This window comes from Euphorbia lathyris, chromosome 1 (genome assembly GCF_963576675.1).
Source record: "Euphorbia lathyris chromosome 1, ddEupLath1.1, whole genome shotgun sequence".
In the NCBI taxonomy this organism is placed as follows: Eukaryota; Viridiplantae; Streptophyta; class Magnoliopsida; order Malpighiales; family Euphorbiaceae; genus Euphorbia; species Euphorbia lathyris.
In genome coordinates this window covers 62,916,871-62,988,959 of record NC_088910.1, presented here as the reverse complement: position 1 = coordinate 62,988,959, position 72,089 = coordinate 62,916,871, and the positions used below count along the sequence as shown (strand labels likewise).

Below are 72,089 nucleotides of genomic sequence, written 5' to 3'. Positions count from 1 at the left end.
GCGACAGTTGAGAATACCTGGCGGAGATTTCCATCGGCTCGGGGCATTGATCGGAGGAGATGCCGACCAGTTGGATACGATCCCACTGCCTGTGATCCTGCTTATATGGACTGGTACAGGCGATATTCGCATCCTCATCTCCTTCATGCACCACAGGCTGAACCGGTACAGCATGCTCGCGCCAACAGCGAATTTGTAAGTTTATTATTATTTAATATTATTATTTAGTATTAGTTTATATGTGTTTAATTTTTAATATTTATTTATTTATTTTTTTTGCAGTGGGTTAGCTGGTTGTGGCGTGTCACCCAACTATCGGCTACCCACCGATCTGACGAGGATGTTCCACGCATTAAGAGGGAGATGAATGAGTTTATGGATGCGTGGCGTCGGGCGAGTTGAATTTTTGTTGTAGAAATTCATACATTTTAACACTTTTGATATTATATTTACTCTTTTACGTTTATAAATGTTTATGTTTTTTTTTTTTTTTGATAAACAAGGAAAGGAAAAAACAAAACGAAACAAGCACAACTTAGCCTGGGATCAGCCTAGAAAAGCTGACCCCGATCCTGTCTTCAAGCAGAAGGGGTAAGAGAAAGGAAGGAGGACTAGAAAGAATGGATACACCCAGCATCCTCTCATGACCAGCAGCAGCCAGGCGGTCCGCAATACGGTTTTGCTCTCTGTAAATATGTCTGAACTCAACAGATTCAAAATCGGAGATAAGCCTCCTAATGGCTTTAATAAGGTTTTGGCTATTAAAACAGATAGCATGATTATCGGAGATCATATCAATGGCCTCCTTATTATCAGACTCCACTGAGAGCCTCTTGACACCCAGACTCTTGGCAAGCTTAATCCCAGAGAGGATACCCCACAGCTCCGCCGAGAAGGATGAACCCATACCAATGTTATGAGAGAAACCAGACATCCAGGCACCCCCTCCATCCCTTAAAACCCCTCCGGCCGCAATTCTCCCACTAACCAGACAAGAACCATCTGTATTGAGCTTCACCACCCCTTCCTTGGGCCTACACCAACCGACAAGACGCTCCTCCTTATTCTGAGAAGCTCTAACCAAAGAATCCCCTTTAAAACTTTCAATAACTGAAGAGAGCTTCCTCGAGAAAAACTCAGGTAAGTTATGAACATACATCTCCTTACCACCAAAGATTTCTTCATTTCTCCACTTCCATATTTGGTGACAAATGATAGCAAAGATAACCTCCCCATGCTCAACCTTAGCCAGAAGCTTCCCACTCACCCCAGATTGGAACCAATCAGCCTCAGGATAGGCAAGGAAGGACGGAAGAATGTGAGGAGGAAGGACTTCCTTCCAAACCTTCATACTTTTAGAACAATCCCTCAGAGCATGGCAAAGGGACTCAACATGGCCAGAACACCTACTACAAGCACCAGAGATAGCAAGATGCCTTCTGTGCCTATCGACATTGGTCAGCAATCTGTCTTTCATTCCCAGCTAAATGAAGCTCCTGATTCTGTAAGGGATCTTCAAAGCCCAAATGGACTTCCAAGAAAAGGAGGGCTGACCGGACCCATTATAAGAGAAGGCTTCAAAAGCAGACTTACAAGAATACATACCATTATTGGAAAGCGCCCAACAGTGCTTGTCCATATCTTCCTCCTGAGTACTAACCTTGACTCCCTTGATTTTAAGGAGAATATCCAGACCAAAGAAGGACTCAAACATAGGCCACTTCCAATCACCCTCAGCGTCAACCACATCCGCAATCCTCCAATGGTGGATACTGGAAGGCGGGGGAACGCAACAGATATCTATAAGAGGTCTATCCCCAATCCAGGAGTCATACCAAAAACTGATAGATTTGCCATTCCCCACATCCAGACCAACGCCTGAACAGAACTCAGCAAAGACAGCACTAAGACCTTTCCAAGTAAAAGAGCAATTAACAACCCTATCTTTCGGACCACCAAAGATCTTATCCTTTCTGTATTTACCACGAAGCAGCCGAACCCAAAGAGAAGAGGGAGACTGCCACATACGCCAAAGGAGCTTCATCAAAAGGACTTTATTATTATCCTTAGACGGTCTTATACCGAGCCCTCCCATAGATTTAGGCTGGCAAACCTCCTTCCAGGGAACCAGGTGGATTTTCTTCCCTTCTCTAGACTCCCCCCCAAAGAAAGCGCCGATTAATCTTGTCAAGGTCATTAAGTACCGGCACGGGCAGAATACAGGCCTTCATGATATGATTCGGAGCTGCACAATTGACAGACTGAACTAAGGTAAGGCGCCCAGCAAAGGAGAGAGAATTAGCTTTCCAGCTAGCACATAACCCATTTGTCCTATCCAGAATCTCCTTAAAAGAGGCTTTGGTCACTCTTTCACTATGGAGCTGAACCCCCAAATACTTCCCCAAGGATTGGGTAAGAGGAATACCCGACAAATCGCTAAGCCTCTTACAAACACTTCTATCCATATTTTTAGAACAAAGCATTCGAGACTTATGTATGTTAATCTTTTGACCAGAGGCAGCACAGAAATTATCCAGAATATTCATGATAACACCAATTTGCTCCTCATTCCCATCCACAAACAGCATCACATCATCTGCAAAAAACAAATGGGAAATAGGAGGGCAAAACCTATTAATAGACACAGGATGAAGGGAGCCGTTATCCACTGCTTCTTGAATAAGGAGGGCCAGCCGCTCCATAGCTATCACGAAGAGAAAAGGGCTCATCGGATCCCCTTGCCTAATACCCCTAGACGGAGAGAATTCCTCAGACATATCCCCATTAATCAGGACTTGGAAGACAGGAGAAGAGATACAATCTTCAATCAGCTTCCTCCAGTTCTCAGGGATTCCCACTCTATATAAGCTATCCATAAGAAAGCTCCAATTTAAGCGATCATACGCTTTCTCCAAATCGAGCTTAAGGGCCACAATCCTTTTCTTGCCTTTCCTAACTTTCATAGAATGAATCATCTCCTGGGCGACAACCACATTATCCATCATTTGCCTACCAGGGACGAAGCTCCCCTGGTTCTGACTAATAACCCCAGGAAGGATAATCCGAAGACGATTGGCTATAATCTTTGTTACCGCTTTATAAATAACATTACAAAGACTGATAGGCCGCATTTGCAAAAAAGAAGAGGGTTTCTTAACTTTAGGGATCAGGACGAGGAGAGTTTTATTAACCAGACTGATGTCAATGGAACCCCCAAATGTTTATTAATGTTTATTTTAATTTTTATGTTTTTAAATTTTATTTGTTAAAGGGTAATACGAGTTAAAATGCCATAATGTTTATTAATTAACTTATATTATTTTTACTGATTTTAGGACTAAATTGTATGGTATTTTTAGGTTTTAAGTACAATTCTGTAGTTACGGGTTTAACGGCCTATTTACGGGTTTAACGAACTATTTACGGGGTTAAAAAGCTATTTTTTTGCCAATCCGACACGCGGGCGTGTGGCTATCACGCCTCACCGCATGGTCGGATGTGATAGACACACGCCTCACCACGTGGTCGAACGTGACAGCCACCTGCCCGACCTTGCGGTGAGGCGTGGGGATATCACGCCCAACCACACGGTGAGGCGTGATGGCCACACGCCCGCGTGTCAGATTGGCAAAAAAAAAAAAACAGAAATTCCCCTCCCCAAAACCCATGAAAGGGCAATTTCGTCCTTTCACGAGGCTAGTGGTGGGAATTTGGAGCTGGATTTAACAACACCCTAAATTTAACACAAAATAAGTGGATTTGTTAAATAGGTTTTTAGTCACTTAGAGTTCCTAATTAATTCGAACATGATATAAATACTTAAAATGATTACTATATCTTCTCTTATTTTTTGCACTTGACCTGAATAAAAAATAGTAAAACATATGATATGCAAATGTGATACTTAAAATGATTACTATATATCTTCTCTTATTTTTTGCACTTGACCCTGAATAAAAATAATAAAACATATGATATCCGAATGCAACACATACGATAGTAACACAATCAACCTACACAAATTGGCAACCCCTAATCAAAGGATTGCTTTCTAATTCTTTTTTTTTATATATATATATTATTTACTGCACTGATTTAACATATATATATGATTACTTCCAAGCTGAATGAATCAAATATGCTACTTATTGTAACACACACACAAAAAAAAAAAAAAATACTGCATTTAGCTAGAAGAGCATTTGTTTGATCATTTATCCAGCTGAAAGCTTTCGCTCTTGGATAATGCAAGACAAGAAAAGAAAAAAAAAAGAATTCTAAGGCAGTGTAAGAAGAAAAATAAGTAATATATTTTTATTTTGTAGCTGATATTTATATTAGTACAGGAGAATCAATTAACATCTCAACTTAATTTGGTACCAAATTGAATGGTTTGGTAGCCAAAACAATTAAAGAAGTGAAAAGAATAAAGAATTGAATATATTATATGCATATGAGTATGAGTATTATATGTTAAAATGCATGACTTTGGGCGCAAATGTAAGCAGCCTGTACAAAGCAGTAGGCAAGAACTTCCTAGCAAACAAGAAACAAGTGCTGTTACTATTTCCATTGTACAAACAATTGCTCTTGCTCCTCAAACTCACCAACAACTCAGCAGTTACCTCTGATCTTACATACCGAGTCGGGTGAGGTCCGCCTCTTGACCAATCAACCCAAGTTAGAGTCCTATTTGAATTCTTTTCCGAATGCTTCATGCTCACAAATGTAGGCAGATAATGTTCATCTGAATAACATGAACCCTTGCAGTACCTACGGAATATGGAGAAATATTTGGTATCTGAAACAACTTGTAAGGCGAGTTGTCGATCCATTTCGAACCATTGAGACCCTTTTCTCCATTGATTGATGCTGATTTCAGGGCTCATACGCGGGCTGTAGCGGCCTCGACCAACACCACCTTCCAAGTCATAAGACTCAACAAAAGATGTGGTCGAGTTTATTAAGTAGGAGTATATGGTTGAGAAGTTAAATAGAGGAATGCACGTTTCTGAAAGTAGTACGAATCGTTGGTTTGATAGATCAAGAAGTGCATTCCCTAACAATCTTCTTTCTGCTTCTATCATGTTCACTTTTCCCCATCCAACTTCCTGCAACAGTTAAACGTCTTAGAGAACCAGTAATGTGCTACATTAAAATTCAGTAACCAAATTGAGAAATTTCAGGAAGCAGAGAAACTCAATTTGTCAAAATTTGACAAGTCTTCTTTCTCTTTTTTCCCTGATTTTGTTTTTTTGGTATTATGAAAACTTGCTCATAATATTAGGTGGTTCTTTCGTGGAAAAGTTGGTAGCAATTCAATAGTAGAAAGGTCCTAATATAAACATGGAAATTGAAGGTGAACCGTTAATGGATTGAGTACGAGTTTTTGATCTGTTGAGGAAACTAAAACGACAACACACAAGATCATTTATATTCAAAATCAACATCGTTTTCAACTAAACTAAACTCGTTTCAAATTGCAAATTATGGTGACATTGCCATACTCTTTTAATTATTTCATAATTTATAATGTAATTACCGTATTAGTAGCATGAATTTCTAATATGTAGATGTATTTTAAAGTTGTGGCAACTAAAGTATTGGATTTAGGCTAATCATACAATATCTGCCGTAGTATTGTTTGTTTTTATTGTTTTTTAAGAGGGTGGATTCAAACCCGTAACCTCACCCCTATAAGATGTACCAACTCTATTAAATGACAATGTAGTAGAGAAGAGAATAGCTGAGATCTATTGGTAAGTTGTGAAGATTAAAATGTTGGATTTGGTATAGAAAATGCATAAGTGTAATTGGTGTTCCAATGAAGGACATTTTTCGACGGTTTGCGTCAATTTTTCAAACTCAGTTTAAGGGAAGCTTCTAACTTTGACTATTACAACAGCTTGTTCTGTTGGAAGTAAGAAATAAGGTTGGTGGTTCTAGAAGTTGTGTACCAAAATTTACCAACTCAAGTCAACTATTCTTAATTATGAATAAAAGTCCTGTTTAGTTTACAAAATTGACCCAAAATGAATTTTGGATTTAATTTAGTTATTTGTACTCAAATCAATCGTTGGTTATTGGACAAATATAGATATTTATGGTGATTGATGCATGTTGTTTAAACAAATCCAAGTTTAGGACCAAATTGAGTCTTTATCTAAATAAATAAATTAAAGTGATGAAAAATGAATGAAGAAGTAACCTTGCTGGGAATTCGTCGGCCATGAAAGACAGGAGTTTCAGGGTCTGATTCATTGTAAGAAGGATTAGAGTGCACATAAATAGAATAGAAGCCTTGATGTCCTTTGAAGAATCGCTCCCATAACGGAGCCATCAAAACAGGGCCTCTAGTCAAGAACATAAAGGCTACTTTAGGAACTCTATCAAATGGAAACTTGTCTACATTTGGAGCCATTGATGCTCTCCAACGCAATTCCTCATCATTCATATCATGCTTAACACTTTCAGGAACCTTCAGATATTCATTCAAACCGACACGTGGCATTTGAACTGCTGTATGATTGTTGGGCTCTGGTAGTGGTGATTCCTCTGCCGAGAATGAGAACTGAGTGACGTTAAGATTGAAGGATACGGTTTTGATGTATGAAGTAACAAAGATTCCAGTGGCAATACCGCAGCTGAACAAGAAGATAAATGAAAGAAGATGTAAAAAGTGTGAGTGACCATAAATTGGCTTTACAAATGTCCAAGTCTTCATTGTTGGGATGGGAAGATTTGATTATCAATTGAAATAAATAGAAATGGGAAGAAACTGATCAAATCTTTACTTTGAGGAGAAGAGACGTGAGATAGAGAAAAGGGTTTTATGCAAAAATATGTACAGCAAACTTAAAGGTAATTTGACATAATAAAGGATACTTAAACCCAAAGAAAAATATTACTATATCACAAGAGAAAGAGACGAAGATGGCAGCCCCAAAGTGTCGTATCTTGACGGCTTTCCGTTTTGTTTAATTATTGTCGTCCTTTTTAAAGAGTGTTCAACTGAACCTTCCGTTTGTTTTTACTTTCTGCCACTAAAAATACAACTCAATTTTTTAAAACAATAAATTACCTTAACATCTATTCCTAATGTTGTTATTTTCATGAATTTGTTACAGCAACCAACCAACCATTAGAAGAAGAGCAGTAACTTTGTTTGTTATATAACCACATAAGTTATTACTTGTACTGCCACACATTCACTTCTTCCAATTCTAATTAATGAATTCTGTTCTTTCTTTTTTTTTTTTTTTTCTAATTGAATAAACTAATACACATTTTTTTTTTTTTTTTTTTTTTTTTTTAGAAAAGGAAAGCAAAGCAAAACAAGCAACTACACCGGGATTAGCCTAGGAAAGCTAACCCCAATCCTATCCTCTAAAAGAAGAGGAGAAAGAGCGATAGGGGGAACGGTAAGGGTAGAAACACCTAACACCTCCTCATGGCCTGCCGCCGCCAAGTGATCTGCAACACGGTTCTGCTCCCGGAAAATGTGGCTGAACTCAAGGATATCAAATGAGGGGCTAAGCCTCTTAATAGCTTTAATAAGGTTGCGGCTATGAAGACCCATGGCATGACTACCCAAAATCATATTGATGGCCTCCAAGTTATCTGACTCCACAGAAAGCCTCTTAACACCCAGCCTAATCGCCAGCTGGATCCCAGAGAGAATGCCCAGAGCTCCGCAGAGAAGGAAGAACCCAAACCCAAATTCTGGGTAAACCCAGAAAGCCAGGCGCCTCCCGCATCCCTAAGAACACCTCCGGCAGCAATCTTACCATTACTGAGGCAGGAACCATCAGTATTCAGCTTCACAACCCCCTCTCTCGGCCTGCTCCAGCTCACGAGGTGGACATCACTACTCGGGGAAGATCTGGCAAGGGACTCACCTTTGAAACTATCAATAATAGAGGAGAGTTTCTTCAAGAAGAACTCAGCTAAGTTAGGCAAAAGCACAGCTTTATTATAAAAAATCTCCTCGTTCCTCCATTTCCACACTTGATGACAGATAATGGCAAAGAAAATGTCCCCATGCTCCATATAAGACAATAACTTTCCCCTAATACCATCTGAGAACCAGTCGTTCACAGAATGGGACATGAAGGAAGAGAAAGTATGATGAGGGAGAATTTTCTTCCAAACCTCTTCACTCTTAGGGCAATCCCTAAGAGCGTGGCACAACGATTCAACATGGCCTCTACATCTACCGCAAGCTCCAGAGGTCGCCAAATGCCTTCTGTATCTATCTGAGTTAGTAAGTAATCTGTCTTTAACGCCCAGCCACAGGAAGCTCCTCATGCGGTAGGGGATTTTAAGGGACCAAATGGTCTTCCAAATATCCGAGGGATTATCAGTCCTGTTAAGGGAAAAAGCTTCAAAGGCAGATTTGCAAGAATAGACTCCATTGTTAGTCAGCGCCCAGCAATGCTTATCCATGTCTTCCTCTTGATTACTCACCTTCACTCCTCTAATTCTAAGGAGAGTCTCAAGGCTAAAGAAAGAATCAAATTTAGGCCAAACCCAGTCCCCTTCAGAGTCCACCACATCGGCTAACCTCCAGTTTTGGATATCACTAGGCGGGGGGGAAGTGCACACATCCACTAAAGGTTTATCCCCAATCCAGGTATCAAACCAGAAGCTTATGGACTTACCATTACCCACATCCAGACCAACCCCCGAGCAAAATTCAGCAAAAACGGCGCTAAGCCCTTTTCAGGGGAAGGAACAATTGATAACTCTCTCTTTCGGGCCCCCAAAGATCTTATCTTTTCGATACTTACCACAAAGAAGGCGAACCCAGAGAGAGGAGGGGCATTGCCACATACGCCAAAGGAGTTTCATTAATAAAACTTTATTATTATCCTTAGCTCTCCTAATGCCCAAACCCCCTGAATCTTTGGGCTGACAAACCTCACTCCAAGGCACCAGGTGGATCTTTCTTCCCTCCGCAGCTTCCCCCCACAGGAACCTTCGGTTAATCTTATCAAGATCATTAAGCACAGGATTCGGAAGCTGACAAGCCTGCATGATGTGGTTGGGAGCAGTGGAATTCACAGATTGAATTAAAGTCAAACGACCAGCGAGGGAGAGAGTCTTGGCTTTCCACGTGGCATACCTCGTATTGGCTTTGTCCAAAGTATCTTTAAAAGAAACTTTAGACACTCTCTCACTATGGAGAGGAATCCCCAGATACTTCCCAAGAGAATTAGTAAGAGGAATACTAGACAAATCACTTAATCTTTTACAAATTCTCGGATTCATATTCTTAGAGCACATCATCCTAGATTTCTGGATATTAAGTCTCTGACCAGAGGCCGAACAAAAACAATCCAGAATATCCATAATGACACTCAGCTGCTCCTCATTACCTTCAAGAAAGATAAGGACATCATCCGCAAAGACTAAGTGGGTCACCTGGGGACAGAAACTGTTGATGGCCACCGGGTGGAAACTCCCAATATCAATGGCATCTTGAATAAGGTGGGACAGCCTCTCCATAGCAATAACGAAAAGGAAGGGACTCATAGGATCACCCTGACGGATGCCCCGACCCGGAGAGAACTCCTCCGACATATCCCCATTCACCATAACCTGAAACACAGGAGAAGTAATACAAGCCTTAATAAGATTTCTCCAACTGTCCGGGATCCTAGCTCTCTCCAGACTCTCCATCAGGAAGTTCCAGTTGATGCGATCATAGGCCTTCTCCAAATCCAGCTTAAGAGCCACAGTGCCTTTCTTCCCTTTCCTAATCTTCATAGTGTGCACCATTTCTTGGGCAATCACCACATTATCCATCATTTGTCTACCGGATACAAAACTACCCTGATTCTGACAAATGATCTCCGGAAGAATGCCACAGATTCTATTAGCCACAATTTTTGTAATCGTCTTGTAAAGAACATTACAAAGACTGATGGGTCTCATATGCAAAAAGGAAGAAGGCTTATCAATTTTAGGAATAAGGACCAGGAGAATTCTATTAACCAGCTCAATATCCTTAGACCCATTGAACACACCTATGATAAACTCATAGATACCCTCATTCACAACACCCCAGTGCTTATGGTAGAAGCCAGCTGGAAGACCATCAATACCAGGCACTTTAGACGCCCCAATGTTGAAGATGGCATGGTCAATCTCTTTTCGGGAAATAGGAAGAAAGGCACTCTGACTGATATCCTCACTGATCAAAGGAAAGGTAGCAATAGAGTGAGCCCTCTCCAGCTGAACAGGATCCTCTTTGAAAAGCTCCTTATAGAACTGCAGAGCCAAATTCCGAATCACCTCATCTTCATACACCCACTCCCCATCAGAATCTTTGATAGCCTCAATTCTATTCCTCTGCCGCCTGATCATAGTAGACAGATGGAAGTACCTGGTATTACGATCCCCATCCCTAATCCAGGATTTCCTAGACTTCTGGAACCAGAGAAGCTCCTCCTGCCTAAGCACAACTTCCAGCTCCTTCTGAAGGGTTCTAAGGAGGCCATCTAAACTGTGATCAAACCTCACATCCAGCCTACGCTGAACACCCTCCATCCTTTTTAACAACTTATTCTTTCTTCTAATAATGTGCCCAAAGACATTCTTATTCCAACCAAACACCTTCTTCCTGAACCCTTCAGAAGCTTGCAGGACATTCGAATGAGGTTTCCAATTATCTTGGATGAATTCCTTAAACTTAGGATGGGACTCCCACGCCAGCTGGTACCGGAACGGTCTCTTCCCCCTAGGCCGGTTGCCTCTCAAAAGTCTAAGCAAAATAGGGCAATGGTCCGAATGACGGAACGGAAGATTTAAAATAGAACACTCAGGGAAATAAGTCAGGGCAGCCACATTAGCATAGACCTTGTCCAAACGAACAAAGGTACTATTGCGTTTCCAAGTGAACCTATGACCCGAAGCCCCCAAGTCAGAAAGCCCACATAAATCCATATTATTTTTGTGGTGAAGACAGCGATTAACATAATGATTGGAACCTCCTCTCTGGTCACTCATAAGGCCGATATCATTAAAGTCTCCCACAATAAACCAGGGCTCAGAGATGCTACCACTCATCGAAAAGAGGATCTCCCACAATCGTTTGCGATTAACTAAGATCGGATCAGCATACACAAGGGTAGTCAAGAAGGGAGTAATACCAGAAATGCTCACTTTACAGTGAATGAACTGCTTATCGATACTAATAACATCAAAATGAATCCGATCTGGCCTCCAGAAAAGCCAGATCCCACCAGCTCGGCCAGTAGCCTCCGATCTAACACACCTCCAGTTCTTAAACTTATTAACCACCTCATCTGTTTTCTCTCCACTAATCTTAGTTTCCAGTAAAGCAAAACACGATGGGTTAAACTGTTTAATTAGGTCATTAATATGGATACGGGTAGCCTTGCTAGCCGCACCCCTAACATTCCAGCACAACAAGTCCATAGAAAGGAGGAGACTGACCGCACCAACCTACCTAAGCCAGGTATTTACTAGGGGCTCCTGAGAGCCTCACCGAGGTATCCGCAGGTCCCCTCTTCTCTGAAAAAGCCAAGGAATTCTGGATGCTTTTTTGTTTGCCCTTTGGCTTTTTCAAGCCAGGTTTAATAACCCCCATTGGATTCCCAATTCCAGGTCCACCAGTAAGAATAGAAGAACTACCCTCATTAGTTTCCTTCATCTTTCGGTCCGCCTGAACCAGGGGGCCCCCCTGAGCTTCATTCTTGGAAGCAGAGAGGGGATTAACAGAATCAACCACTAGCTCAGAAGACACAACAAACTCCAGACCCGGCAAACTGTGTTCCATAAGCTCATCTCCCTGGACAGGCTCATGAACGTCTTCAATAGATAGGGCACCAAACCTAGAGCCAGACCTAAGAGCTAAGCTGGTACCAGCCTCCTCCCTAGCCTTGGGGATAGGCTTCTCCTTCACACTAGGGGCAGCCATAAGCTTAGAAGGAGCGGAAATCCCCTTCTTGATAATATCAGGAGGAAGATTCTGCATAATAGGAGGCTGAGTTCTACGACGAGTGGTCCGTTTAGCTACCATCCAAGGACCGAAGTTTCCTTCATTCCCTTGGTTACCTACAGAAATACTCCCACTCTCCATAACAGTCTCCTTCAAAACACTCTCCCTTTTGGGGTAACCTTCCTGAGAATGACCATAAATGCCACAATCATAACAAATGTTATGTAAGCCTTTATATTCGATAAAGAACACCTTGTTCTGAACACAGAACTGAGATAATAAGGGTTTCGCAAGATCCACATCCACACAAACCCTAGCAAACTTGCCCCTAATGGCACCAATAGTAGTCTTATCCATATGGTGGACCTTCCCAACCATGCCTCCTATTTTGCTTAGGAATTTCTCATTGTAATACTCAATGGGAAGGCCCGGAAACCTAACCCAAGTCAAAATCCTGTTAACAGTAGAATCATGGGGATTAAAATTAGGAACCCAAGGCCGTAAAGCCAGAACGTGGTTGGAAATAATATATGGGCCCCCCTTGATCACAGTATTGTAATCCTCAACTCTAGTAAACTTGATGACATAGAAGTCATTTTCAAGGTTAGTAATACTGACTTTCCCTTTCCTAGCCCACTGGGCTTGAATCTTTTGGGCAAAATAATTAAAGCTGATCCTCTTTCCCAACACCTTAACTATCAAAGACACCTTCCACTTCACTCTGAGTTTCCTCTTCTCTTCCGAAGACAGTCTAATAACCGGACAAAGAGGATCATCCTGGACACCATCCTCCTCGTCCAAATCAGAGAAAAGATCCGCAGAATCCCCTGCCATCTCCACTTCCTTAAAGTAGAGCTCCTCCTCAACCACTCCCATAACAGTGTCTTTCTAAGACCCTTTACCTATCCCGTTATTGCCAACTGCAGTCCTGGGGGAGGCCATATTCCCCTGTCCCTAAATATCATGCACAGCCTCAAAAGGGCTCTGACTCGAGGCAACCTTCCCCCCAAATGCAGCCTCAGCCTGCCCAGCACTGACCGGAATAGGACAATCAATGCCAGGCACAATGCCGGAAAAACCAGGCCAACGCCCAGCCTCAGCATCGGCAGGCCCCTGCGGTGCCCGGCGCCATCGGCAGGGAGGACAGGTGTCGCACAGTCCGTAGGCGGCAACTTGCCCACCCGTCCATCCGGGATTGCGGGTAGCAAGGGGCGGGCAACCGCGTCATCCGATCCCATGCGCCCACCCCCCAAACATCCTGCAACCACTGCCCCAGGCACAGGGCACCGCTCGTCCAACCTCCCTGCCGATGAATCCCCCTCCAGCGACGCCGCCTGCGCCCCAGCCGAATCCGCAAGCAAGGCAACCGATCCAGGCGCCACGCCCCTGTCCCCACGATCCCAGGCCCCTCCAGCCCCCCAATCCCCTAAAACGGCGCCGTATCCTGCCGAATCTAACCCATCGGACCCTTGCCAAACCCCCCGACCCCGCTCCCGGGAGCGGTCCCTCACCCGCTCGCCATGCCCCCTCTTCTCCCTTGCATCCCCTGCCGAAGCCACAACGCCGCCAGCCGACACTCCATCCTACATCAGATCCGACGCCCGCCCTACCCTAGCCGCCCGATCCGTCTCACCAAGATCGGAATTGCCGCCATCACCGCCCCCCTCCAAGGTCCGCCTAACCCTGGGTCTCTCTCTCTGCCTGTCTTTCGCCATCAGATCTGCGAGAGAGAAGACAGATCTGAGAGAGATAAGATAGATCTGAGAAAGAAAACAGATATGAGAACGAAAGAAGACAGATCTGAGAGAGAGAAGACGAATCTGAGAGAGAAAGAAGACAGATCTGAGAAATAGAAAACAGATCTGAGAGAGAGAAAATAGATCTGAGATTGAATGAAGACAAATCTGAGAGAGAGAAGACAAATCTGAGAGAGTGAATAGATCCGAGATAGAATGAAGACAGATCTGAGAGAGAGAAAACAAACCTCAAAATAACCAAACCACAAGCCGTAGCTCCCACGAGAAGGAGAAAACCATAGCTCCCATGAGAAGGAGAAAACTTCTCTCAATATTTTTAAAAACACAATTTTTTAATTACAACTTAACTATTTTTTTTATTTTAAAAACAATTCCTTTTACTTTTAATTTTTCTATTTATTACTTTTTCTTATTAAAAAACAATTCATTTTAACTCTTATTTTTATTTGGACCGATTCTGTAATTAGACTTTTTTGGCATAAATTATGTAACATATAAATTTGGACCGAATTGGTAAATTGCTAAAAATTCTGACTCAAATTTGTAATTATGAAAAACCATAGGATTCATAATTAATTAAATTAATTTCTGATTAATTATATATAGTAATTAGTAATAATTAAATTAATTGTGTAAGTTTCGCCTATGTGGATTTAGTGTGAAATTGACAAGAGGTTATGACATGAAGCAATTAGTTTGGAGCAGTTTAAGAGCAATATACTCGATTATGGAGCATTCTTTGTACACGTGGGAAAAGATGTTAAAGATAGTTATGAAAAGAGCATTTTCACTATAAATAGAAGGTTTAACCTCATAAAAGAGCCAGACACAACAACACACGAAAATCAAACTTCACTTTGAAAATTACAATATTTATTTAGTAAATTTTCCCATTGACTTTCTATGTTCCAAGAATTCTCCATTGTTCATATGTTAAGTTCTTGTAAGTTTTGTAGAATCTCAATATAATTTCTTATTCAATTTCAATTATTAGTTTATTTCTGACCATTTCAGTTTCAATTCTCCAAGTTTAATTCATGTAATTGTTTCAATTAATCTCGGTCCCGTAAAATTAATTGTAAATTTAAAGCTTTTATGTCATTTCAACTTTAGTACAATTTTTTGATTCGAAAAGTTAAATTTGAATTTTTTTTAGAGCTTTCCCACAAAATCTATAGCACGTTCCCAATCCGTTAAAAAATGCAAGAAACAATTTTTGGCACGATCAATGAGACATTAAAATGCCGTCAAAGAAAAGTTCTAAAGAGAATACTACTTCTACGTCCGGTGATGAATATGTTGTGTCTGGAAATACAAGACAAGTTGAAGGAATACTCCACACTTCTTCAAGATCCGAGTTTCATTCCTCCAATCTAAAACCAGGAGGGATCTTGCCCGCAAATTCCAAATGAGAATAATTCTTTGGCCAACATGACCAAAGTATTGGAGATTCATCCTTGAAATCAAACGAAGCGCATCGGAAAAAACTACCATTTAAAATTTCTAGAACTTGTAGACCGTGTTAGACTGGCACAAATCAAATCTTAAAACCGTTTTAATAAGCATTAAAAACTTACAGGTAATGTCTCTTCTAGATACGGCTGAAGAAATCCACACATCGATAGATTCTCCAAAGAGCTTGTGCACGGTGCTAGCCGAATTTAGGAACGAGAACGAAGAACACCGAGATCGGGGCTATGGGGCTGGCCAAAAATCTCAGTTATAGAGCCGGGGTTAGTGTATTTCTTTTTAATGGCTCCTTAAATACCTTTCCTAACTAGGTCTAGGTTAACTATGATTTATTTCAAATTAACCCCTTAGTGATCCTATGTCATAAATATAACCCTGAAGTTAATATTTAATTCAATTAGCATCAATTAGGTTTAATTGAAATATCCCACAGTTACTATTAAGGTCCAAAAGAATTAAACTATATTATTAGTTCCATTAATAATTTATCCAATCCAATTAATCAATTGATTAATTAATTACATTAGGAAATTTATTAATGAATCATAATCAATTTAAATATCAACTTGATTAATTTGTTATTTAACAAATAATCAATAAGTTCCTTCTGTTAATTAATTGATAATTAATTAACCCGTTCTTTTCGATTAAATACAATACATGTATTTAATGATTAATTAACATGTTCTTTTCTGATTAAGTACATAATATGTATTTATTGCTTAATTTTCATCCTAGCAGTTGTGTATGCACGATCCTATGGGTCCTTCCTCAGTCAATCATGGGCCTAAAGTCCAATGACCGTAAGTGGGTTCTAAGTTCCTCAGTTTAAGAGGACCCTTTTGGCTTTATTCGACACTTCCTTAAAGTTTAGTACTACCACTCACCCTCAAACTGATGAATAAACCGAGGTGGTGAACCGAATCTTGGGGAATTTATTGAGAAGTAAGTGCAAGGGGTAAGCTGAAAATGTGGGGTTTGGTAATAGCTCAAGCAGAGTTTGCATACAATGGGGCCATTCATTCAGGTACCAGAAATCGCCATTTGAAATGGTCTACACTAAGGTTCCTAATCATACCCTCGACATTGTTAGCACACCGAAAGAGGACAAGATTAACATTCTCGCTCAAAATCTAGCTCATGAATTCCAACAAAAGCATGATGATGTGAAAGAGAAGCATGAAGAGCAGAATCTAAAGTTTAAAGCCAAGGTTGATGAGCACCGAAGGGATGTGCATTTTGAAGTTAAGGATGAGGTCCTGGTGTATTTGAGTAAGGAGCACGTAGCTAGTGCTTGGAGTAGTAAGCTTCGACCGAGGAAATATGGCCCCTACAAGGTTACCAAGAATCAACGCCAATTTGTCTTTACAAGCCAGATGCACCTCTGGAGTACACCATATACAGGACTTGGGGTCCAACTCTTTTCGGAAAGGAGTGAATTGTGAGGGGATCAATATTAAGGAAGCGGAGGAACCTTTGAAACAAGGCTCATACGCCGTGAGAGATCAATGACATGTTGTATGAGCAAGTGCATCAACAAGGAAACAAGGGAAGGAAGGTCACACGACGTGTCACTCTAGCCACATGGCATGTGGAATCCTAATGAGCCTTTTATATTTCTGTAGTAAATCCAAATGTCATGTGGAATATTGAAGCTTTAGCCCATACAGCGTGTCGTTCAATGCACACGACGTGTGGACTTACTTCATCAACAAACTCTTCCATTTATGCACTTTCTGTTTTATGATGTATTTACTATTTTGCCACTACCTATTTATTATTTTGCCATTTGGCGTATTTTCTAGTTTGCCATGAAGTTTGTACTCATTCTACCCCCTAATGTCTTAAGTGATGTTAGTAGTGCCTTGGGAGGTATTATATCATTTTTTGTCCTATGATGGAGGTATAAAAGCCTCACATTTTGTAAGGGATGCAACTTTTTATGTATCAAACATATTTTCTTCTCCATTGGAGGCTAAGGTTTATAACCTTTGAGATTGTTTCATTCTAGTTTAGCTAGAGAAGAGCAATTATTTGTTAGTTTAAGATCAAAACTATCAACATAACGAACATAACGATCCGTATCAGGAAGTGCTTATTTACCCTTAATGTATGAATGGTAAAAATTCACATATACTTAACGAACAATTTGAAGAGATTGATGTGACAGTTATTTAACTGCTACTTCAGATCTTCTAAACAAATTTGTTAATTAACTGTAGCAGCAGTTACGTGTATTTTGATAAAATTTGAAGGTAAATTTTGACAGTTCAAATAACAATAGTTAATTTTTATTATTATATATGGATAAAATTGATTTTGTTTTAAAATATTAAAAGTAAATTTTTACTATCTTGGCAATTCATGGAAAAGCAAATAGGGATAATCTAGAATTAATCCAATGAATAAAACATATTGTGACCCTGTTTTACAAATAGCGGTTAGTTGGTAGCTGATTATCTTTTTGGTTAGCTGATTTGATTGATTGATTGTGTAATTTGTTTGGTCAAATTTAACGATTGTTAATAGCTGTTTGGGTAAATAATAAATAAGGACATGATAAAACATTTATTTGAGGTTAAAGGGGTAAAAATATCCTTCAAAATTAGCTTTTTTGATCCAATACGCTCTTTCAAATTTCTTTTTACCAAACACCATAATTAGAATTTTGACTAATCAAAACTATTAAAGTGGATCAAACCTCTAATTTTACTCCAAAATACTATCTACCAAACTGCGCCACGTTTTGACATGCATGGGAATAAACATATGCAGGTTATATGCGTGTGTTTAGCAGTAAGTTGGACTTTGAATAAATAAAGGGAATGGAGGCGCCATACATACCTTTCAAAGCATAAAAAGAAGTCTACTTTACGTGTTAAGTGGCCATTAGCTTTATGTTATGTTATGTGGTCAAGTAAAGCTCCTATCCTATTGGCTAATATTCACGTTTCTTTTTAATTCTCCAGAAAAGTCCACTCACGGAGAAAACTGGATCTTTCATCTTCATTTCTCCTTCCATGCACTTCAATAATATAAGGTTTAATACATCATTTTTCGCTGAGATTGTCCAAAAAGATTGATTGGGGCTTTAAACTTTCAAAATATTCTGATAGTTCTCTGAACTTATATAAAATGTTCAGTTAGTCCTCTGAAATTGCGTAAAATGCAATCAATTGATCACTTAATCGTAGAAAAGTAAATTAAATGCGAAAGATGAATTCTACAAATCTTAGAATACTATTACATGATTAAAAAATAGATTAAAAAGGAAGTTATTACTTGCTCAACTATACAACTTGTCTTCTCTAATATTAGAATCGTATACTCCGATTTTAGTCGTTTTACTATTTTTAAGTTTCGTGGAATATATCTTCCGCATTTAACTTATTTTTTTACGACTGAGTGATCAATTGATTACATTTTATGCAAATTCAGAGGGTTATCGAAACACTTTGAAAGTTCAGGAGCCAATCAACCTTTTTGGACATATTCATGGGACAAATGATGTATTAAGCCATAATATACAGGGGAATAGCAGAAGGGTGTACAAGGAGCTCTCCCGCACAGGGCCCCAAATTTAAGAGGGCCCAATTTTTATTATTATAGAAATATAAATATATTATTGTTATTAATTATTATGTGAAAAATTAAGTGGACGTTAACTTATCCAGAAAATTAACGTTTTAAGAGTCTTAAGGGGTCCATTTTTTTTTTATTATTATTATATAATATCTAATTTAATTATTTTTTATTATATTTATTATGTTAAAAATTAAGTTAAAAGTATTGATTTTTTTAATGAATAGGGCCCAATTTTTCATTTAGCACAGGGCCCCAAAAATGTTTAAGACGGCCCTGATAATATAATAATGTCTTAACAAATCTAATCACAATTAACACTTAACTATTTTCCTCATTTTCAATCTAATCCACATTATATTTGTTCGAAAATTACTCCTTTTTGTGATTATTTGTTAACTTTAATTTCAAACATACTACGAATAGATAAAGTTTTGAACAAAAATAAATATGTCATCTATTCTACTTTATTAAATCTTTCCAACTATATATTATAATCTCAAAAACAAATAAATAAAAAATAAAAAATCAATATTTACCTATTAACAAAAAAAATTAATGGTTAAACTAAGTTATTATTATGGTATTATTGAGAAAATTGGAACCGATTTCACATTTTTCTTACAAAGGGCTTCCATGATTTATAAGTTAATGCTTTTTTTTACAAAGTGTTAACTAATGACCAACTAGAATGCTCTTCAGCGTGCATGAGATCCATATCAAACTCCAATAAGGTTCGAGGTTATAGATATCCATTTTTGTTCGTATTTTTTTTTTTAACTTTTTAATAAACCCTATTTAAAGTTCTGATAGATTCCTGGACTGCGTTTTAATGAACAATTCTGTCTCGAATATAAACCCTTATTTATTATTCCACCTGAAACCCGTAAATTATTAGGATCGGCCCTGGTAATTATACCAAAATATCTTAGAACGTAACAAATTGATTTGAATATATAATCTCTCGAATATAACTCATTGAGAAATTATATATTCAAATCAATTTGTTACGTTCTAAGATATATTGATATAATTATCAGGGCCAGTCTTAATAATTCACGGACCTCAGGCGGAATAATAAATAAGGGCCCCTTTAATAAAAACATTTTACGCACAAAAATTTAAAATACATTTCAATACATGGTAAACAAAAAATTATTTCATTAATAATTATACAGTACATATTATTACGTTCACTAAATATAATTATTTATTCAAAATAAACAAAGATGTTTCACAATTTCTTTAAATTAAGGGTTAAACCCTCATTTGGTCGATGTGGTATCCAAATTTTTGTCATTCGGCTAATGTAGTATTATTTCATAACATTTGCCCATTAGAATATTTCCATAGGTGACATTTAACTCATATTGGATAAAAAAAACCAATTTATTGAGAATTTTGCCAATAATTTTTTTATTATTTTTGTCTATATAGACTTAATACGTGGATAAATAAGAAAAGAATTTAATTCCTTATTTATCTACATATTAAATCTATATGGTAGAAAATTAAACCAATTGCCACGTGTATATATCACGTATAAAAAATTATGTCATGTGCAAAAAATTTAACAAATCGATTAATTTTCCATCCAAAATGGGTTAAATGTCACTTATGAAATACTTAAGGGGCAAATGTTACAAAATGATACCGCATATGGCAAATGACAAAATTTTGAAAACCACATGAGCGAAATATAAGTTTAATTCTTAAATTAACCCTCAAACTATATTCAAAAAATCAATTGAACATTTTTTAAGTTTAAAATATTAAGTATTTATGACTTTTAAAACCTAAATAATATTAATATTTATATAATTTTCATGTAAGAAGTCTTTTTTTTTTTACTCTATATATATGCGCACATCTAATTAAAAAATTTGGCTCTCTAGCCTTAGGTCCTAGGCCAGAATAAAATGAGTAAATTATATTAATGGTATCTGAACTTTACCTTATTCATATTTTGATATTTAGATTATATTTTGTCCAAAAAATATATCTGAAGTAACGATGACCGAACAATTTAGTATATTTACTAGTCAATGGCCGGTCAATGCGACTTTGCTGAGTACATTACACTGATGGTATCTGAATTTTAGCCTATTACATACTTTGGTACCTAGATTTTATTTTATCCAAAAATACACTTCAAGTAAAGATGACTCAATATTTTAGTACATTTGACCGATTAGTGATCGGTCAACGCAAGTTTGACTATTTTAAATTAAAAATTGAGACTCATCATAAACTCAATTAATATAAAATTATAATACTACCATTTAGCTCTCTCTCTCTCTCTTTATATATATATATATGTGTGTGTGTGTGTGTGTGTGTGTTAAATGGCAGTAATTTTATGTTAATTGAGTGTATAGCGAGTCCCAATGTTTAGTTCAAAAAGGTCAAACTCACGTTACCTAGTCACTAACTGATCAAATGAATTAAATTTTTCAGTTACCTTTACTCGAGTTATGTTTTTAGGATAAAATAAAATCCAGATACCAAAATGTGAATTGTGATAAAGTTCAGGTATCATTGATCTAATTAACTCATGAAACTCGCGTTGACCGGTCATTAACCGGTAAAATATACTAAATTATCTGGTCATCGTTACTTTAGGGTTATTTTTAGGACAAAATGTAATCTAGGTACCAAAGTGTGAACTAGAGTAAAGTTCAGATACCATTAGTGTAATTTATCCGAATAAAATCTATATATACCCTATAGGCATTTCGGCTAGGATAAATCAATTGGGCTAGTCTCTCTGTAAATTTCAACACAAAATTATTTATCTTGTTCGTCCATTCATTTCTTAGTTTGTATGGATACCTTTATAGGCGTTCTATTCGTGATCACGAAACAAAGTTGATCTAGTACATTGAGAAGATTAAGTTGATCTAGTTCGTTGAAAAGATTAACAGATCTTCAAATGCACTTCGTTTGTAACGGTAGATAGATCTTCAATAAAATATATTTTTGTGCAAAACAAAGATGAGGCTTGTGTCTATAAGATAACTAGTGGGAGTTTAGTCATTTTCTTAATGTTGTATGTCGATGACATTCTACTAATGGGAAACGATGTAGCTAGGCTACAACTGGTGAAAATTCGGTTATCTAGTAAGTTCTCCATAAAGGACTTGGGAGAAGCAGCTTATATCTTATGGATTTAAATCTATAGAGATAGATCGAACATGTTGCTTGGTCTCTCCCAGTTTATATACATTAACGAAGTGTTAACGCAGTTTAATAGGCAAGAATCGAAAAGAGGTAACTTGCCCATGTGTTATGAAATCAAGTTAAGTAATCTTTAGTTTCCTAAGACTGAAGATGAAAGGAATTTCATTGCTATTATCTCATATTCCAAAGTGATTGTTTCAGTAATGTATGCCTTGCTTTGCAATAGGCCTAATGTAGCTTTTGCATTTAGTATGGCGAGTCGATATCAGGATAATTCATGTGAAGCTCACTAGACTATTGTCAAGAACATTCTCAAGTACTTAAGAAGGATTAAGGATATGTTCCTTGTGCATGAAGGACATGATCTAAAAATTGAAGGATTTTCATATGCAAGACATCAAATAGATTATGTTGATTCTAGATCCCAAACATGATACATGTTTATTCTCAATAGGGGCACGGTCAGTTGGAAGAGTTACAAGCAAGGAAGTGTTGCTTTTTCTATGCCCGAGTCAGATGCAAGTCATCGCTCGCCCTGAAACCGATTGGTTCATTGTTGCTAAAAAGGGCTAAAATTGGGAGAAGCGGGTACGTGGAGCCAAACACATGTACCACAATATGAGGAGCATAGTGAAGAGCATAGAGAAGAGGAGACCACGGGAGGTAGTTTTGGGGGAGCACCCCAAGGCACGTACCAAGAGGTAGATTTCACCCAACACCCAGGTTTCCTCTAAATGAATGCCCACCTCGATATAATTGCCTACAAATCGGAGTCCCATCAAATGATGCAACGGGGCTATGACTTGGCACAAAAAAGTTATGAGGGTAAATTCCAAAAACAACCCCTGTGATTTTATGGATTTAAAAAAAAATCTATGTGGTTTGTTTTTACCAAAAAAAAAAAGACCGTGGTAGACGTCGTTACCCGAAAAACGAAAAATGGATTAACAGTGTTAAAAGTGATTACGTGGCAAAGGCTAAAATTGTCCAAATTAAAATAAAAAAAATAACAAAAAAAAATTAAAATAAAGAAAATAAAATCCCCAAATGGGGCCTTCTTCTTCTTCCGCCATTACTGCATCAGTAGAAACAGATGTTGAATTACAAGTTTCATTGCTCTGATTCAGATTCAAATTCAAATTTGATCCTCCATCTTCCACCATAGAATCGATTAGATCGTGGAAATCATCGTGTTGAGCAGATAAAGCTTTCCAATCGACAACCGGAGACCAGTCGCTCCAGTTACCGGGGTTGTCGTTATTTGTGGAGGTTGTGGTCGTCGTCGTGGTGCTGCAGCCGGAAATTTCGAGCTCGAACAAGAAGAAGAAGAAGAGTGTTTGATTAGGAATTGAGATTTGAGAAAGACCCTAGAATCCAGATGGAACTTCGCCGGAAAACTTGTTAAATCACAATCGTACTCGAGTTAAGCTCCGGCATTCACTTAAGCTTTCTGTAATTGAACCTGAAAACGAATTATGAATCATTAGCAACTCCTCTAAGTTGCTCTTTGAACATAAACTCGAAGGGATTCCGCCGATGAATTCGTTGTTCGAAACGTCGAGCCATCTCAGCGGTGAGATAATTCTGAGACAGATCGAGATGCTGTAAAGAGCTGCAAGAGGAAATGTCAGGGGGAAGTTCATCATTAATGGAGTTGTTAAACAAGGAAACAAAGGTGAGAAAGATGGCAAAGGATAGACGGAAAAGGTCCGGCAACATTAGCATTGGAGAGGTCAATTGAAGTAACAGAAGAAGAAGAGAGAAGAAGAAGAAGAAAATGGTGGTCTGGCAATTTTGTTATTTTAATTTTTAATCTTTATTTTATTTTATTTTTTTGTTATTTTGTTATTTTTCTTAATTTGGACAATTTTACCATTTGCCACATCATCACTTTTAACACTGTTAACCCATTTTCCGTTTTTCGGGTAACGGCGTATACCACGGTCCTTTTTTTTTTTGGTAAAAACAAACCACAGTGGGTTTTTTTTTTTTTGAAATCAATAAAACCACAGGGGTTGTTTTTGAAATTTACCCTAATAATAAATAGCTCAAGTATAAATTGTTGCCTAATAATGCCACCTCCAAAATTATCTTTCATTATTTATTTTCAAAAATAAATAACTCGATGTGAAGGATCGATTCATTTGAAAAATGTTAAGTCTTGATTCCGAAATTAGGCAATTTAAGAGTAGATAAAAAAGTTCACACCTAACACAAACGAATTAAATAGTTCCAAATTCACGAGTAATTTTGTTAATTAAACTTAAAACGGCAATAAAGGTGGATTTTTGAAAATTTTAAGAAACTTGACGGCACAAGAATAAACCAAAAATAATTGTGGGAAATTTTGAGCCAAAAAGAGTTCATATAAGAACTCTATTTCCTTCATTTGTAAGAGCTTTTGCTTAACTCGGGCCATAAAAGTTGCACCAAATACCGAATTGAATCTGTATATTTCGGTATAAGAACAATAGATGATAAAATGAATTCACTTAGACTAATTCTTGTTGATTGTTTTCTTGTTTTTCATAATCCCTAGAAACTCACTTTGAGCCTATTAGCCAATTATCTTTCTTACATCCATTCACATCTAACCTATCTTTTTCCTCGTTTGAGCACCGAAAAATTCAAAACAATTCCATCAATCAATAAAAAGCCCAAATTACTAGCAAAAGGTATAAAACCACCACTGAAATAGTTTTTGTGCTACTCTAAATAAAATAAGTATAAAAGAGAGTTTCAAGCATTTTCAACCTCTTTTGAGCACTTTCAGTTCTTTTTATCTGCTAGTTAACCAATGATCATGATGCAAATCAAAGTTAACGCTCAAAACTGTGTCTTACAATTAAGTTCTAACCCTCATTTTAAAGCCTCAACCTTATTACAACCCCAATTCGAGATCATTTTTAATATTGCTTCAACTGTAATAAGGCGAAAAGACTTATATAAACATGCAAATTCAATGTGACCTCGGGTAAGTGTAAAGAATAGAGCAAACACCCGACCACCCAAAAATTCGTGTGATTGAGTGAAATATCTTGGACGAGGTGCAATAGAGTTTTCTGTAAGTAATCGATTTCAAAAGGGATTTAGTAATCCTTTCATTTATACGGGTGCTCATTAAAACCTCCTCATAAAATCTTAGTTTCGGATATATAGTCAAATCAAGAAAACGTTTGTTTCTCAACGTCTCAATCCTTCGTCCTTCGATAATATTTACTTGAGGACAAGTAAAGCTTTAAAGTCCGAGGAGGTTGATAGGGACGTTTTATCCCTGTCTTTTAGGATAATTTACGAATTATTCTTGAGCTAATAATTAAGTTCAATGTTTAATTTCACGTATATTTCAATAAACCAACAAGAAATAATAAAATATGTAGTTTTAGTTAATTTTAGTCATTTTAAATCTCGTTTTGTTATAAAATAAATAAATAAATCAAGTAATCTCGGGTTCTATGTTTGTAGTTTACATGGGAATGCACACAAGAGACAAACGAAAAGCCTAGAAAGAACTCACGACACGCCATGTAAAAGGAAGAAATTCCTCTTCCAGAGTCCCATATGGCGTGTAAGGAGTCAACACGACATGTGGAATGTGAATGGGACAATATCAACTAAATTTTAACAGTCAAAAGTCAACAAAGTTAATTGTCCCGTAGTCAACATACGCCCCACACGAGTATGAGAGTTCTACGGTAGGTCGGCCTTCGATTGGCTCGAATATGAAATCGCTTAAAAGCATCCAAACAAAATGCACATGATCTTCATCTGTAAGCTCCTCCAATGCCAACTTCTAAACCCCTACATACTTTGGTTCAAATTTATCAATCAAATTCGTATAACCGAGGGAATACAACAGTCTTTTTTGCTCGTGTTGAACAGATAGGTATCAATGTGAAGCACTAAGTCACCATCACTGTGTAAAGGGAATGAATGCGGAAGCAACTGATTAGCTTCAGCCATAGGCCCTAAACTCAAATAATTATCCTGAAAGCCATAACAAAATCGTGTAAATAAGGAAAGCAATTCACGCAAAGTTCCACAAATAAATTCAACATGGGTCATTCAATCTCATATGCCTCCTAAACACAAAATCAGGGGGTGATTAAGTGAAAGCGCAAGGAAGAAGTTGCGAGTTCAACCAGCAAAGCAATTCAGTTCATAAATGCGGAATCAAAAGGTAATCAAAAGTTTAAAAAAATTTCAAAAACCATCAGATACTAGCCTGTGAAGCATTAAATTGCAAATTCAATCATTATAAGTAGAGCAATCAAATGTAAGTACAAAATAGGGAATCGAAATAACTTATCGGAATGAAGAAGCTGTGTCGTGGACAGAACCACTGCGTTGAAAACGATTACGGCAGACTCTGGTGCAATCTGGAAGTCCGATCGTCAACCAAGGTTTACACAGCGAGCGACGCACTAGTGCACTCTAGGGCGAAGCTTTGGAACAACAAAAAAATTAATTGCCCAGAGAAGAAAGCGTAATGAAGATGAAAATAGTAATCGGAAAGTTTTCTGTATCTTTGAACTCTGTAGAGTTCGTGTTTTATTTTGTGTAAAACGAACGTTGTAGTGGACAACGTTTTTGGAGAGAAAAACATAATGGGTTGAGTAAAATCAGGGATAGTGGAGATAGGATTTTAACTTGTTAAGAAATAGTCAAAAAGGTTTAAAATATTTAATGGCCAAATAAAAATCGGACCCAGTCCAGTCGGGACGGGCGGGCGTCACGCGAACGAGCGAGCGCGCGCGTGTGGTTTATTTTGTAAAACCCACTAAACACAATTTAATAACTCCTCAAGCCCAACCCAATATAAACTCTTCAACTATCTCAAAAGTTTCCCATGTGGGATACTTAAAGTCACAAAAGACAAACAAAGGCTAAAGAGTCATTTTACCAAAATCTCCAACAATCCCCCACAAATGGCTTTATAGCAAAACAGTTTTAAAAACAATAATAAATCTTTTCTGGGCAATAAGTTACAGATTTTAAAAACTTAAGCATCAATATCTTTCGATTGAATTGATACATAGTGATGTGAGGCAACATGTTATAGTTTTAGAAGTGAATTGCTCTTGAACTTCTACAACTCTAACTGAGACCCTCACAACACGTAAAGAAAACCTTTAAACGAAATTTTGCTGTTCCGCGATAAAAACACTAGCGCTTTTAATGGCCGTGCGCACACCTTGGATCTCATGAGTGCTCTAGAAAGATAGCCCAATGTCTTTCATAGAAGGCAGCCCACCTTCACACACATGTAGGTGATCTCTATAAGAGACCATTAAGAGTTTCTCATAACTCAACCTCAAAAGGAGCATCCATCAAGTTCATATAAATGAACCACCACACCACGGGCTATGGATTATACACACACTATCACAAGTCATAGGAATGGGTAAAAATATAGTGCATAAAAAGATAGTATGGTTTCGTTTGACCACGTATGGTATCCACCATATTTTCTTTAATCAGTGGGCTTTAGGCCCATTCCCCTCGACGTTTCTAGAACCATTCTTCTAGGTAACCCTTTGGTGAACGGGTCAGCTAGATTCTTCTCTGATCTCACAAAATCTAAGGCAATTACCCAATGTTTCAAGAGTTGTCTTAATGCACTATGTCTAATGCGAATGTGTCTTTTCTTTCCGTTGTAGACACTGTTTTTTGCAGTACCCATGGCTGCCTGTGAATCACAATGAAGTGAGATAGGTGCATTAGATCTCCCCCACAATGGGACATCTGCCAATAAACTTCTCAACCAATCTGCTTCTTGACTAGCTAGTTCTAGTGCTATAAATTCTGATTCCATGGTTGAGCGTGCAATACAGGTTTGTTTACATGATCTCCAAGAGACGACACCACCATCCAAAACGAAAACATAACCATTAGTGGAACACACCAAATCATTTTTGGATGACCAGTTTGCATCACTATATCCCTCTAAAACAGCAGGAAATTTATTAAAATGCAAATTAAAGTTCATGGTACCTCTCAAGTATTTAAGTAAACGGCGAAGTGCATTCCAATGTTCATCATTTGGATTGTGAGTATATCTACTCAATCTATTTACAGCATATGCAATGTCAGGTCTAGTATGAGTCATTAAGAACATAACACTCCCAATAATCTTAGCATATTCTTCTTGTGAAACACTATTTCCTTTATTTTTAGTAAGACATATGCTAGGATCATATGGTGTTCTAGCTGGCACTACATCAAAGCTATCAAACTTTTTCAATAACTTCTCAACATAATGTGATTGTCCTAAAGAAAAACCATTTTCAGTTTTTGTAATTTTGACACCAAGAATTACATCAGCTTTTCCCATGTCTTTCATGTCAAATTTTGATGATAAGAAGGCTTTGGTGTTATTCACTGCTTCTAAATTAGTGCCTAAGATAAGCATATCATCCACATAAAGACATACAATCACATAATTTGATCCAAATGATTTAGAATAAATGCATGTATCTGATCCATTAACTACGTACCCATCAGAAAGTAAAGTGGAGTTAAACTTTTCATACCATTGTTTGGGTGCCTGTTTCAGGCCGTACAATGACTTCTTCAGTTTGCATACCTTATCTTCCTGACCGGGTACAACATTTCCCTCAGGCTGTTGAACATAGATTTCTTCTTCTAAATCACCATTTAGAAAAGATGTTTTTACATCCATCTGATGTACCACCAAATTATGTATTGCTGCAATTGCAATTAAGATTCTAATAGTAGAAATTTTAGTAACAGGAGAATAAGTATCAAAATAGTCAATTCCTTTCTTTTGACTATAGCCTACGGCAACTAATCTAGCTTTGAACTTTTCAATGGATCCATCAGGCCTTCTTTTCCTTTTGAAGATCCATTTAAGTTTTATAGTTTTGGACCCTTTAGGCAAGGAGACTAGATCCCAAGTGTGATTGACCATAATAGAGTCTAATTCATTTTTTATTGCCTCTTTCCAAAAATTAGCATCTACAGAGGTCATGGCCTCCTTATATGTCTTAGGATCTTCTTCTATTAGATAGGCAGCCATAAAAATATCATCTATTCTATCTGAATTTTCTAGCAGAAAAGAGGAAACAAAGTCGGGTCCAAAACTATTAGATATTTTCCTTCTTTTACTTCTTCTAGGTTCATGTTCACATTCATCATGTTTTTCCAAAGAACTAGAAGCAAGAGAATCACTAGCAGATACAGTATTAGAGGGACCAACATCATCACTCACAGTATTTTTCTTTAAAGGAAAATCATTTTCGAAGAATTCTGCATCTCTAGATTCACATATGCTATAGTCATTTAGTGCCATGAATCTAAAGGCAGCACTATTAGAAGCATATCCAATAAAAACACAATCAAAGGTTTTTGGCCCTATGTTGGGTTTTCTAAAAGATGGAAAAGCAACTTTGGCAAGACAACTCCAAACCCTCAAGAAATTTAAATTAGGCGAATGCCCCTTCCAAAGCTCATAGGGAGTTTTGTCTATTTTTTTATGAGGAACTCTATTTAAAATGTAGCATGCAGACAAAACAGCTTCCCCCCACATATTATCAGGCATACCAGAACTAATTAACATGGCATTCATCATTTCCTTAAGCGTTCTATTTTTCCTTTCCGCTATACCGTTTTGTTGTGGTGTATATGGCGCACTAGTTTCATGTATAATGCCATTTTCCTCACAAAATGTTTTAAGGAAATTAGTTCCGTATTCTCCACCTCTATCAGACCTAAGCCTTTTTATTTTTCTATCTAGCTGATTTTCTACTTCCATTTTATATTTTAGAAACATACTTTCAGCCTCATCTTTTGATCTTAAAAGATATACTTTGGTGTATCTCGAAAAGTCATCAACAAAGGTCATATACCATCTTTTACCACCCCTACTTATGGAATTCTTAAAGTCAGCTAGATCAGAATGAATTAATTCAAGCAATTCAGTACTTCTCTTAGTAACAGATGGAAAAGGCTTTTTGGCAAATTTAGCTTCTACACAAATAGAACATTTTCTTTCATGCTCAGAATTCACGATATCAATAACATGCATATTTTTCAACCTTTTAATAGAAGCATAATTCACATGTCCTAATCTACCATGCCAAACGTCCAAAGACTCACATAAATAAGCAGAACCAGAAGAACTTGCATTAATTCCAACAGAGTTAACATCAACAGTGTTCATGATAAAAAGCCCATCACCTAGATACCCTTTCCCTACAAAGGTCCCATTTTTAGTAAGAATCACCTTATCAGCCTCAAAAGTAATTTTTAAACCAGCCTTATTTAATAAACTACCAGAAATAAGATTCCTACGAAGTGAAGGCACATACAGAACATTATTCAATGATAAACTTTTTCCAAAAGTTAATTTGAGTAAGACTGTTCCTTTACCAACAACACCAGCAGTTGCGGTGTTACCCATGTAGACGCACTCTCCATCAGCAGCATCCTCAAAATGATGAAACAGCTCCCTGTTTGAACATAAGTGTCTGGTAGCTCCAGTATCCAGCACCCAGTCAGTTTTGTTTTCCACCAAGTTCGACTCTACCACCACAACAGCAATGATTTCATCGTTCTCCACCAAATTGGATTGTCCGGTAGGCTTTGTGTGAGCATTTTGATTTGAATTCTATTGGTTCTTCCTTTGGAAACATTGAAATGCTCTGTGCCCGGGTTTTCCACACACAAAGCATTCAACCTTTCGCTTTTGGACCTTTCCATGCTTGAAAGACTTATTCTGTTTGAAGCCTTTTTGGGACTTGTTTGCATGCCCTTTTGATCTGTCTTTTGGAATCACAACAGATTCAACCACATTAGCATTAATAGAAACAGAAATAGAGGAAAGTTGCTTATCTTTCATTCTGTTTGCTTCTTCAGTTCGCATATGACTAACAAGCTCCTGCAGGCTGAAATCTTTCTTTTTGTGCTTTAGGTGGTTTCTGAAGTCACTCCAGGAAGGAGGGAACTTCTCCAGCAGAACATTGGCTTGAAGCATATCGCACATATTCATCCCCTCACTGAGAACTTCAGCAACAAGGTTCTCATATTCGTGAATCTGATCAATGATTGGTTTCTGATCAACCATCTGATAATGTAACCACCTGCCAACAACATATTTTCTTTTTCCAGCATCATCAGACCCATATTTATCTTTTAAAGAGACCCAAATTTCTTTGGCAGACCTTTTGTTCACAAATATATCGAACAGTGGGTTCGACATATGATTAAGGAGATGTCCTCTGACAGTTTTGTTATCTTTTTCATATTTAGCAGACTGATTATCGTATTGTTGAACGATAAGCAACATAGCAGGACCGTTTGGGTCGACAGGGGGATCAAACAGGACGGCATAATCAAGGTCTAATTGTTCAAAAAATATAAGCATTTTCTGAGACCATCTTTTGTAGTTCAGACCGTCTAAGGGCTCTAATTTTGAGAGATCGGGAATATTTTTTGAGATTAGAGCAGACATGATGACGGACAGAAATAATCGTTTTCAAATTGTAAGTACAAAAGAGGGAATCGAAATAACTTATCGGAATGAAAAAGCTGTGTCGTGGACAGAACCACTGCGTTGAAAACGATTACGGCAGACTCTGGTGCAATCTGGAAGTCCGATCGTCAACCAAGGTTTACACAGCGAGCGACGCACTAGTGCACTCTAGGGCGAAGCTTTGGAACAACAAAATAATTAATTGCCCAGAGAAGAAAGCGTAATGAAGATGAAAATTGTAATCGGAAAGTTTTCTGTATCTTTGAACTCTGTAGAGTTCGTGTTTTATTTTGTGTAAAACGAACGTTGTAGTGGACAACGTTTTAGGAGAGAAAAACGTAATGGGTTGAGTAAAATCAGGAATAGTGGAGATAGGATTTTAACTTGTTAAGAAGTAGTCAAAAAGGTTTAAAATATTTAATGGCCAAATAAAAATCGGGCCCAGTCCAGTCGGGCGAACGAGCGAGCGCGCGCGTGTGGTTTATTTTGTAAAACCCACTAAACACAATTTAATAACTCCTCAAGCCCAACCCAATATAAACTCTTCAACTATCTCAAAAGTTTCTCATGTGGAATACTTAAAGTCACAAAAAACAAACAAAGGCTAAAGAGCCATTTTACCAAAATCTCTAACATCAAAAAGATAGAAATTTAAACCAGGAGAAGGATCAATAAAAAAAAAGTAGTAAAAAAATGGCATGAGCAAAAACAGCAAAACAGAGCAAGTTTTTCATTTTCCGGGTCAAAATGCATCACAATTCTAAAGTCTCATCCAATCTCATTCCTAAAATTCGAACTCACACAAAGCTCAAACATCCATCTAATTTCGCAAATCTCCAACCCTACATCCCCAAATTGAGTTCATGCAAATGTAAGATAACACCATATTTCATGGAATCGAACAGTTCCGGACCCATTTTTCACGAAATCGGTTCTGACTTCTCCATCCTAATGAGTTCAATGACAAGTTTAGAAAGAAACCCACAATTAACCTTCCATGATTGATATTTCAATTCCATGCATGTTCCATTTTTTCTTGAAATAATATGAAAGGAATGGAGAGAAAGAGAAGGAAAACTTACCCATTTAATTGATCAAAAAAGAGGTGGGAAGGTTTTGATTACATGGAACCTTAAGGACTATCTAGAATTAGAATTTGGTCATTTAAACTTAAAGATTCAAAGCATTTTAATACTTAAATTTAATAAGCTTACTAATGATAAATGACCAAATTCATAGTAAGAGATTTGTGGGTTTAAAAATTCTTCCGTGAATATGAAAGGGTTTTTAGGAGTTTAGTTAAGGGTTTTGAAAAATTAAAATGTTTAGGCGACGTAGTAAAAAAAAATACTCTTTGTTTTACATACATATTCATTTTCAAATCTTTATATACAAAAAGGGGACAATTGTTAGGATTAATTTTAACTTTTCATTTTTATGTAATAAATTATAGGGTAAATTTTATTATAAACTTTGGTAAAGTAAAAATGAAATAAAAAGTATAATGTTCGAAAAGAAATAAAAAGAATAAAATAAATAGAAAAAAGTGATCGACTAGCAATAGCATGTACCCTTCAACGATTTTCTCAAAGCATCAAACGATGGTATGAGGACATGTAATTCTAAAACTAGAGATGACAAGTTATTCATGGAGCTCAAACAGATTTGTATCAAATGAGATATAATTTTTCGAAGTTAGCCGAGAAAACACAAAATTGAAACTGAAAACATGGATAACTATTTCGTCGCACTTTTGTTGTCATTTCCTCCATACTCTAAACTGCACTTTGAAGTAGTGGGGTTAGTGAATAGTGAAAATAGGAAGTGGTAGAGTTAGTGGATGTTGCAAACATTGGTCTCCGAGCTTTCAAACTCTATAAATAGAGCAGGAAAAATCAATATAGTGCTCCAACCAAAACTCAACAAAACAAACAATATGCACAACTTCTATACGAATTTTAATTGACTTCCACCTCTCCTATTTGCGCAATTTCTACTCCAAAATACCCTCCAGTAACCAAACTCGAGCCTTAAATTTTTCGTTTCCCAAATCTGACTCCGAATACAAACTTTTAATTAGCCAAAGTTCACTAAAAACCAGTTTTCAACTCTCAAAATCATATTCAACCAACTATTATCCATTATCTTTTTCGATCCCCTTGGGTTTGTGAAATCCAAAACCTTTTGTCTCGTTTGAATCCCCAAAATGTCAACTTCAATTTCAAACTTTCGTTTCATCTAAAATTGTACCCAAAATCCGACTTTTTAAGCCATTATCGACCCCAAAAATACCATCTTTATGCTGAAATTTCCGTCAATTCACACCTTTTCGACCAGCCCTTTTTCAACATTTTTTCCGACCATTTCGAGTTAGTTAATTCCAGTATTTCTTGGTCCATTTGGATCCTTAACATACCGACTTCAATCTCAAACTTCCATTTCAGGCCAAAATCATGCCCGAAACCCGATTTTATTAGCCATTTCCGACCCCAAAGACATCAACTTTTCAAATTTGCTGCTGAAGTTTCTTTGCATTCTTTGGCCTAACAAGTCTTCTTTTAATTTTAGGACCCGTTTGTTTTACCTACTATTTGCTGTTGCTATTTACGGTTTGTTATTTGCTGTTACGGTTTGTTGTTGGAAAAAGTTGTTTTTCCAAAAAGCAGATATTCTCTGCTTTTGTAAAAGGTTGTTTTTCAGGTGTCAAAGGTAAATAAGAAATCACTAACCAAACACATAATACTGTTTTTCAGATGTAAAAGGCAAACAAGAGGTCACTAGCCAAACAACTAAAACTCTCCTTTTGAAATGAAAAGGCAAAAAGAAGTATGAAAATGAGCAATCAAACACCCTCTTATAATTTACTTGCTTGGCACATATTTTATTATTATTTTCCTTTATTTACAATTTTCATTTCTACATGAGATTCACATTGTAATTTCTTCTTTTTCTTGCCCAATTATAATCAAAATATTATAAAAATAAATAAAAAAATTAAACAATCTTTAGTGTTGATTTTTATTTTCATAGCTTTTCTAGATAGCCGTTTACGAGCTAGTTAACCTACCTTTTTATGAACTTCTCTTGTAAACAAGGTTGAAATTAGGATATTCCAAAAAAACAATTGCTAACAAAAACATATTGAAAATGTGATCACAATACAGTGGTCGAATTTTAAATAGAAGATTGACCTTCAATTGTTGCCTTTCCATGATTTTTTTATTGAAAATTGGAATGACAATAGAATTATGATATTGAAGAAAACTGATATTCATTTCATCATATAACATTTATACAACATTTGGTATTTTAGGAATGTTAAAAAACAGTATTTACGTGTTTAACATTTTAGGAATGAAAATGTTTTTTAAATCACCTATATAAATGATTGTTTTGTTTATTAAAAATTTCTAATCAGTAGTAAATTCCAACCATTCTAATTATATTTAATGTACCGTAGTTTTGTTAATTTCGGTAAATTGGTATTTGTAATATATATATATATATATACAGGAACAGTGACTAAGTAAATACGCATATGAATGCAGTAATTACATTTTTTTCAACAATACAAGGAAGGGAGGCCCAGTTAAACATTTTCAATCCCTCTTATTTCCAACTAATTGAGTAAAATACAGCAACACTAGCAACTGCTCCAGCGATAAGAAGTTTAGGTATACTTAACTTTTTGTACCTGGATTGAAACCCAGCAGTAAGGTATGCCCACATCCATCTGCCTAGGAAATGAACTCCACTACTTCTCTGGAACTTCTCAATTGAAAACTCCTGAAAAACAATTTGTCCATGTCACTCGCACTTGTTTCTTGCTTTACTATTTTCCAATCAATATTTTGTTATGGATAGAGTGTACAATTAGTATAGATGTGAAAACATAAGATTTAAAAAGACCCAAAGTTAGAAAAATGTTAACCTAAGAGAGCAGCTTTCCTCACTTAAAACTTCCCAAGTCATGAATAAATGAAACCACACTGCACTTGTAAGTATCTAATGAAAAGACCTGCACGCTCTCACATGAATTGTTGGATTCCACAAGAAAGAGAATAAATAATAGCATGTTCTATTTAAGTTTGAAATGGAAATTCAACAGCCTTGTTACTGTTCCTATATGCAGCATTTACTGTTCAAAAGCTTCTACACTAAATTGCTTGAACAAGGAAATTTCGCATGAATATATGCAAGAGATTTTGCTGGTCACTGTAACTGTTCATCTATTATGACCTGTCGCTATGTGGATATGTTTAAAGGCTAAAAGAGCAAGCTAGATGTGTAAATCTATACCAGCAAAACATCTTTGAACAAAGTTCAAGTACAAAGGAAAAGAGTAAAGCCGAAGCAGCATGTTCAAAAGCAAACCAATCTCTATGACTGCTACCAAAAAGACCCATCATATTTCAAAGTAAACGCAATCTCATTCAATACAATAGATTTAAGCATACTTATTCATAGTACAAGGATACTACAATTGAAATCATCAAATTCCATTGACTAACATTTTCTCATACACACAGGTACAACAATCAGACCAGTATTGTTATATGGTACAATGAAACACTGTCACATTCATAAGATGTCGGTGACGGAGATGCGTATGTTGAGATGGATGTGTGGTCATACGGGAAAGGATCGGGTGAGTAATGAAATAATTAGGACAAAAGTAGGGGTTATATCTATTGAGAATAAAATGAGGAAAAACCGACTAAGGTGGTTTGTCCATGTAGGACGAAGACCGCTTGATGCGCCGGTTAGGAGGACTGAAGAGTGGCAAAGGGATGTAGTGGTGAGGGGTAGGGGAAAACCTAAGCAAACTTGGAGGAGGGTGATCGAGAGTCATATGAGTTTACTGGGGATTGAGGAAAATATGATAGTTGAATAGACAGAGTGGAGGGAGAGAATTTGTATCGCTGACACGACTTGATTTCACGGTTTTATATGATGGTTCGTGTTAGCCGAACCCGAATCATTTCGGGACTAAGGCTTTGTTGTTGTTGTTGTTGTTGTGGTTGTTGTTGTTATACAGGTACAAAACTCCTTATTTTGAAGAAATTGAATGGATAGTGCTAAGAATTTCTGCCCCAGGTATAACATTTCAAGAATGTTACATATCTAGTTGCCTCACACATCTGTTACTTTTAAAAGCGATAAATGAGAAAATCAAATGATATCCCTATCTCAATTTTCTCTGTATATGTTGCATTTTGGACATTCTGCTTGAGCTATTACTATATGAACTGCTAAAGTTACCCATATCAAATATTCAACAACCTGTATGCATATCAATAAAACCTGTTGTTAATAAAAAAGGCGGCCCGGTGCACTACACGTCCCCGCTAAGCAAGGGTCCGGGGAGGGGTTCCACCACAAGGATGTATTGGGCAAGAGACTGCTCCTAAGACTCGAACCTGTGACCTTTCGGTCCCACGACAACAACGTTTACCGTTGCGCCAAGGCTCGCCCTCAAAACCTGTTGTTAATAATTTAAAAAAAAAGGATGGTGAAATGTGAGCATAAAAACTACTCTATGAATGCCCACAATTGAGAAGAGAAAATTATAGAGTGCTACAACGGGGATCAAGGGTAGAAAGTAAATAAATGGATACACGTCACTTTGGACTCTTAGCTGGAGTTAGTTACAGGAGGAGATCATGAGATAGTATATATATATATATATAGGTCCAGAATATCATTCTGTTTGGGTCTCTTTTTTAGAGATTTGGGGTTCTACTCTTTGAGTAGAGAAGGGAAGAAATCCTTGGCTGCGACTCGGACATAAAACTTATTTTCTAATTCATTCCTCACCGTTGCTTCTTCTTTCTGGGTATTGTTTTCATATAGCAACACAGTAGAGAAGTTACAATCAAGCTTCATTCATCTATATCAGTGTGTTTCTTGTGTTCAGTATGAATTATTGTTGTGTTTGGTTTGTGTTTTCTAACAGAAAAGCATATTATTAAGTCCATATAAAACCAGGGAAAAATTACCGATAATATGAAAAGTGGAAATTGTTACCTTTGGTAATTTATTTTGCTGGGCCAGATGATCAACATGAAGTTGAACGTTTGATGAAGCAGGAATCCAAAAACTGCAATCAACATCACAATAAACACTGGCAACTATGTCAAATAAAGTTTTTGCTCCATTTTCTATAGCTTTCAAAATGGTTGTTTCTCTACTTCTTCGGTTCCTGGAAAAAAGAAAGCTGCAGTTTAGTAAAATTAAAATCGATGATCATGTTAACAAATAAATGCTTGCAACATGTTTCTGTGAGCTAGAGGTCAGGTTGATTCAATAATTAATGGTGAAATTTATACTAGTTGTGAACCGAAAACTAAATGTTGCACCACTAGTCCAAAATTGATAAATGCATTACTTGTCCAAATAGAACCTGAGATCTCACTAGAAGAATGGGGACAAAAAATCATCCAGTGAAATAAATCATAAAAGCTTTGGCAGGTTAATACAAGACAAGCAGAATCCATTCACATAATTTTATGGCAAAGGAAGCTGAGAAATATTTCATACTTGAGGTATGCACAGAGCAGATGCTTTGGCCAAAGATTGACTCTCCCATGCATCGGGATCAAAGCATGAGGGCCAAGTTCAATAAATTTGTAAGTTGACTGAAAATAATCCTGCAACAACAACTGCAACTTCACAAACTCTAATAAAATAGTGGATAAATTGAAACTACATGTATACAGAAAGTAAAATAATATTGAATTCTTTCAACTTGTTCTTTTTTGCTCTATTTCCATCAAGCTTTCTTGTTCAATTGCTGAGCAGGTTCAGGCTAACGCAGTTAAGCAACACAGATTTTGCAATTACAGTTACAGGAGAATAAAGAAGATATGAAAATAAAATATGAAAGTAACACATCCTATATCCATCAATTTCTACGCTGGCAGGAAAGATGTCGGACAAATTTATAGTGTTGGGTCACTAAATCACAAATGCAATCCTCAAGCCAACAATACTTATTGCCAGTAATCTCAGTAAACTGTTCTTCCATAGCAGCTTTTCAAAATTCTGAAACAAGTATTGTCAAATGCCAGAAAAGTACTCAAGGGAAGAAGCCAGCACACATATGACACACAGACAAATAAACAGTAGAAATGAAGGGAAATTAGTGATCACATGATGCAAGTATGATCATGTGATCAACAAAAATAATTGAGAAGATCCTAAATATGAGCCACCTAAATACCAAAGTTCATCGAATTTCAAATGTTAATTTGCTAATGGCAAGTTCCCCCAACACAGAGGACTAGAATTGCCTTCCTCCCATGAGTTCCAGAGACCTAGGATGAAACTATTCCCTATGAAAAACAAACCTCATCTTACTTTTACATCTAAATAATGTATCCGCATCTTTCTTCAATAAATGATAAAAAAATTAGTTTATACATCACATAATTTAGTCCCATGCCATTCCTATAGAGATAAATTATGTTAATACCAAAATAATACGAAAAGCCAATCACAGAAATACAATCCTTTTTAATATTTTATATTTGAAAGAATACAAGCAATAACATGTTATCTTTAGGGCTTCTCCATCTACTTACAGTCATATTCCCCCCTGAAGTAATATCCAAGAAAGCACTTCCTTGACTGCAGCAAACCCATATATACGTTAGCAATTTCACTCTCGATTACCAAGGAATCTTGTGAGCACAGAAATCAAATAGCAATAATTGCGATTTTTCTGAAAACAGGTGGAAGATAATTCACCCCCAACATGACATGTTCCATCTGTTGTTGCATAAATTTTTGCAGTTCAAATGATAAGAGAAACATTGATGTTGCACATATCATGTTAGTGTAGCATTATATACATAATATATAAAATTGAGGATACTGTGATGTTCTACGACTCTCATATTCCAAATCATGGAGAAGAAATTTTGAAACTTGATGGCAGAAAAGGCCAAAGCTTCCTCCATTTGAGAACCCGGATCCTTTCGAGCCTTGAGTGTGGCAATTTTAGAATGAATATCAGCAAATTTGGAAATTGCAAACCACTATTGTATGCAACTGTTTATCTACCATGCAATTAAAGTTGGTTTTGTTCTTTCCATCCAAACATAGTCAAACACTTTTTAAATAAAGCTTGCAACAGACACCACAATTATAAAGTTCAACACTAGCTTCATTTTCTAAACAAAATTAATGATACAAACATAGAAGGTCGTTACATGCAAGAGACTGGAATTTGATGGATTTAGGCCCTAAGGGCAGAAGCATCCAGCAACCCCTTACATTACAAAAGGCAATATATGTGGTTTGAACATGTGACCTCTACGCGATGAGGGAAAAAGCCTACTACCACACCAAAACCACTGTCAGAGGAAGGGGTTCAATGATGGTCTTTTCGGCTATACATAACTTTTCTATTATGAAAACAATAAGTATCCTTACATTACATCATCTATGAATTTAGTGAACACATGGTTTTGAGTGCCCTTATAATAATAATCTTCTAAAGAATCTTACCCCAAGCAATGATCTCCTACGATCAGGCTGTGAGTACTGATATGAAGCAGTCCCACATGGCCATCTGTATGTCCCTGAATGAAGAAATACATGGTATTTGGATTCAACAACTAAAATGTGGCAGCTTTTCTTTAACAGAAGACAGTAAAGCTTTATGATTCTTCATGATAAACACAATTTAAACAAGCAAAATGGATTCTGTTTATCATTAGGTAAACTTCAACTGAAGAAACAATATAACTTTAACCAGATAAACCATAAGGCTTATATGCTTGCTATAAATTCCGACCAATAAATTTTGGGATTTCTCTAGTAATCACAATCCTTCATCAGAGACATAACTTCAAAAGCAAATAACCTTAAAACAAGAATTACCGGAGCAAAAATGACTTTTAACTTTTGACCACCAATGCAAATGTCTTCTCCACCAGAAACTGAGGTATAGCCAAGAGACCAATCATCTGGAATCATTTGAGTCCATTAAAGTCCAAAAATTGAATGAGATTGGAATATGATGTTTAAAAAGTGGAACTAAGTTCATGAATATGATCTTACTATCTATCATTATCAATTTACCACTGTTCCAATCATAATGAAAAAGACTAGTATAGAAACAAAACACTGTAACACTGTCCCAAAACTGTATCGTTGCTAGTCACTATTCTCAAAAATCATAAGGAAAGTTGCACTTATTGATCATAACCTTTCCCAATCCGGCGCATGGTATTCTCATGTGCTAATAGAGTAGCACCAGGATTGCACTTTTGGATGATAGAAAGACCTGAAGCAAATCATCAACAGCAAATTAGGACCAGAATATAAGCTCTTTAGTTATGTCTGGCTTATAAGACTTGGATGTTGATGCAGATACGCAACTTAATTCAAATAGTTTAAGAACAAGTTACCTCAAGTGAGACATACAGAACCAAATATTTAAAATCATAGACATTAATAGAGTAAATTTTGCTGCATTTGATAGTTGTATATACCAATTACTTCTGTATGCACGTCTTTTTTCCAGTCATTAGGAAGATAAATCATATGCAGTATATACAGGATAACAGATACCCAGGACTACAAACAAGTAGAAGCAGATTAAGAAGCCCAGATATTGCCAACTATCCTCTTGAGTAAAAGCAACCTTGTAGAGGTTGTTCTAAGCCTTGAGGCTTATTATGTAAGTCTTTTTGCAAAATTCTTAGGTGACTGAAGTCTTAAGTCCGCAATGGGAAAAAAAAAATGAGCAGAAATCTATAAAATTCTGAGTCCCGATGTTAGTTTCGTAGCTTAGCTTGAAAAGGTACGGGGATATCATCAGTGTGTAAGCAACATACACAGCAGGTACTATAATCATACCGTCAATATGGTCATGGTGGTGATGGGTAACAAAGACAACTAACTTTCTCGGCAGAGCAGCAACAATTTTGAAAAGCTGATGAGAAAGGAAAAAAGAAGAAAAAACCATATCGATCAAGGTGACAAATTTAATAATACAGTCAAGAGAATATATTATTGAAGCTACTATAGGCAATTTGAGTGACATCATATATAAAGCACTATGAAATAAACAAGATGAAAATATATTTGAAGAACATATTAATTGTGTCCTCATAGGTAGTGGTAATTAAGTTGAGCTCAGATCAATGGCACAAACCTAAATTTTTGTTCCTTTCTGTGTCACTAAGGATAGATTAAGTTCAAGAAGAGTTGCCAATCAACAAGAGACTTGATGTGCTACTTAGAAGACCTTTTAGCATAAAGTTGAACTTTTTTCTTGCTCTTTGTTTTTGCCAACATAAAAAAAACTTAGTTTTCTAAGCCTTCAATTCTAGAACTCTAACCGCATTGCCATACATTTCAGGGACTTTTCTTTGATATGCTGAACTAAGAAAACTTGTTTGCAATCTTACATCATAGACTTGTGAATATTTCTGATTGTCAAAATTCAGATAGAAATCTTACAAAATTTAGGTCACTTTCCTAAAATTTGATCTAGAACTAGAATACATAATTTCCCAAAACCAGAAAAGGATCTAACACAATTTTGATATTTAACAGTTACAGTTCCATTTTGAGCTTCTCATCCTATACATACCTGAAGTAATATAGACCAAGAAAACTCATGGTCCAGTATCAAAAGAAAAATGTGCAATTCCTCAAAAATCATATTTGGCCATGTTAGAGAAAAATATGTCTCAGAAATGAACCGTCTATTAAAGGCATTGAACGAATGGTCAAGGTAAACATAACACACCTCCTCATGAAAATCAGCAAGGCATCCAGGGTCCACGATCAACGCATCTCCACAAGCTACAAAATTAGAATCCTCCTGTGTATTTAAGACATTCTGAGGCGCAAATATGACCAAGTTTGTTGTATGGAAAGGCTTTGCTGTCCTACTCCTCATAGGCACAAGTGTAACACCAGGAGGATACTCCTGAAAATAAGAGTAATATCATTTCAGCAGAAGTAAATAAACATTTCAAAAGCTGCATGGAAATTTGAGGAAACATAAATTCAGTTAAAAGGGATCGACAAAGATTCACATCTTTAAAATTTTGGCTTAGAAGTAAAACATTTGAAAGCCAAATCACTAATGCATAGAAAACGCATCTGCTTCCAATTATGTTCCTTCACAATATTTTCAGAATTTAAGGTGCCAATTGCCAAGGACCACATTCATCCAAATATATAGAAGAAACATTCTAACAGACTAAATTTTTTTAGCACATCACTAACTTCTCATAACAAAAATAAAAGGTCAAGATACTTGAAAGCTCCCTCTCTATTATAGTAACATTTTCAATTATACAGAACCAGAGTATACGCTTGCAGTAGAGATAGCAAGCAAACCTGATGGTGCAAGGTGGTATCAACTTTTTGCTTTGAAATTTGCAACGAATCATTCACAACACCAACCACCACAAGAGGTCCAACACGATCATCACTTGGTTTCACATCCAGAAGGCGGTTTAGACAACTTTCAATAGACATCCACTTGCACAATTCTAAAAGGATACATATGTTAGATTCCAAATTACTGTCACGTTCTTCACTGAAGAGCATTATGCCAACTAAATAAATGAATTTCAAATACTTTTGAGGGTATTGAAATACAAAAAGAAGAGAATCTGCTATAACGAAGGAAACTTGTAACCTCTCAATATTCTATTTTCTCTACAAGAAACCAGAGATTATAACGTGATTAAAGAGCAGGCTTTTTTTGCAGTTTGGCAGCCAGAACTCTCAGACAGTCATCACGAGTATATATATAAAAAAGGAAAGAATGTGTTTCGTCTTTGTGATCACATACTTGAACTCTCAGACAGCCAGAGATTATGATGCCCGTTGGTCCAACAGCGGTTATCGGGATCATACATCATCCTATCAAAGCCACCAGGAATAGTAACTTGGTTCCAAGGCTAAGCGATCAATAATATATACGTTTGTGTAAACCTTCGAGGAAGATATACGAACTTAAATCCATAAAGCAAAGTAATAATTTTTAGCTATAGGCACACCTGAAAATTTTTGAACCCCAGTGGTCAACTTTGCGGTGACGTAAATTGTATGAATGGAGAATGCCGGTCCAAAATCAGGTTCCTCCACAAACTTGAAAAATCTCCAGTCTTCTCCATCAGCTGCCTTAATCCCCACTTGCTCCAGGACCTTCATATCTCCAATTCAACATTAAAGAAAAAAAAAAAAAAGCAAATGAGCAGTCACCAACAACACTGCAGCCACTGGGAGAAAATTGAAGTCGAAAAATACCCTTTCAATAGCGGAGTCCAAATCGTATTTCCTTAAATTGATCTTCCCCGAGAGTGATTCCACGCCTTGAATTGCAATTTTAGGCTCAGATTCTCCTTCTAGGATGTCAAGTTTGGTGGACGGCAAGTCCCAGAGTTGAGAATCAACCAAAGAATCATAGTCCTCATCGCCGAATTTGGGAGGCGGAGTTTGTTTTACCAGTAGAAACTCGGCTTCGCTTACGGTATTTTCAAGAATCAAAGCGAGATTGTAAACGGCCATTATTGTTTTGTGAAGAATTTAAGAAAGGCGAAATTGAAATGGTGAGAGAGAGAAGGGTTCAGGGTTTTGTTCTATGAAAAATGGGTAGGGAGTTTATTGTTGAAGGTAGATGTGATGATCCTCATCGTTGCAAAAGAATGGGCAGAGTTGTTGCAAAGCCTACTGATACAAGTAAAAGAAAAGGAAGAGAAAAAGAATGTCTATGAAATCCACATGTGGACTCCAAAAGACCAAATAGTCAAATACATCTCAACACTTTCAATAGTAGGACACGTGCTAGACTGCTCCAATACCTTACAAGGCTAACTTGTTTTGTATTGAATTTAATTAAGGGAAAATTACAAAACTAGGTCAAATGGAAGACCCATTTATATATTAAACCCATTTACTCAACCTACTAAATATCTAGACTGATTTTGTGTGACTTTCCCATAATACCCTCAATATTTACGCGCGTCTCGTCCCCTCCCGTCTGACTTCGCAAATTCCATATTATGCGAAGCCTGCGAAGCTAATGTTCATAATAATTGATGAATTTAGTTCGCATATGCAAAGCCTGCGAAGCTAGAGTTTGATTTATTTGATGAATTTAATTCGTATATGCGAAGCCTGTATATGTTTTGTAGATAATTCGCGAAGTGGTATATAACAAAAAATTGCAAACAACAAAGGATTCTAACATTAAAATCATAACATTATCAAAATTTACAATAAGATTGCTACAATAAACTCTTAACAAATCATCTCATAATACATAGGCTACTATTCACTAAGATTGCCACAATAAACTCCTAACAAATCACTTCATTATACATAGGTTATTATTAACCACAGAGGGATGGACGTGTCCCACGGTGTAGACTCTTATTCACAACTGACGGTTGGAAGTCCAGGCGTTTTCGAATGGATGTCTCTCATGGCACCCTAACACACCGGCTTCCAGGAATGAATATTACGTATTCAACCACCTTCAGAAAAATTTAATCGTGTTAGTCAGAAAAAATGAAGATTTGGCTTCGCGAAACGACGATTCGCTAAGTATGCGAACATAAATGTGCAAGGAATGTGACGCTCTGACTTCGCGAAACAATGATTTCGCGGAGTCTGCGAGGAGAAATGTGACGCTCTGGCTTAGCAAAACGCTGAATTCGCGGAGTCTGCGAGAGAAATTTATCGAATTACCTCGCAAACTTCGCGTAATCAGCGTTTCGCGAAGTGAAATCGATAAATTTCTCCCCGAAGACCTCGCGATAACCGCATATGCTAAGTGGATTTATGGGGGAAAACGCAGAAAAAACAGCATATACTTACATTTTTTGATGAACCCAATATGATAAACTGGGAAAAACGATGAAAATAACGTAGATTCACCATTTTTTCGAACGAGCAGGAAATGGAAGATGAAGAACCATGATTTCGTTTTCTAGGATTAGGAAGTTGCAGAATCAAGAGAGGAAGAGAGGAAGAAGAGAAATTCATTGTGATTTGGAGAAATGAACCAGATTTCGTGGAATTTAAAGGAAGATAGGAAGATCAAAAGTCTTGGAATCATTAATGGAGGAGCTGCCGCCGTTTCGCGCAACCAAGGAGAAGAGGGGAGAGAACGTTCGCGTAAGGGAGGAAGTGGGAAGGTTAGGGGTATTATGGGAAATCACACAAAATCAGTCTAGATATATAGTAGGTTGAGTAAATGGGTTTAATATGTAAATGGATCTTCCATTTGACCTAGTTTTGTAATTTTCCCTTTAATTAAAGTATGCTAAACTAAAATGAAGTAAATAATTTGTTATATTGGAATCGAAGCTAAGTAAGCACTAGGATTTAAAAATGTAATTACATTTAGTTCCAAGGTAAAGTTTAACTATCATTTTAACAAATTAAATTACTATATACTAATTTATTAGCTATTACTTAATATCTCAGTTATTATTAATTAAAATAAAATAATTATATCATTTCATATAGTCTTTTTTAGCCATTAAAGATATGTTCTAAGAATACAAATCTTTGGACAGAATTAAGTAAATTCCTGGTAAGAATCCAATTTAGAAGAATCTCTGCTAAAAGTGTTTGAGTTGAAGCATCCTAATAAAGTTCTAACTCGGAAAAATTAATGGATAATGAGAAATAAGATGGTGTTTAACACAAAATTTATCCTTACTTACTCTTTTTCTTGATTACATCTCAAAACAAACAAGGTTACTCTCATACACTTATCCTATCTTATTTTAAATCAACCTCATCCAAACAAAGAGCATCTCCAACCATAAAATATAATCTTCATTTCTAGAGATCATGGAGACGGTTGGATCTTAATGTGTTAAATTGGAGAGAGTTTACAATGTATGTGCAACTATTCTTGATATATTTCTTGTTAAACTGCATCAGATTCGTAAGGCATTTCGTAGCTTCATCTTAGAGGCAGAATTTTGATAGTATAAGAACGGACTCAGAAAAGAACAAATTCTGATGATGCAGTTTATCCCTAATCGTACTAAGATATCAAACATGACAAATCGTGGTTTGAGTTGGTTGATGATTCATATTACTTACCATTTTTTTGCTTCATGATTTTTGGTAAATTACTAGGCATCTGCTAGTGTATTGTGTACATGTCTATATTATTGACTTTGGTCATGCTGAGAAGTATAGAGACACTTCAACACATCATCATATTCCTTACAGGTTAATTTCGAATTGGATTTAGACTGATTTATTTAATTTTTATTGTTCTTGAGTCTTGAATGTTATATTTTATCACCACATTAGTTCTCTCTAACTTTTGGAAGCCAGTAGACAGATCCCTATTTAGCCATAGAATGAGTAACGGGACTGGCTTCTATACCTTCATGAACAAAGATTAAAGATCTAAAAAGAGTTACAAGAGACTTTATTTCATCAATCAGTCATTAAAAAACTAGAATCAAATCGAGAATTGAGGGCTTAATCACTAAGAGTGAATTGCAGGCGATTACCACACCCTTCAAGAAACAATCTATAACAAGCCTCAATCCATTATAGACTACTAACAACTCTGCATATTCCGGATTGACACAGTTAATCATCCGAAGAGCAGCGCTAATTATAATATGACCCAAATAGTCTCGAGCTACCACTCCAACTGTGCATTTCAGGCCATTTAGCAGGAAAGTGGCATCACAATTGAACTTCACAAGCGGATAAGGATGCTTTCTAAATGCGAAAAGCATGCTGGACGGAATTAGAGCTGCAAAAACTATTTTTCTATTCATTTTATTGGAATTGAAAGCTACCAAATTTGATTTTTCTTTGCACGGGATCCAATCGAGTGACAATGGATATTCTCGTGATTTATTTTATACCACAAAATCCAAACAATAATACAAAAAAGCTTAAATTCCTCCTGATCCATTCGGTCAAAAACTATCAGCCACCAATCCATAAAATCTCTTCCACCCACTTTACAAACTTTCAAATGAAGGCTATTAAACTTCCACAACTCTTATTAAATAAAAAAACTTAAAATCGTCCTAATCCATTTAGTCATTAGCTTTTATTTCCAATGCTTTCTTTACTGACTAATTTTATGCAATTTCCAATTAACATGTTACGTAGCTCAAATTATATATGTAAATGATCACTTTCAACCTCATTTTCATATTTATATTACAGAGAATATAAAATTTTGATTGGAACAATGAGATATGGTAGCATGAACACTCATTTTGTCATTTTCATGGATTTATCTTCTATGACTTGTAGTATTTATACATTGATGTTCTATTATTTCCAAAGGGCCCTAACACCCGAACAAGTTCTGGTATAGCTCCTGGTGCTGATGTTGACAAACAGTTAGGTAATTCTGCTTCTTCTTTTAACTCAAGTTTTATATTTTTATTCGTGTATGCACAAGTAAGAATTATAGTTAATGTGTGATTATGTAGTTAAATTGATCCTTCTAGAAGGAGAAACTCTAGTCAAATTACTAGTTCATGGAATTTTTTGAAACAAAAGGGTCATGTTGCAATTGATATACCCTTATCCAAAGATCTGGTTGTAAGTTATTCAGTCACATTGTTTTGCTTATGTCCTATGTTGTAAATTAGACATGGTCATTAATTTGTCCTGCTTTTGAAACTTGCTTTTATACCATCTTAAGGTTGATTAAATGCTTAATTAAACGCAAATTCCAAATGGTGTAGTTGAGATGAATAAACAAACTATTAAGTAAGTTACTTAATTTATGTTCTCTGTGAGAGTATGAAGTCAGAAGTTATCTTGCTTATTCTTTGTTTTGACACACATTTTGTTCTCCTCTCCAGATCACCGAATGAAAGTGATACAGTTCGAAAACACTTCATGTGATGCTGAAGCAGCTGCAGAATCTGCTAAGGAAGCTATTGCTGCTGCACATGCTACTTCTTATCTAGCCAATAAAGACTTAAATCAGTGCCCGTCACAACCTAGTTTTGCCTCAGGCATCAATAATCCTGGTAATCTAATCCGTAGTGTATGTGAATTACGGTTGTGTAGTTATGATGACAAGTAAACATTTGAAAGAATTTCCCCAAGACCTTGAATCTAAAATATAAAATACATGTTCGAAAATTAGAAAGGATATCATAATAGGGGATTCAACAATGTTGCCTGAGGGATTTCTTGAAAAGATTAGTGAGAGAAAGTTGCTAGTGATTGCACATTAATAAGGATAACCTTTGGATATTAGTAAATAGACTCCTAATAACATTCATATTAGTAAATAGACTCTTAATAACATTCTACTTAGATGCTATGACTGTCACGTCCTTCTACTTAGACATATCATTCATCGCCACGCCTGCTATTTAGACGTTTTAAATGCATCTGGTACTTAGATGTTATGACTGTCACATCCTACTGCTTATAGATAGATAGAAACAATCAACTTGAGAGATTTTATCCACTTAAAACATTAATAATGAAAAAAATTGGAGAAATTAAACCCACAACAAGTTACAAATGTTTAAAAAACTGAAATCAATTCCATATCATACTTTTCTCAACCCATATATATATATATACATGATTTTGATAATACTCAAAATAAAAAGAAATGCGATCAAATGAACTAATGAAAATTTTATTATATTATACGTTTATCTTAATCTATTATTAATTAGGGGATGTACACATATGATCTCTTGTTTGAGCTTTAGTTTCTCACTGTCCCAAAGGTGATGTATGATGTAGAAATAAGATGAAGAAAATGTTATTTTTTTAACTTTTCAAAGTGAGGTGCACATAAGAGGAAGATGTTTCCATTAGAAAAAAATGAAAAAACTTGTAGGAGACAAACAGTGGAAATAGAAATAAAATAAAAGAATTTATAATTTGATATGTTTCTTTACTAATTTTTGAGACCTCGAATGTTTTAGTTTGTATATACGTGATAAATTTAAAAACTAATAAATTATTTATCAAAAATAATAAGTATAAATTTAGACCTATCTGTGTAAAAGAATCTTCTAGTAAACCTGTTAGATTATAAAATAAGGAGAACCAAACAGACACTCTTACCAAATTTGGGCAATTCTATTTAAAATTCATCAAAGACAAAACTGTGATGGTATCTCTCTTTCACTCTTTTCATTAATTATGCTATAACTTTTTCTCAACTTTCTATAGGTAGTAGTTTGAGTTTCACTTGTTGCTTTTGTTTGTGTTCACAAAATTCGGCAGGATGGCAATTCATCGGATGAAAATATTGACTGGGACAGTGACGATGAACGTGAAATTGAGAATTTCGGGTTGTCTTCTTCTCCTATTGTCAGACCTCCTTCTGCAGAAGCTATGGCAAGCGCAATGGAGGTAATGTAAATCACCTGTGTTGTGTTTCATTTCTACTTAGATAGATTTTCACTTTGTTGTTCAGGAAGTAAAATTCACCAAGAACACTCTCAACGCAACCTGCAATTGAAACCTCTTTTTTTATTATTTACCATAAACTGGTGAACCCTTTTTTCTTTAGCTTCACCTGTCGCTTCCGCAACTACAATGGAATTTCCCCAAAAACTTTGAGCAAAAATGGACCTTGCCTCTTATTTTTGCGTATTTATCAGACTAGAGAAAAAATTCCATTGTGCATTTTGTATCTAACCCTAGCAATTTGATTTGAATGAAGGCAAGCTCATCTGCAAGTGGTTCTGGCTCCAAGCTGATGGATTATTTTATTGGAATGGGCTTTCCTGGAAAAATGGTTGCTGAAGCAATTCAGGCTAATGGTATCAAATCTTTCTTTCTGTGATCAGAACACTTTCATGCTTAGTTTTTCAGCCAACAAGTGTCATCTATAACCATGGCGTGTTAAATGTTTAGGGGAGGGGAGTACAGATTCAATTTTGGAGACTCTACTCACATACTCGGTGAGATAATATGTGCTTTTAATCCAAAGTTATCTTCTGTAGTTTATACTTAATGGAATATTATCTTTTACAATGAATTTTAATTGCTTTTTGCAGGCAATTAAAGAATCTCCTGAAGCACAGCCAGATGTTGACTCTGATCCGTGTTCTTCTTCTTCAGAATATGACGCTACCTTCCTGGATGATTTTTCAGACACAGATAGTTCTGAAAATGAGGTAGCTATCATTCTAGCTATATTACCTGGTTGTTATGTGGTCATATGGACCAATAAATAATTAGATGGAAGGAATATGTCTTTTTGAATCATGTTGTGGTATAAATCTGTAGGAAATGCATCTGAATTGCATATTGATGTTTATATGTTGTCCCATGTTTTTGTGATTCCCACCCCACCCACCCACCCCATTTTGAGGTTCAGTCAAGAATTGGTTCTTTGGTTTGTTTATTTATCTATCAGGTTATTGTTCAACTGGAAAAAATGGGTTACAGCGAGGAGGAGACTAAAATGGCCCTAGAGAGATGTGGTGCGTAATTTAATCTGTTCTGACTTCATTATGCTCATTTCACTGAACATTATGTGATACAATCAGTTGCATGACTACTTTGATATATTCTATTAGGCCTACTGAAATTTCTGCCTTTTTTTCTCTTGATAAGACATAACTATTGAACAAATCATCCGCATAGAATTCTTGAGTTTCAGTTTTTTTATTTTTGGTTGAATACATCAGAGGGCCCTTGAACTTTGCCTAAAAACCGATTGCCCCATGAACTTTAAGAATGTCTTTTTAGCTCCTTGAACTTGATTAACCTCCTAGTGCTATGTGGCGAGTAAGATGCGAATTTGGAAAATTGAAGCGCCTATCACTTTAAGACAAGTTCAAGGGGCCAATAGGTCACTTTAAGCAAGTTGGAGTACCAATTGGTCATTTTAAGCAAGTTCAAGGTACCAATAAGTCACTTTAAGTAAGTTCAGTGGACTAATGAGACATGTCCAAAGTTCAGAGACCAATTGGTGTTTTGGGCCAAGTATAAGGGACACTTGGTGTATTCAGCCTTTTGTATGTGAGTGTGTATGGTGGATGCAGTCTCACTCTTTCCTTGACCTATATACTCTGGTTCAGGATCACAAGCCTCACTTGCAGAGTTGACAGATTTCATCTGTGCTGCTCAAATAGCAAAGGCATTTGATGCTCCAGAAGAGAAGGTAATTTTCCCTTAATTTGAACTGTACTTTTTTATTAAAACATTGAGAAGAAAGAAAAAAAATCAACAAAATCAAAATCATCTGTATATATAGACGAAATTGATGAGAATATCAATGAAATCTGAAGTCGTTTTAAGGATTGATACTCCTTCTGGTATTGGTCACCGTTGATAACTGGAAAGCTTGTATATTAACTTGTGATCAATGTTGCATGGACACTTCTCTGCGTTTCTTGTCGGTTTCGAGTCAGTGTCTGTTTTTGTTTGAAGGCTATTTTATGAAAGTTATGTTTTAGAAATAATGTTTATCCATTTATGTGTCCGTGCAACATAGCTTGTGATTTTTTTGTTGAATTTTCTGCTCCAATTTGACAGCCAAGGATCAAGCACTTGGATGAACATCATTACCCTAAGCAGAAGAAGCTGAAGCTAGTACATGGAGATGATGAGATGGTAGGACTCCCAAATCCGATGATCGGATTCGGACTACCAACTGATTCAGCTATCGTGACCCGTAGAACACTTCCAGAAGCTGCGAAGGGACCGCCGTATTTTTATTATGAGAATGTGGCACTTGCACCTAAAGGAGTTTGGCAAACCATCTCAAATTTCTTATATGAAGTGAAGCCAGAATTTGTTGATTCAAAACATTTATGTGCTGCAGCAAGGAAAAGGGGCTACATTCACAATCTTCCAATTCATAACAGGTTTTCCCTTGTTCCATTGCCTCCGCAGACTATAAGTGAAGCACTACCATTGACAAAGAAATGGTGGCCTTCATGGGACACGAGGACGAAATTAAATTGCCTGCAAACTGTTGCCGGGAGTGCGAAACTGACGGAGAAGATTCGTCAAGCTGTTGGGGATTATGAAGGAGAACCTCCTTTAAGTGTCAAGAAGTTTGTTCTTGATCAGTGCAGGAAATGGAATCTGGTATGGGTTGGGAGGAACAAAGTTGCACCACTTGAGCCGGATGAGATAGAAATGCTTCTTGGTTTTCCTAGGAACCACACAAGGGGAGGTGGCATAAGTCGGACTGATAGATACAAATCACTTGGTAACTCATTCCAGGTAAGATTAAAGACGTTTTTATGGTTTAAAAGTTTGCAAACATGGTCTAAGATTTTCTCCGTAAGTAAACATAGACTTTTTTACTAAAACCATCCAAATTTACCTACATAACACAAAATCTAGCAATATTTCCATTTCATTACACTCCTGCTAACATATAAGAAAAATCTAAAGCTGACGAAAGTAATAAAATGACTCAAATTTCTCTTGTTTACAACGTTTTTAGTGAAAAAGTCTATCTTTGCAAATAGAGGAAACCTCAAACATATATTTGCAAACTTTTACGAGGACATTTTTGCAAATGCGCAAACAAGGTTTATTTTTTTGTACTTGTCCCTAATATTTTGAATAAATTACATCGCCTCTCAACTTTTGTCTTGCTTTCGTTATGGCCTCAGGGACCTCCTTTATTAATATAAAAGTCATTTATGAAATCTCGGAATGACAGTTGACAACCTCGAAAAGTCTAAAAATTAAAGTTATTTAAAATCACAGTTTTGATTTCCTAAAATAACCATTTTCGAAGCTTTCTCTCTCTCAACGTAGATCAAAACCAAAAAGTTCAAGAATCAAAGTTGTTTAAAATATCATTTCCATCAAATAGTGGTCAAAGATTAAATGATTGTTATATTAATAAAGGACAAAGATCATGGACTTTTATATCTAGTTTTGAAGTTTGGACCATAATTAAAGAAAGACCAAAGTTGAGGGACTATGGGTGTCATTTACTCCTAATATTCATCTTGATCTCCAATCTAACATATGGTTTTTAAATTGAAAATCTGTTTTAGATTGATACAGTTGCGTACCATCTATCAGTACTCAAACACTTGTTCCCAGGAGGCATAAATCTGTTGTCTCTATTCTCGGGGATAGGAGGGGCAGAAGTTGCTCTTCACCGGCTGGGTATTAGATTGAAGAATGTAGTGTCAGTTGAGAAGTCGGAAGTCAACAGAAACATAGTGAGGTGCTGGTGGGAACAAACAAACCAGACAGGGAATTTGATAGACTTGGAAGATGTCCAAGATCTAAAAGAAGACAAATTAGAGCAATTGATTCAATCATTTGGAGGATTTGATCTGATTGTAGGTGGAAGTCCCTGTAACAATCTTGCTGGTAGCAATCGACTCCACCGTGATGGTTTAGAGGGTAAAGAATCTTCACTTTTCTTTGACTATTGGCGAATTTTGGATTCTGTCAAACGTATTATGAACAGAAACAATGCAAATTACTGAATTAAGACTAGGAATTTTTGTTTTGTTTTTATACGTAGATGTAATTTAAAGTGTACAAACGCTTTTATTTTGGGAGAAAAATACTCCATTTTATATATTGAAAAGTCTAATCCCTACTATTGCTTCTTTGATTGCTTTTCTAAATTTGTTTTATTACAAGTAGCTAGATTGACATATGTTGATACTATAATAATGTCCCTCAAACTGGAGCAAAAGGATAACAATTAGACATAAGTTTTAGTAAAAAAACACAACTAGTTTTAAGTGAGATGAAACCAAATGAAGAAGTGACTCAGAGAACATCACTAAAAATACAGAGACGAGACAAGAAGAACACATTATTAATCAACTGCTCAACATGAGTATACATTGTACTGTTTTGGATAACTGTCTTCCAAAGCATTAGAATGGTTTGAATGGTGTTTTTTTTTTAATTAGGCAGCAGCCTGCACAAGTAACATAAAAATTTATCCAAAGTATTTAAATAGAAAAATTCTTACTTCCATAAAAAAAAAATATAATCTTATTTTTAAAAATGTTATTTTTGGACTAATTTATAATCTAAAGAGAAAATTACAAAAATAAACTTTGTCGTTTGGATAATGTATGCATGTCGGCGTGGTTGACCTAGGCGGACTCAATCATACCGCTGTCAAATTTCGGCAAGGCTATGATCTGGATCAGATGTAAAATAAAAATTGATAATCTGATGCAGGAAGCAATGGGTACAATGGATGGCATAATTGATACAGTATGATGCAATGCCTTTGTTGGATCTATTAAAATCTGATGGGAAGTTGGTTTTGGTTGGTGACCCTGAAAAGCCATTTGAACTACCCATTATCCCTTTCTTCATGAAATTTCTTTTTACATTGAATTGAATGAACTTAGCCATTTGATTAACCATTTATATAATTACTTTGTTTATATATGATGAAACAGACAGATGGATGCTTGGTATTGGGGGGAATGGAGAACACAAAATATGGTAAATTTTGCAGTCAAATACGGCAGCCAGATACAGAGGGCGCTTGAACAGATAGAGAAGATAGAGAAAGTTATATGTGTAAAGTCTAAGATAATAATTGAGTGAATAATTATGATTGTATTGATTAGGGTTTACGGAAGATATGTATTTATACACACAGGAAGTTTAACCTTGAACTACTTCTATTTGAAGTAAACCCTAGTTATTAAGAGATAAGAATACAGAATAAAGATGAGGAAGACTAATTACATTATAACTCTATAAGTGATGTGGAGATATGTACTGACAGCTCCCCTCAAGCTGATATTGGAGGACTTACATGCAGACGATCCTGGAATATCGTCGGTTTAGACGTGACGATAGCCTGCCTTGATATCCTAAATACCTCAGGTAGTACTCCCAACGTGAACAATACCCTAATCGTGCTTATCCCCAAAAACAAAGTCAAAGTTGTTACTGATTTGCATCCAATCTCACTGTGTAATGTGTGATTCAAAATTGTATTAAAAATGCTAGCAAGTCGGCTTCCCTCAGTTATCTCAGATAGTCAGAGTGTTTTCCTACCAGGCAGGCTCATCACTGATAATATTATGAGTAAGGCATACAACCCAGTTGAATAGGATTTTTTGCGCTCTATGATCCAAGTGCTGGGATTCCCTAGCAAATGGGTGGAGTGGCTGATGATGGGAGTTGTTTCGGTTAAATACACTATTACACATGGAGGGAAGGAGATGAGGCCTATTATTCCTACACGAGGATTACTTTAGGGTAACTCGTTGTCTCCGTTCTTATTCATTATCTGTGCAGAAGGATTGTCTATTTTACTTTCTGATCAAGAGCGGGCAGGCAGGATTCATGGATGCAAAGTTGTGTGCACGACACTGTGTGTCTCACACCTTTTTTTGCTGGTGATTGTTTGCTATTTTTCAGGGCTAACATTAATGAAGCTTTGACGATTCAAGCGTGCCTCAGATCCTATGAGTTAGCTTCTGGTCAGCAGGTGAATTTTCAGAAATCTACCATGTTGTTGAGTAAGAATACATCCCTAGAAAATCGGAGTCGGGTATTAGGTGTGTTAGGAGTGAAGGAAGTCAGCAGTCATAAGTTGTATCTTGGGGCACCAATTGAGGTTGGTAGAAGTAGAGTACAAAGCTTCAGGTATCTAAAAGACAGAATCCGCCTGAGAATCACCAACCGGAAGGAAAAATTTCTCTCCCATGCTGGGAAGGAAATCCTGATTAAAGCGGTACTCCAATCAATCCCAACATTTATTATGAGCATCTTTCTAATGCCTGAGCAGTTCTGCACGGAAATTAACAGCCTACTAAGCCAATTTTGGTGGAAAAATTCTAGGAGTACTAGCGGTGGCATTTTCTGGATTAGATGGAGTAAATTATGCACAGCCAAGTCACAGGGGGGTATGGGATTCTAGGATCTCAGGGGTTTTAATCTAGCCCTTCTAGATAAGCAGGGGTGGCGGCTGATTCAATCTCTGAAATCGTTGGTTGCTCGTGTTCTAAAGGCTAGATACTATCCTACATCCTGGTTTCTTACGGCAGAAGCGGGAAATAACCCATCTTACACATGGCGAAGCATTGTGAGGGGTTGAGAAATACTGACACAAGGCCTAAGAAATAAGATTGGCAATGGTGCCAAGACAAACTTGTGGTCTGACCCGTGGCTGCCTGATGCAGATTCGCCTTACCCGGAGAGTACGACTGACATGACAATTGATGACATTACTGTTCGATCTTTGCTGCAAGACCATGGGAGCTGGAATGCTGAGATAATCACCAGCATCTTTACACCACGTGACCAACATCTGATTTTTTTTCTATTTCGCGATGGAACCTGACCAGTGAGGATAGCTGGCTTTGGAGCTTGCAGGGGAATGGAACGTATTCGGTACGAAGCGGATATCAGGTGTTTATGCGAGAGGCGTCAGTCTCGATTGAACAACAAGATGTTAATTGGCAGGCCATTATTTCTGCCCAATATGCAAAAAATCCAAGCGAAGATGAGTCCCACGCTTTTATCAGATGCGAAGCTGCGGTCTCGACATGGGAAAACTTCTTCGGAGACAATCGAATGGCACAAGTGTGTGATATTGTAGAATGGATGATACATGGGCTGTCTGGGGCGGGTAATTTGCATTTTCCAACTATAGTAAGCATCCTATAGGCACTTTGGCGAAACACAAACCAGTCGATTTGGCAGGGCAGATCAGGAGGCGTTCGTATCTCGAAACTGGCAAAGTTGAACTTGGGAGCTGGTCAGCTGTCCAAAGTATTAGGAATAAATAGCTGCGATCTCACCCGAGTGCACAGACTCGTTGGCAGCGTCCAGGTGCCAATATCTTGGCATGTGAAGTTGGCGCAGGAGTCTTATCTGAACACGGCTATTGTTCTTATGGTTTCCTTATACATGACTCGGGAGGATGTTGTATCTTTGCAAAACATGCAGCCTTTGACGGGCTATAAGAGCCGATCCTGGCTGGGGCAATGGCGATTAGAGAAGCTCTATCCTGGCTGAAACAGAAAAATCACAGTAACATGGAGATCGGATCGGACTGTCTTTTCGTGGTCCAGGCAATAAACAATTTTACTTTTCAACTTTCTTATTTGTGTGAAGTTATTTCAGATTGCATTTCTTTATTGGTAGATTTAATTAATGTCTCAATTTTATTTGTTAAACGCTCAGCGAATTCTGCTGCTCACATGTTAGCAAGGGCTGTAGTTTCAAAGTCTGTGCGTGGAGAGTGGGAATACCCGCCTCCGTTTCTTACCGAAATTCTTTCAGTTGATAATTCTTAATAAAAATTCTTTAATTAAAAAAAAAGAAAGATAAATGTGTAAATAATATAATTAGTGCATTTTGTAGTCAAGTGGCATGAGACTATAACAAGTTAAGAACATAAAATCACGTAAACAAACACATTGTTTTCCTATGATAGTAAATCACTCTGCATCTACAAGCTTTGTGATTTTATTTGGCTTTTCAGGTGCCTGAGAAGCTTCTTCTATTCTCTAGTCCATAAAGAGGTACGTGGATGGCACTGTAATAAATAAAATCCACTCCCTTCCCTAAGTTTCTACACAAATATCATTTCTTCAACCACATTTTCCCGATACTCATTTTATCGCATCTAGTCATCTTCCATAATAATATATATATAATGCTACCTAAGAAAACAATCCATATCAAGATTGAGGATATTCTATATTTGTTTTGAATCAATCTAGTACAAGAAGGATTATGTTTCAGGTTCACAATGTTTAATCCGCCATCATATCGCTAATTCACTCGTTAACTCCTACATAGATTAAAATGGTAATAGGTTAGGATAGATTAAAATGGTAATAGGTTAGGTAGATTAAAATGGATATTGTAATAGCTAGGTTATACTCGTGTCATACTTATCCATGAATTTCTAATTCATATTATTAATATAGTAAATTTTTCCATATAATTTGATGTCAAGTTACATAACAATAAATGAGGACCTATCTAATATATAAACTTTAGATCCTAAATCATAAATTTTAAATCCTAACATATATAATGTGATATTAAATTATTAGTTCGATGCACGAATCACGTGGTATACCAAACATATAGTGTATAATTTCTCGTATGTCATGTGTTGATCTATATCAATTCATTTCATTTTCATATTGTATCATTTCAACTTATTTATTAATGACATATGAGTGGATTTCAATGGTAAGGGCAAGGCATGGTGGTGTTCCCATCTGAGTTCGAGCCTCGTTGGAACTGGTGGACTTCCCATGTAGTGATGGGATAATGTAAGTCTTCTCATAAATCTCATATGACCTTGAGGCGTTCTCTAGTCCTCGGCTAGAGATATTCCTCTTATCACTAAACATTTTTAACAACAAAAAAAAAGAGACATATACTATAAGAAAAATCAGGACCACTGACAAAATGGACCGATAAAAGTTTTTGTGTTGGAGACACCGACGGAATATCGGCAGATATTTAGCGTTTGTAATCACCAACACAACCTACCCATTCCTATAATCACCATCACAATTGATTTGAAAATAATTTATGATTTCCGACACAATGCTGTCAGAATATTATTTAAATAAATGTTTAAAAAATAGATCACCGATACTTATGGGTTGATGATTTTATCGGAATGTACGACGGAGGTCACCGACTAAAATTAGTTGGAATTTCTGACACGTAAACATCGAGTGAAAATTGTGTTTGTAACGACCCGGTCCGGAGTGGGTGGCGTCGGGGTAAGAAGGCCTGAGCAAGGAGCAGCCCTAAGGGATGTCGATGGGGGGCAGGAATAAACTGAATCCTACATCGGAAATTGAGAGGGAGTGATTGAGGCTTATTAGTAAGATGTGAATCCAATACATGCAGACGCGTTTTAAAGTCGTGAGGCCCAATGTGTTGGAATTGGGCCAAAGCGGACAATATCTACATGGTATTGGACCAGAGTGTTACAGTGTTGGTGATCTTTTGGGTCGGTAAAAAATTATTGCAACAGAGGCTATCGCCGACACAGATGAATCTGTCCGAATTCCGTCTGGGATGTCAATCTCCGACGGAATTTCTATCATCACTGACAAAATATTGTGTAAGTGATTTTTCTCGTGTATATATATATATATATATATATATATATATATATATATATATATATATATATATATATAATTTAAATTACATATGGTATCATTTCAACTTATATTCGTTTAATTTTCATATTCATTATATACTGACACGAGAAATGAAACTGTTTTGACATGTCATAGGCTAAATACATTATTTGTCCTCTAAATTTGTACAAAAAGTTTGATTGGCCCCTTAACTTTTAATGTATTCTAATAGCTTCCTCAACTTGTATAAAAGGTTCAGTTAGCATCCTGAACTTGAGTAAAATGTAATCAATTGATCACTCAGTCGAAAAAAAAAGTAAATTAAATGTGGAAGATATATTCCACGTATCTTAAAATGTTATTCCGATGTATTACATAATTAAAAAATAGATTAAAAATGAAGTTATTACTTGTTCAATTATGAAACTTGTTTTCTTTAATATTTGGACCGCATACTCCGATCTTTGTCATTTTACTTTTTTTTAAGACGCGTGCAATATATATTCCGCATTTAACTTACTTTTTTTGTAACCGATTGATCAATTGATTACATTTTGTGAGTTCAGGGGACTAGCTGAACATTTTGTGCGAATTAAAGGGGTTATTAAGACACATTAAAAGTTTAAAGAGTCAATAAATCTTTTTGAACAAGTTGAGGAGGAAATGATATATTAAGCCCATGTGGTATTATATATGAATGGAGTAGTTTCATACGAGTAGGAGTATTTAATTCATTAAATATATCCATGCTTAGTGAAAAAGTGAAGAGGGAAGTTGCTAAGTTTGTGGAGGTTTAGGCAAATTAAGATAAAGGAGAAGGCGTGAATTGGGCGGGTCCAGATTAGGAGAAAATTAGTGGAAACTTTTGAAATTAATGGTGGGTTATCCACAATTAAGTGCTAATAGAGAGAAAGTGTGCCAAACATAAGGATGCCACACTCACCCATTTTTATATTAGTATCCCATGACCTTTAGTTCATGTAAATGTATAATATAGTATAGTAAGTTGTAATTTAATTTGGATTTGAGGTTACTTTGTGCTTATAAAATTAAAATACTCTACGGGTGGGTTAGTGTCACATCACAATCTTTGGCAATCTATGGATTTAGGAAATACACAAAACAGCTCCTTTTAGTTTTTTCTTTTTTTTTTAGTTTTTACAAAATTATCATAAATATTAGGAAAAGAAAAAAAAAACTTTAGACCTTATTCTTTTTGCTTTTTGTTTATTAAATTTTCAATTAGACACATGAAACCTTTAATTTAACAATAATATTCACATTGAGACATTGATTAGCTGAATAAATAAAAAAGTGTGATTTATTTTATACGCATTCCGGATATCATATGAAGCTTTATACATAAAGTATAACTACATGTATACGTGGGCCAATAACAAATTCAATCTTAATCAAGATGTCAGACCATAAAATACGAAAAAGAGAAAGACGCACAAAGCATAAGCCAATCAGTCATTTACAAGTAGAAAGACTACTCAATGATAAGTGCATTCTGATTATGTATAAATAGTCATTCCTGAGATACCACAAGGTAAGTAATCACAGACACAAACACTCTGTTTTCAAATCTATTTACTTTCTCCAAGTATCTTACTGACTTAAGCATCGGAGAAGGGACGTCGGACTCTGACCCCTCTTTGATCGTTTGTTCATTCTATTCAGGTGCTTCAAGCTCAACCTTATCGTTGCATTTTGTAAATTGACATATATCATTAGTGATAAAAATGGATACTACGAAGGATCACATAGTCACTTCATCGGATGTTTCATCATCATCTTCGAGTGGAAGTAAATTAACCCAAAAACAGAAGTCAGCTTCGGGAAAATAAGCTCTTAAAGTGTGCAAGAAAGCACTACGTACTTCATGGATCATTTAAATATAAGATTAGAGGCATCTTCCATAGCCGAGGCCATCATTTGGAGGCTTTCTCTTTCAAATATGAGAAAGTAGAACTATAGGCAATGCTAGCAATTTTTGCTTTGGTCTCTAACAGTTCTACTTTATCTCGTGATATAGGATAAATGAATTGAGACCGGAACAAAGTCCAGTCGAATCAGTTTAATGGGCCTGAGCTAAAGGCCCATGTCAAAATAAGCTGAGGAAGATTGTTGTGTTGGGGTTTTTATGTCCTATAGACAATTATTTTAGGATATAAAATATTTGTAAATGAATTGTTCGTTTCTGAATCATTTGATTTATGAGATATAGTATGTTTAACTATATAAAAGTATTGATCTTTTATAACAACTAAACAAGTTAAATAAAAGAAAATCCCAACTTCAATATGTGTGTATATACATAGGTAAATACTTTAGGACAAATGTTTTTTGGGTTGATATGTGGAAGCTCATAGTTATACTTTGGTGGATTAATTGTGTATAGGGGTTTAATTTAAAGTGAATTAAATCAAATGGTAATAGGGGACTCAATTTGAATTTCTAAGAAAAAGCATTCCAAATGTTTAGGGGACTTAATTTGAATTTCTAAGAAAAAGCATTCCCAATGTTGTCTAATAAATAAAATGTTTTGATTTCACACGGTTTCCAAAATCTCATGTTTTAACGTTCTAATCCGTTTCAATGGCGGATTTAGACGAGCATGTAAATATATGAAAATTTTAATTTGATTTTCTAATTAAAGTTTTTGAATGCTTTTTTATGTAAATAAAATATTTTGATCCAATTTTTCTTCTTAAATGATTTTTCACAAAATAATTGACTTGTATGCCTAATCACGCTTTTACGTTTGAATTTAAGTGTTTTTAATTTCACTCTTTAAATGTGCTTAAGTCGTCCAATGGCGACTTAATGTAAAAAACATGTAAATAAATGGGGGTATTAAACACGCTTAAATTGTTCTAACGGCGATTTAGGCGTGAATTTGTAAATAAACGTTTTGGGAGAGAGATTAGCTTTAGATGTTGATAGCTTAGCCTAAGTTCATATCTCACTTGTTGTAATTTATAATTTTCCGATTCACGCTCCTACTTCTTTCCCCTCATTCGTATCTTAATTCATTTAATTAAAATGGGTGATTCTTCTAACATAAATGACTTTCAATCAAATGCTCAAAACGGTTTTCAAAACGAGAAAGAAAAGGTTTTAAATGAATTTAAAACTTAAAGAAATATGTATATGATTAGACCGTTAGCGCCCAATAGTGTTAAGCAGGAGGCCGGTGGTTCAAACCGGGCGATGTCGAGGTGTCTAATAGCCTTTCTCCGAAAAGGAGCTAGCGTTCTCGGCTCATACCCAATTTCCCGAACCCAACCGGTCTCCCGTAAGAAATCCGGTGTTTATTTCCCATATGTGGGTGGCGACTCTTCCAACTCTAAGCTCCACTCCTACTAAGTAGCTTGATTCCCATATTGGTTGCTTTCGGCTCCAATCACATCATTGTCATCAATGGTACCATCCCCTTGGGTTCATCGGGCGAGGCTTGATACCTATAATAGAGTTCGTCATTCAGCCATTCATCTCAAAACAGAAACTGAGATTTGATTTCTAGCCTGAAGAACGATACGTCATTTAAATTTTCTTTAGTTACATTTTAGGTCCTGGTGTTTTCTATGTTAAAATGTTTTTCCTTAAGTTTTAATGTTTATAGAATTCCCAGCATAACATGTCATGAAATCTTGCTTTTTACCAACCTAATGGTCTCTTATGCTCGGCCATTGTTGCTTCTTGTTCATTGGTAGCATACTAAACGAGGCTCATGGAATAAAGGGGTTTTTTGGTGATGCGGTCCATGAATTCTCTGTTGGACGATTCAAGATACCCCAAGCATTCACCAATATGTCGATCAATATCTAGGGTTATCTAAAGAAAAGTGTTGGGGTTATTATTGGCGTCGTGAAAGGTGCCAAGTTATTGCGAGGATGATGGGTCAGTTATGTTTTCTTGATGAGTCATGGTCCCGTGTTTGGTTCAATCTACGATCACCACACTAATCTGATGCAAGAGAATCTGTGAGATAGTGCTCTGTTGCATATAGTGATCTTACTGGTACCTAAGATAAGACAGATTGATTATCAACTTGAGGTCATTGACCGAAGACCCCACTATGATGCCTAAGTTAGCAAAGTTTTATATAAGTACTAAGCTATTTGGAGTAATTTTAATAGATGTATGTATTGTACATTGACTATGGTGTTATGTCGTATTTATAGGATGCTCAGTGGTAACTCTGCGAACCAATGTTCTCCTTAGATTCCTCGAAATACAGCTAGATGATGGATGCATTTCGGGTAGTTTATTATATTTGATTTGGAATTCTTTAATCGTAGGTGGGATTTGCGGGTTCTAGTCCGAGACGGATTCAGATGTTCTTTCATTGGTCAACATGTCTGAGAAGGGGTTTTATTCATGTTTAGCTCAATTTGGTGGTTGTCGTTGATCCAAACGTTTAGATTAAGATGAGGATACATGTATATTTGAAATTATTTGTATGATGTCAATTTTATGTATTGATAATATATATATATATATATAAAGTTATTTGAGAAACTAAATTAAAAATACGAGTAGTACATTAGAAAAGTAAATTCAACTCAATGATTTATTACCTCATAAAAAAAATCAAAGCCTTTATAAAATAAGAACTATTAGCCATTTCAACAAGTATTTTTCAGGGGTCGACACGGTTCGCTTAACCGGTCCATTAGGTAAAAAAATTAGTTGAACCATTATCAACGGTTTTTTAACCATCCAAACTGAAACCGGTCCATATCAATCGGTTAACCATACGACCGGTTAACCATTAATTTCGGTTAGGTTTTTCGGTTAACAGTTTTTAACCATTAATTTCGATTAGATTTTTCGGTTAACGGTGTGAGAAGGAGAGACAGATGGCGGTGTGAGGAGAAGAGACGGACGATGGTGCGTAAACAAAAATAATAGTACAGCAACAATTATATTATAACTTATGTATATATTTGATTTCGAAAAAAACTAATAGTTTTGATTTTTAAAAAAAAAAACTGATGTATTTTTTTTTTTGTAAAGTGCAGCACTTATATAACATATATAATATACTGTATTTACTTAATCTATGTTGTACAGGTACATCAATTATATATTATAGTATAATTTATATAATATATTATTTTTTTTAAATATATATTTATTAAATGGTTCGGTTAACCGGTAACCGCGGATTTTGAACATCCTAAACCAAATATATACCTGTATATTTGAAATTATTTGCATGATGTCAATTTTATTTATTTATATATATATATATATATATATATAAAGTTATTTGAGAAATACGAGTAGTACATTAGAAAAGTAAATTCAACTCAATGATTTATTACCTGATAAAAAAAAAGGTATTACTATTCACCGCATCCAAATTATGGTCTACCGCCCCCTCTTTTACCATATCGACCTTCTCATTTTATTTTATCCAAAACCTTAAAAACTCTCTCTCCCTTTCTCTCCCGAGCAAAAAACCCGCATTTTACGAAAATGGATCCGAGCTTTTCCAAAGATTATGATTTCGAACACGAGGTAATTTACGGTCCTAAAATTTACTAAAAATTTGTTTCTGCTTTTTTTTTTAATTTTTTTTACGTATTTTGCCTGAACGAGCGGCGCATGCTGCCCGTTCCGTAGGCCGAACGGATGAACTACCCGTTCGGCCTATGGAACGGGCAGCATGCGCCGCCCGTTCCACCGACGGAACGGGGGTACACGCTGCCCATTCCACCTACGGAACGGGCAGTATGCGCTGCCTGTTCCCACCCATGGTGAACGGGTAACCTGACCGTTCAGGCAAAAAAGGGGCTGAAATTGCCCCGAACAATTTTTTTTTTATTTTTTATACAGATTACGTTAACCTGTTATGCATTTTTGGTATATTCAGGTACCAATAGAAGATTGGAATCCCGATGGTATTGATTATAGTTCGCATTTCATAACGGACACCATTTTCCCTTCGTGTCAAGATGCTATTGATTGGGCAAAAAAGATAGCTATTCAGAATGGTTTTGAGATTGTAATATCTTCGCACAAACATGGGGGAAAACAGAAGCTATTGAGATGTTCACGGGGTGAACGCTATAGAGGTGTTGTGAGAATTGATGAAGATCCAGCAATAAGAAAAAGTAAAACTAAATCGTGCATATGTAAATTTCAGATTAAAGCCTATCAACATGCAGACCTTTCTGGATGGGGGATACAGGCTAAGGCTGGATCAACTGGAAAGCATAATCATACATTGCGTGTGTATCCAGAGGGAAGTCGGCAGATGAGCGGACTCAGTATCGCATCTAAAATAATTGTGCGTGATATGACTTCAGCTCAAGTAAAGCCCTATGCTATTTTAGCAACAGTTAAAGAAAGCACCCAGAAGATAACCCAATAATTAAACACATCTACAATTGCAGGGATAAGATGAGGAAGGATGGGTTCGAAGGTAGAGACTTGGCTAGTCAATTCTACCATATTGCTGTGGAGAACAAGTATGTCCATTACACACAGGCTGATTCTGGTGTTATAACGTATGTGTTTATGGCACATCCAGACTCAGTTGTTATGTTCAGGACTTACCACTGGTACATCGGCATTGATTCAATGTACAAAACAAACAAGTACAAAATACCATTTGTTAAGATTGTGGGGATGACGCCATGTAATAACAACTTCAAGATAGCGTATGGGATAGTTAAAGATGAGACTGAAGGGAGCTAGCGTTGGATTTTGTAGAGGCTGAGGATTTTGATTGGGTTTGATCTTAACCCGACTGTTATTATCATTGATAGGGATCTGGGATTATTAAAACCGATCGAAGAGGTTTTTCCACATTCAGCGCACTTGTTATGCACTTGGCATATAAATAAGGATGTGGAAGACCGGGTGTATAGAATTTTGGGAGATAAAGGACATGCCTCTAAATTCAAGAATGGAAAATGGAGAACAATATTACAATCCTTAACCATTGAGGAGTACGAGACCAATCTTAGCAAGATGAAGGATGGGATGAGTAGGTACAAAAATCTTATCTCGTATGTTGAGGACACGTGGTTGGTTCACAAGGAGAAGTTTGTTGTTGCTTGAACGAAGGAATTTCTACATTTTGGCAACACAACTTCTTGTCAAGTGGAGAGCGAACATGCTAGTCTAAAGCAATGACTCAATACCGCAACTGGCTCCCTCGACATGGTATGGCAGAAGGTTCACAAGCAGATTGAATCCTAAGCAACTAATATCAGGTATTTGTAATTTGTTCTAATGCAGTTTTGGAATTTGCATTTATGAAGGTATCATTTCACTAACTAATAGTAATTTTGTCTTCTTCTCAGGTACATGCTTGAGCAGTCTAGGCTTCGTAAAGGAGTCACGTATTCCGGATTCCCATTTAACCACTTGGTATTCAATGTCTCCCACCACTGCATGCAGTTGCTGAATGAAGACTTAGAGCGCATGAGAGGTTTGAGCCATGAAGTGAATGTGCTTTGCGGTTGTGTGTTGAGAACCTCGCATCAGATACCATGTGCATGCAAGCTCAAATGATCTTGTGATCTTAACTAAATGATCAGTATTGAGAGTGTTCATGTGTTCTGGAGAACATTTTTAATCAATTATGGTCACACTGATGAAAATGCAGGGTGTAATAATCAGACTTAGGATCAGAGATACTTTCAGTCTTTAGTGGACCAGGTCTTTAAAGGCGACCCAGCCCTTATGCATAATATTTCAATGCTTATCCATGATCAACTACACCTTGATCAAGCTCGGTACACTGAACCCGATGTTAAAATTCACGTTCGAGGACGACCTAAGACGAGCAAATCCACAAAACGTATGCCGAGTTCTTAGGAATACAATGACAGTCGTCATGGACGTGCTCGTTCTACTAGTTCATCTAGGAGTCGTGGTAGAAGTGGTAGAATGAGCTCTTCATCATTGGTCCATAAATGATGCCTCATCAGATAATGTTTATATGATAAACCCAACTTCTTTTTATAAATGTTTTACAATCTATAGTTCATTTACACTAAACAATGTCTTACTTCACGTGAATGCAGATGGAAATACGTTTTACGATTGTGACTTCGTACATGTCGATAAAATAGTCGGCATAATTAAGCCCTACGTCAAATCATATTACGGCGTGATAGGTGATGGAAATTGTGGCTTCCGTGTGGTTTCATCCTACATTTTTGGTAGCGAAGATTCGTGGTAAGAAGTTAGGCATAACCTGAGAAATGAAGTAATTGCTAACCGTTTCCTGTATGAAAGAGTGTTTGTTGATAGTATTGATGCAGCTGTTCATAGGATAGGTTGGGACGGTGCAGGTTGTCTGTCGGAGTATTGGATGCTCGTTTGGGATGACTTGTAGCCGATTGCTACATTATATAATGATGTTGTCATGTTTTTCGGCTTCGCGGGAGGAAAAACATTGTTGTTATGTGGTACTATCTTACCCTTGTATGCTGCATCCACTACTACAAGACCAGCACGAGAGATATGTATAGCGCATTTAGGGAATCACTGTCGACACTATATACGTTTAAATTTATCTCCTAATTTTTCGGTACCCCCTATACTAGCATAGTGGTTTAAGCACCATGATCGAAGTGTTGCAGGATAGAAGCACTTCTATGAGTTTAGTAGAGCACAGTGGACCAGATTGGTTAACATTAGGGGCAATGAGTAATTATTGTTATTATGTATTTTGCAGAATTAACATTATTGAGCATTATTTGTTACAGTTATGTTACATGTTGATTGTGTATGAGTTCTGTAATGTTTTGTAATGATTCAGTTTAGTTACAGTTATGTTATAGGTTGATTGTGTATGAGTTCTGTAACATTCTGTAATGATTCAGTTATGTTACATTTTGTTATGGTTATGTTATAGGTTGATTGTGTATGAGTTCTGTAACATTCTGTAATGATTCAGTTTAGTTACAGTGAGTTACAGTTATGTTATAGGTTGATTGTGCATGAGTTCTGTAATGTTCTCTAATGATTCAGTTTAGTTATAGTGAGTTACAGTTATGTTACAGGTTGATTGTGTATAAGTTCTGTAACATTCTGTAATGCTTCAGTTTAGTTATAGTTTGTTACAGTTATGATACAAGCTGATTATGTATGAGTTCTGTAACATTCTGTAATGATTCGGTTATGTTACAATTTGTTATAGTTATGTTACAAGTTGATTATATATGAGTTCTGTAATGTTGAGTAATGTTTCAGTTTAGTTATAGTGAGTTACAGTTATGTTACAAGTTGATTGTGTATGAGTTCTATAACATTCTGTAATGATTCAGTTTAGTTACAGTTTGTTACAGTTATATTATAGGTTGATTGTGTATGAGTTCTGTAACATTCTGTAATGATTCAGTTATGTTACAGTTTGTTACAGTTATGTTAAAGTTTGATTATGCATGAGTTCTGTAACGTTCTATAATGATTCAGTTTACTTACAGTGAGTTACAGTTATATTACAGGTTGATTGTGTATGAGTTTTATAACATTCTGTAATGCTTCAGTTTAGTTACAGTTTGTTACAGTTATATTAGAAGTTGATTGTGTATGAGTTCTATAACGTTTTATAATGATTCAGTTATGTTACAGCTTGTTACAGTTATGTTACATGTTGGTTGTGTATGAGTGCTATAACATTCTATAATGATTCAGTTTAGTTACAGTGAGATACAGTTATATTACACGTTGATTGTGTATAAGTTTTGTAACATTCTGTAATGATTCTGTTTAGTTACAGTTTGTTACAGTTATGTTACAAGTCGATTATATATGAGTTCTGTAACATTCTGTAATGATTCAATTATGTTACAGTTTGTTATAGTCATATTACAAATTGATTGAGTATGAGTTCTGTAACATTCTATAGTGATTCAGTTTAGTTACAATGAGTTACAGTTATGTTACAGGTTGATTATGAATGAGTTTTGTAACATTCTGTAATGATTCAGTTTAGTTATAGTTTGTTACAGTTATGTTACAGGTTGATTGTGTATGAGTTCTGTAATATAATGGTAGTAGTATGAGTTCTATAACGTTATGTGGTGATTTAGTTTAGTTACAGTGAGTTACAGTTATGTTATAGGTTGATTGTGTATGAGTTTTGTAACGTTCTATAATGATTCAGTTATGTTACAGTTTGTTACAGTTATGTTACAGGTTGATTGTGTATGAGTTTTGTAACGTTATGTAATGATTCAGTTTAGTTACAATTATGTGATAGGTTGATTGTGCATGAGTTCCGTAACGTTCTATAATGATTTAGTTTAGTTACAGTGAGTTACAGTTATGTTATAAGTTGATTGTGTATGAGTTCTGTAACATTCAATAATGCTTCAGTTTAGTTACAGTTTGTTACAGTTATGTTACAAGTTGATTGTGTATGAGTTCTATAACATTCTGTAATGATTCAGTTATGTTACAGTTTGTTACAGTTATGTTACAGGTTGATTGTGTACGAGTTCTATAATGTTAAGTAATGATTCAGTTTAATTACAGTGAGTTACAGTTATATTATAGGGTTATTATGTATGAGTTCTATAACATTCTGTAATGCTTCAGTTTAGTTACAGTTTGTTACAGTTATGTTACATGTTGATTATGTACGAGTTCTGTAACATGCTGTAATGATTGAGTTTAGTTACAATTTGTTACAGTTATGTTATAGGTTGATTGTGCATGAGTTTTGTAACATTTTGTAATGATTGAGTTTAGTTACAGTGAGTTACAATTATGTTATAGGTTGATTGTGTATGAGTTATGTAACATTCTGTAATGCTTCAGTTTAGTTACTGTTTGTTACAGTTATGTTACATGTTGATTGTGTATGAGTTCTGTAACATTTTGTAATGATTCAGTTATGTTACAGTTTGTTACAGTTATATTACAGATTGATTATGTATAAGTTCTGTAACGTTGAGTAATGATTCAGTTTAGTTACAATGAGTTACAGTTATGTTACAGGTTGATTGTGTATGAGTTCTATAATATTCTGTAATGATTCAGTTTAGTTACAGTTATGTTACAGATTGATTGCGCATGAGTTCTGTAACATTCTGTAATGATTCAGTTTAGTTATAGTTTGTTACAGGTTGATTGTGTATGAGTTCTGTAATGTTCTGTAATGATTCAGTTATATTACAGCTATGTTACAGGTTGATTATGTATGAGTTCTGTAATGTTCTGTAATGATTCAGTTTAGTTGTAGTTTGTTACAGTTATGTTATAGGTTGATTGTGTATGAGTTCTGTAACATTCTGGTAATGATTCAGTTATGTTACAATTTGTTACAGTTATGTTACAGGTTGATTATGCATGAGTTCTGTAACATTCTGTAATGATTCAGTTTAGTTACCGTTTGTTACAGTTATGTTACAGGTTGATTGTGTATGAGTTCTATAACGTTTTGTAATGATTCGGTTATGTTATAGTTTGTTACAGTTATGTTACAGGTTGATTGTGTATGAGTTCTGTAACATTCTGTAATGATTCAGTTATGTTACAATTTGTTACAGTTATGTTACAGTTTGATTGTGAATGAGTTCTGTAACGTTTGTAATGATTCAGTTTAGTTACAGTTTGTTACAGGTTGATTGTGTATGAGTTATGTAACGTTTTGTAATGATTCAGTTATGTTACAGTTTGTTACAGTTATGTTATAGGTTGATTGTGTATGAGTTCTATAACATTCTATAATGATTCAGTTTAGTTACAATTTGTTATAGTTATATTATAGGTTGATTGTGTATGAGTTCTCTAACATTATAATGATTCAGTTATGTTACAGTTTGTTACAGTTATGTTATAGGTTGATTGTATGTGAGTTCTATAATGTTGAGTAATGATTCAGTTTATTTACAGTGAGTTACAGTTATGTTATAGGTTGATTGTGTACGAGTTATATAATGTTCTATAATGATTCAATTTAGTTACAGTTTGTTACGGTTATATTACAGGTTGATTGTGCATGAGTTCTGTAACATTCTGTAATGATTCAGTTTAGTTATAGTTTGTTACAGGTTAATTGTGTATGAGTTCTGTAACATTCTGTAATGATTCAGTTATGTTACAGTTTGTTACAGTTATGTTACAGGTTGATTGTGTTGGGGTTTAGTGTCCTATAGACAATTGTTCCAGGATATAAACCTACTGTAAATGAATTGTTCTTTATGTCATTTGTTTTAATACGATATGGTTTCATAACTGTATAAAGGCAACTACTTTTAAAGAACTAAATAAGTCTAAATAAAAGGAAATCCCTAAGTTTATTTAAAGTGATTATAAAGTGTTCATACAAGCATGAAGTGAGACAAAACATTATAATAAACTAATAAACTTAAAGCCATCCCAAGTCAAGTGATATGTTTTGAATAGGGATTGACATAACACTCTTAAGACTTGCATGTAACAATGTTTTCTGTCGAGACAGAGAGCTGATGTCACAAGCTTCAGATATGTAGATTTCTGGACAGTTACGTGGATCCAATGAAAGGGTTCATTAGGATTGGGGGCCCGACTTGAGATAATATGATGGGTAGATTTATCCTTGTCACCTGTTCATCTCATCG

At 36.0% G+C, this 72,089-nt stretch overlaps 3 protein-coding genes across 8 annotated transcripts; 1 reads left to right on the top strand and 2 right to left on the bottom strand.

Moving 5' to 3' along the window:
- Window positions 1-4,290: 4,290 nt before the first annotated feature.
- On the bottom strand, window positions 4,291-6,962 carry LOC136235351 (glycosyltransferase BC10-like). Its single transcript, XM_066024984.1, has 2 exons — window positions 6,209-6,962; window positions 4,291-5,111 (listed from the first exon to the last, which is right to left on the bottom strand). Exons 1-2 carry the CDS (start codon window positions 6,722-6,724, stop codon window positions 4,467-4,469), a joined length of 1,161 nt encoding a protein of 386 aa, XP_065881056.1. The 5' UTR covers window positions 6,725-6,962; the 3' UTR covers window positions 4,291-4,466.
- A 28,004-nt stretch (window positions 6,963-34,966) lies between these two features.
- On the bottom strand, window positions 34,967-44,199 carry LOC136235330 (atrochrysone carboxyl ACP thioesterase). 5 transcript variants are annotated; one of them, XM_066024956.1, is made up of 13 exons: window positions 43,730-44,198; window positions 43,480-43,627; window positions 42,812-42,966; window positions 42,213-42,395; window positions 41,315-41,390; window positions 40,662-40,739; window positions 40,334-40,419; window positions 39,959-40,032; window positions 39,031-39,076; window positions 37,988-38,097; window positions 37,475-37,649; window positions 35,379-35,465; window positions 35,096-35,233 (listed from the first exon to the last, which is right to left on the bottom strand). In XM_066024956.1, the coding sequence occupies exons 1-12, from the start codon at window positions 43,988-43,990 to the stop codon at window positions 35,397-35,399; spliced, it is 1,461 nt and encodes a 486-aa protein (XP_065881028.1). In that variant the 5' UTR covers window positions 43,991-44,198; the 3' UTR covers window positions 35,096-35,233; window positions 35,379-35,396. The 5 variants fall into 5 exon arrangements, with proteins under 5 accessions (XP_065881008.1, XP_065881035.1, XP_065881044.1 ...); XM_066024936.1 differs by lacking the exon at window positions 35,379-35,465 and having other exon boundaries at window positions 34,967-35,233; XM_066024963.1 differs by lacking the exons at window positions 35,379-35,465; window positions 43,730-44,198 and adding an exon at window positions 43,272-43,380 and having other exon boundaries at window positions 34,967-35,233; window positions 43,480-43,615.
- A 3,309-nt stretch (window positions 44,200-47,508) lies between these two features.
- LOC136235314 (DNA (cytosine-5)-methyltransferase DRM2-like) lies at window positions 47,509-54,009 on the top strand. 2 transcript variants are annotated; one of them, XM_066024924.1, is made up of 10 exons: window positions 47,509-47,825; window positions 48,292-48,462; window positions 49,688-49,816; window positions 50,130-50,229; window positions 50,324-50,370; window positions 50,467-50,586; window positions 50,829-50,895; window positions 51,496-51,578; window positions 51,953-52,648; window positions 53,440-54,009. In XM_066024924.1, exons 3-10 carry the CDS (start codon window positions 49,799-49,801, stop codon window positions 53,881-53,883), a joined length of 1,575 nt encoding a protein of 524 aa, XP_065880996.1. In that variant the 5' UTR covers window positions 47,509-47,825; window positions 48,292-48,462; window positions 49,688-49,798; the 3' UTR covers window positions 53,884-54,009. The 2 variants fall into 2 exon arrangements, with proteins under 2 accessions (XP_065880996.1, XP_065880990.1); XM_066024918.1 differs by lacking the exons at window positions 47,509-47,825; window positions 48,292-48,462 and adding an exon at window positions 49,467-49,574.
- The last annotated feature ends 18,080 nt before the right edge of the window (window positions 54,010-72,089 follow it).

Coding starts and splice junctions, on each gene's coding strand:
- LOC136235351 (XM_066024984.1), bottom strand. CDS start 6,724: ATGAAGACTTGGACATTTGTAAAGCCAATTTATGGTCACTCACACTTT. Junction 5,112..6,208: donor GCCGACGAATTCCCAGCAAG/GTTACTTCTTCA, acceptor TAACTGTTGCAG/GAAGTTGGATGGGGAAAAGT.
- LOC136235330 (XM_066024936.1), bottom strand. CDS start 43,990: ATGGCCGTTTACAATCTCGCTTTGATTCTTGAAAATACCGTAAGCGAA. Junction 42,967..43,479: donor TGGGGTTCAAAAATTTTCAG/GTGTGCCTATAG, acceptor GTATCCTTTTAG/AATTGTGCAAGTGGATGTCT. Junction 37,650..37,987: donor CTGCTCTGTGCATACCTCAA/GTATGAAATATT, acceptor TCTTTTTTCCAG/GAACCGAAGAAGTAGAGAAA.
- LOC136235314 (XM_066024918.1), top strand. Junction 49,817..50,129: donor CTATGGCAAGCGCAATGGAG/GTAATGTAAATC, acceptor ATTTGAATGAAG/GCAAGCTCATCTGCAAGTGG. Junction 50,371..50,466: donor AGACTCTACTCACATACTCG/GTGAGATAATAT, acceptor TGCTTTTTGCAG/GCAATTAAAGAATCTCCTGA.